Genomic DNA, 72,089 nt, shown 5'->3' with positions numbered 1-72,089 from the left:
CAGCCTACCAGGCTCCTCCGTCCATGGGATTTTCCAGGCAAGAGTACTGGAGTGGGGTGCCATTGCCTTCTCCGATTTATATATGCACATACATACATATTTATGGCTGATTTGCATTGTTGTGTGGAAGAAACCAACTAAAAATTGTAGAACTATTTTTCAGCAATTTGAAACTGGAGCCTATTATACAGAGTGAAGTAAACCAGAAAGAAAAACACCAATAAAGTATACTAACGCATATATATGGAATTTAGAAAGATGGTAACAACAACCCTGTATGCGAGACAGCAAAAGAGACACAGATGTATAGAACAGTCTTTTGGACTCTGTGGGAGAGGGAGGGGGGGATGATTTGGGAGAATGGCATTGAAACATGTATAATATCGTATAAGAAACGAATCGCCAGTCCAGGTTTGATGCAGGATACAGGAAGCTTGGGGCTGGTGCACTGGGATGACCCAGAGGGATGGTATGGGGAGGGAGGTGGGAGGGGGGTTCAGGATGGGGAAAACCTGTATACCCATGGCAGATGCATGTTGATGTATGGCAAATCCAATACAATATTGCAAAGTAAAAAAAAAAATAATAATAATTAAAAAAAAATTTAAGGATTTTAAAAGGAAAAAAAATAAAAGATTTAAATCAGTCTTTTAAGGCTTTCTTGCTTTTTTTGGTATGGTAAGATGCTCAGATGTGGAAATGACTATTAAAAAGGAAGAAGGTTATTATACTTGGATAGTTCCCTAGAAACTGGAACCACAGTGTAAAGGAACCACACAGGCAGACTTCAAAATGAGTCAGGAAGCAGAGGGAGTGAGAAGAATTGTGGACAGGAGCCTTATTATAGTTTCCTTAGAAGGAAACAGCAAGGCAGGATGAGCAGTTTTAGGAATGACTGGTTCGAATAATTTCAGCAGACCCTGGAGCATAGGAGCTGCTTGTCTGTTTCCTGATTCTGGGATGATAAGAGCAGGTAGATAATGGCTTGGACTAAGAGACCCTAATAAAGGAAGGCACTTAGGTTATTTAAACTAGTCCTAGGTTGACTAGTTTAAATAAAAAAGGTACGCTCACAAGTCAGCACTTCACTGTCTAAAAATTAGTAAATTTTAAACCCTGGAAGGACAGTCTCTTCTGGGTCAGCAAGGCCCCAAGATGTCAAAACCTCAGAACACAGAAAATGAAAAGCATGGTGAATATGACTTAAGAGGATAGAGCTGTGTGAAATGAACCTCAAACAATAATGAAGTGACTAATAAGAGATGCTCATTACCACATCCATGCTTTTTGGCAAGAAAAAAAAAACCAAAAGTATCTGTAACCAATTGGCCCTTGTGAACTTACAAAGTTAGTTGTAACTTACAAAGTTAGCTGGTTAGTACCAGCAGTGGTGAGAAACGCCTCTGAAAGCAGAGGCTTTGTTTGTAAACTCAGATAGCAAAACCTTGTGGTGGAAAACTGAAGTTCTCTCTAAAGTGTAGCAGAGCCAGAAGCTCCAGCAGTGAGTGGCAGAGCAAGCACACCACATCCACAGTGAATGGCTGTTGTGCCTTAGTTAACTGTTTTCATGGCAAAGATCCTTAAGACCCAGAGAGGATGGAAGAATGGCAGGGTCTGTATAATGTTTGTTTCCACACCTTTTGTGATTTGGATAATCCTTTGTATTACCAAATTACTGTCTATTCTGTGGTGAACTCACTTTTATTTTGTTAATGATAAAGAGTGATGATTTAAAACTTTGAAGGAAGGTAAGGCGAAAGACAGAAGAGTATTTTTCAGCCACTCCAGTTCAGAGCCATTCATAAGTACTGCCTGTTGGCCTGTGTGATTCATCAATCCACTTTTATTTATGAATAAGTTACCTTCCATTTACACTCCACTGAGGTGTTAATGCCAGAGATACATGGGGTTGGCCAGTGGATTTCTTCATGGTAACGCCCAAAGGAGGGACACCGAATGGAACTGCAGGAAGCCAAGCTTTCCTAGCCTGAATGATACCATCTTAAATACTTAGGGGGTCAAGATGATGGGTGGGGGGGGGGGCGTATACCCTTATTTAAAGGATGATTCACTAGCTCAGGGGTCCTGTTTCAGTTAAAAATCTCATTTGTGTGTGCTTTTAGTCCCCATAGAAAATTAAATAGAAATTTTGGTCAAATTACTTTCTCAACTGAGACAAAGATAGCTACATAAAAACCACTACCATGAACCTTAATATAAAACAGGACTTGGTTAGTAACTGAATTGTGAAGGATTTTGGACCGTTAGTTTTTCATCTCCTTTCTGGCCTGTTCTGAAAGTTCATCCAGCACAGATGACAGTCCTACTCCTCTGCCCAAGAGAGCAATAATTCTAGGTTCCAGCTGCCTCCTGATTCACTGTCTTTTCTACAGACTTGATAAAGCAAGTGAGAACACCACAGCTAGTGCTACATGACCGAGGAAAGCACTTTAAAAATGGTGTCCCCTTGGGAACAAAAGTACTATAGGAGAAAATGATTTTGTCAATCCAATCAGATCACTTACGATTCAACTAAGAGATTTGGGAGTACATGACTGCACTATAAGCTCTCAGTAAAAAGCCTTCTTTGTGTGAATTAAAGAATGATCCATATTTTCTACCAGGGATATTGAGGAGGAAGAAGAAGATGAGGAACAAGATAGACTAGGCAAGCAAATCATGATCTCTGTCACAAAATGGAAGGCTCAAACCCAATAGAGCTTTATGTAGCCCACCTGGGCATCTTAGGGAATGATCCCTGCACTTTAAAAAAGTGAACCAGTGCAATGACCAGTTGCAAAGAAGAATTTACACTCAGCCTTGAGAACCAATAAGACATTTGAACTCAGAATCTTACTAGATTTTTTGTATTTCTGCTTCTTTGTCCTTATTCTGATCCTTTCAAGTCCTATGTGGAGACACCAGCTGAAAGTGTGCTGCCTTCCCGGGCAAACAAATTCAGCTCTGTTTCAGATTAAGAAATATTTTTGATGTGTTCTTTAAATTTTCAAGAGTAAATAAATGTGTGTGTAGATGATCTTATTCAAATTTGAGACATAATTGAGTATCTTTAAAAAGAGAAAAAGAATCTTAACTTCTAAGAGTTAGAATGGTGATAAAATCAAGCAAACACAAGACTTAGAGGTCCTCTCTGACATTCTTTTAACAGGAACCCCATCCTACTCTGTATTTGTCCAGATATAATTACATGAAAATTTCTAAAATAATTTTTGGGAGTTATGAAATTCATCAAAGTGAGTTTTCAATGGTTGTCAACAGATCAATCTTGTTTTTACAATTTATGGCTTTTATAATGTGACTTCTAGAATGTAGGAAAGGTGAGTTAAAGGAATAAGAAGCAGAATGTGTGCTTTCAGTGGAAGAAAGGAATCCTAAAATAAAGCTCTCTTCCAAGCCTCTTTAAATACTGTAGTTATTTCTCTTTTTTGATTGGTTTCATTTATTTTTGGTTGCTCTGGGTCTTCACTGCTGTGTGTGGGTTTTCTCTAGTTGTGGTGCATTGGCTTCTCATTAGTTTCTCCTGTTGCAGAGCATGGGCTCCAGAGCATGTGGGTGCAGTAGTTAATGGCACATGGGCTCACTTGCTCCATAGCAAATGGGATCTTCCCAGACCAGAGATCAAGCTGTGTCCCCTACATTGTCAGGCAGATTCTTAACCACTGGACCACCAAGGGAAGTCCTGTGTAGTTACTTCTGTGTGAATACCTTCTATGTGAAATGCACAGAGTAGGGCCAAGCATGAAGATTTACATTGAGTACAGTCTTTGGCTTTGAAGCTGTTTAGAGTTTTATGGTGCAGAGGCAAACAAATAGATAATTACCATGCCAGAGAAGGGTGAAAATGCCAGATGAGTTCTATATGCCTCATAATAGGATATTGAGCCAAATAGTGCAAAATGTTATTCTAGGTATAAAATCTACTGAACTACATGCTGTCCAAGTAACCCAACTGAGGTGACTCATTTAGAATTCTCCACTAAACTAGGTGTACTGAAGTGAATAACCTCACTTTTTTTGTTTGGTGTCTCTGGTGCCACTCAGGACTTAAGGGTGCAGGACAAGCTGAATATATTATTTCTGGAACTGAAACAGAAGGTGTTTGCTCTTAAGAGAGCCTTAGCAATTACATCTATTTTCTATTCTGTTCTTAATATTAGGTTGACTCACAGCTGATAACTGATATTGAGAGGTGTAGTTTGTAATTATTTTTCTTTAATTCTCCTACCAGTTCAGTTCAGTTCAGTCACTCAGTCCTGTCTGACTCTGCAACTCGCAGCAAGCCAGGCCTCCCTGTCCATCACCAACTCCCGGAGTTCACTCAGACTCACGTTCATCAAGTCGGTGATGCCATCCAGCCATCTCATCCTCTGTCGTCCCCTTTTACTCCTGCCCCCAATCCCTCCCAGCATCAGAGTCTTTGCCAATGAGTCAACTCTTCGCATGAGGTGGCCAAAGTACTGGAGTTTCAGCTTTAGCATCATTCCCTCCAAAGAACACACAGAGCTGATCACCTTCAGAATGGACTGGTTGGATCTCCTTGCAGTGCAAGGGACTCTCAAGAGTCTTCTCCAACACCACAGTTCAAAAGCATCAATTCTTCGGCACTCAGCCTTCTTCACAGTCCAACTCTCACATCCATACATGACCACTGGAAAAAACCATAGGCTTGACTGGACAGACCTTTGTTGGCAAAGTAATGTCTCTGCTTTTGAATATGCTATCTAGGTTGGTCATAACTTTCCTTCCAAGGAGTAAGCGTCTTTTAATTTCATGACTGCAGTCACCATCTGCAGTGATTTTGGAGCCCAAAAAAATAAAATCTGACACTATTTCCACTGTTTCCCCATCTATTTCCCATGAAGTGATGGGACCAGATGCCAATTCTCTTATAGTTGTTTTTTGAATTCTTATCTAAAATTAAATAATTTTATTGATACCACAGCCTATATGCTGAGGTCATTGACTAGTATTTTTATTTGCTTATTCATCATTTTTAAAGATATCATTTAGTAAAATTTACAGTTTTTCTGTTGGTGTACAGTTCTATGAATTTTAACATGTTGATATTTGAGTAACATAACCACAATCAGGATGTAGAACAATTGGGTCATTGCAAGAAATTCTCTTATACTTGCTTCTTCTTCCCCATAACCCTTGACAACCACTAACTTCTTCTTCTCCACAATGGTGGCATTTAAGGATGTCAGTTAAATAGCATATGTAATATGTAACCTTTGAGACTGCTTTCTTGTATTCAGCATAATGCCTTTGAGAGTCATTGAAATTTTTTGTTTACCACTAATTCATTCTTTTGTTTTAATTTCTGAGTAATATTTCATTGACTGCCTACACCAATTTGTATACTCTCATTTGCCCAAGAAGGACATGTGGGTTGTTCCAGTTTGTGGCCTTTATTAATAGAGCTACTGTAAGCATTCATACACATATTTTTGTGTGAACATACTTTTCCATTTATCTGGGATAAATACTTGAGAATCAGGTTGCTCAGTGGTTTTGTAACTGTATAAGGAACAGTCTTATACTTTTTTGTACATTTTTTTTACATAACTTTCTCCCATGTTTCTTTTGGATGATAGTAATGAAATGGGGATTGAGGGGTAATTTTAGCAATGATGTATTCAACATTGCTTAGGATACAATAGGCATAAGAAACACACAGGTAATTTAGACTTGGGAAATTCAGAGACCTACTCACCTAGAGCCAGACATTCTGGAATGTGAAGTCAAGTGGGTCTTAGAAAGCATCACTATGAACAAAGCTAGTGGAGGTGATGGAATTCCAGTTGAGCTATTTCAAATCCTGGAAGATAATGCTGTGAAAGTGTTGCACTCAATATGCCAGCAAATTTGGAAAACTCAGCAGCGGCCACAGGACTGGAAAAGGTCAGTTTTCATTCCAATCCCAAAGAAAGGCACTGCCAAAGAATGCTCAAACTACCGCACAATTGCACTCATCTCACACTGCTCAAAATTCTCCAAGCCAGGCTTCAACAGTACTTGAACTGTGAACTTCCTGATGTTCAAGCTGGTTTTAGAAAAGGCAGAGGAACCAGAGGTCAAATTGCCAACATCCACTGGATCATGGAAAAAGCAAGAGAGTTCCAAAAAAACATCTATTTCTGCTTTATTGACTATGCCAAAGCCTTTGACTGTGTGGATCACAATAAACAGTGGAAAATTTTGAAAGAGATGGGAATACCAGACCACCTGGCCTGCCTCATGAGAAACCTATATGCAGGTCAGGAAGCAACAGTTAGAACCAGATATGGAACAACAGACTGGTTCCAAATAGGAAAAGGAGTACATCAAGGCTGTATATTGTCACCCTGTTTATTTAACTTATATGCAGAGTACATCATGAGAAACGCTGGGCTGGAAGAAGCACAAGCTGGAATCAAGATTGCCCGGAGAAATATCAATAACCTCAGAAAAGCAGATGACACCACCCTTATGGCAGAAAGTGAAGAAGAACTAAAGAGCCTCTTGATGAAAGTGAAAGAGGAGAGTGAAAAAGTTGGCTTAAAGCTCAACATTCAGAAAATGAAGACATGGCATCTGGTCCCATCACTTCATGAGAAATAGAGGAGGAAACAGTGGAAACAGTGTCAGACTTTAGTTTTTTGGGGCTCTAAAATCACTGCAGATAGTGATTGCAGCCATGAAAGTAAAAGACGCTTATTCCTTGGAAGGAAAATTATGATCAACCTAGATAGCATATTCAAAAGCAGAGACATTAGTTTGCCAACAAAGGTCCATCTAGTCAAGGCTATGGTTTTTCCAGTGGTCATGTATGGATGTGAGAGTTGGACTGTGAAAAAGGCTGAGCACCGAAGAATTGGTGCTTTTGAATTGCGGTGTTGGAGAAGACTCTTGTGAGCCCCTTGGACTGCAAGGAGATCCAACCAGTCCATCCTAAAGGAGATCCGTCCTGGGTGTTCATTGGAAGGACTGATGCTAAAGCTGAAACTCCAATACTTTGGCCACCTCATGAGAAGAGTTCACTCATTGGAAAAGAGTCTGATGCTGGGAAATATTGGGGGCAGGAGGAGAAGGGGATGACAGAGGATGAGATGGTTGGATGGCATCACCACTCAATGGACGTGAGTTTGAGAGAACTCCGGGAGTTGGTGATGGACAGGGAGGCCTGGCTTGCTGCGATTCATGGCATCTCAAGGAGTCGGACATGACTGTGCAGCTGAACTGAACTGAAATGAAGGTTCATGGAGAAGCACTGTTACAGAAGTTAAATGAGTGAATTTCCTGCCTTAGATGATTTCCGTAGATTTTAGTTGCACTGTTTCTACTGCAGTGTCCCAGGGCCTTGAGGAGTTTCTAGGGAGACAACTCTGTCAGTTTTTACTATAACTATATCCTCCTTCCACAGGCTTCAGTGTTCATTCAGGCTGGATCAGGAGGTAAATTTGAATGACAGATTTCTTAAGGTGATCAGAATTGTTTCTTCCTTACCCCTTAGCACCAAGGCTGTGCTCCCAAGTCAGGCTGGTCCACCTGGGTCCCCACTTCTTTAGGTCAAATGCTTTCCCAAGATGACACTCACTGCTCATGAAAATTGAATTTGTGGCCTAAGGTATCAGCTCATCAGACAAACTCAGACACACAACTTCTATTAACGGACATGCGTAGACAAAAACAGGGACCCTCTCTCCTGACTCTTTCACTTTACTAAACAGTTCACTAGTTTTGAGGTAAATGAGCTACTCTGTTTTCTCATTTCTAAAATGAGTATATTAACACTGAGTGTAGGGTTGCTGTGAGGAGTCATTTGAGTCAATAAACATTTCAAATAGCATCTATCAAATAGTTGGTGCTCAGTGATGTCAAATTGCATTATTATTACCATCAAGGCAAGCTTGGAGTTAGAAATGCTTCTCTTTGCTCAACACCTCCCCATAAAGGCCCTCAAAGAGGAACTACCTTCACCTTTGTGAACTGTGGCTTGAGATACTTAATGGAAAATCTATGACCACCTACATATACTTGGCCTCTGCCCTTCAATCCTTGACTTATTTCTAGTGGTGACTTACACTTGAAATTCCATTGAAGAGAATCCATTACATATATAAATAAGTAGCCACAGCAAATATCAGTTGTATAAAAATGTGAATAATATTAATAATCATTTAAATATTACATTTTAATTTTTGGAGGAGTTACATTAAGCTGGGAAGAATTTAATAATTTTTTTTCTCCTCACATTTTCATTTAAAGCCCCCAAAACAATTTTCCCCTAAATGAATATTCAAAATTTTATCGTAAGTGTTAAATGTACTTAGGAATGTACCCTATCATTTTCTTACATTCATATTCTTTGGTCACACTCCAATGATAGCTTTTTAAGATAAGACAAAGCTATCTGAGAAAGTTTAATTAAAAGATGAAGACTCCCAAATTTATGATAAATAATTATGTGTTTACAAATTTGTTTTTGTGATCCACACAGGAATTTAATTATGTGTGGAAGGAGATGAATTAGGAAAAATAAAACTCTAAATATAACTTACTATGATGCATTAAAGTGCTTTTTTAGTATATATTAGCAGTTTATGTTCAAGTTCATTTATTTTTATGTGACCTTGTAGAGAAAAATATGAAACTTCCTAACACTAATCCAAAATTAGCATTTTCTCCTGTCCCATCTATGGGTCATCATAGTCATAGAAAACAAAATAGGTGAAAGAGAAATTCTGTAAATGAATTGATTTTTGTGGACATTTTCCTTTGGCATTTGATCAGAGTAGGAGCATGAATAAACATGATCTTTTTTATTAGTTACTTTGAAGAATTTTGGAAGAAGATTCACAATGCCATTTTCATCAACTGCTTGTCAAAATATCTGTAGTAATTTTAGTTTTCTAACTGGAATTACAGTGTCTTTAGAGAGGCAATGGCTTTTCAAGCATGATTAGCAATGCTTTTATTCAACAGAAGAACAAGGGATGGATTTTATTGCTCTATGCTTTATGGATCATGAATTTAACTGAACTAAGTAGTCAAAAGATGTGTGAAAAATACTGCCATAGCAGGCTATTGACCACATTTGCTCTGTATTTCACTAATGCTATTTTTCATTTTAGCCACATCAGCTTTTCCTAGAATTGACATCTATCCCTAAACACCTATGTATCACCACAAAACAGTGAAAAGATCAACTACTCCATTTATCTCAGCTCATTGAACAACACTGTACTTACCTTTATGTTTCAAATATGTATATGCATTATAATATAAGGCTAATTCAGCAAAAACTGAGAAACAGATTATTGATTTATTTTAAAAAACATAAACTACCCACTTTAAAATGTTGAGGACCTTGAAAAGACAGTATGGCTGGTCATATGAGTAGCTTGAGGGAGGGGCACATCATTTTTTTTTTTTTTTTAATTATACTTCCTGACAGCATTCCAGAGTGTGTTTCTTAATGAGATGAATTGGGTGGTCTGGCTAGTTCAGCTACAGTCCATTACTTTTGCAGTATAAACGTCTTTTTATTTCACAAAGGCCATGTGTTGACTGCTTATAACCTCATTAATTCCAATAGCCTTCAATTCAATAGCTGTTTCAAAACATGAAGCTACAAATCCAAGGTTGAAAAAGCTAAAGGAAATTTTTTTAGCTGTGAGTTAAACTAACTCAAGGAGACTTTATTAAAGCATCTGCTTGCAGTGTGGGTGACCTGGGTTCGATCCCTGGGTCGGGAAGATCCCCTGGAGAAGGAAATGGCAATCCACTCCAGTATTCTTGCCTGGAGAATCCCATGGATGGAGGAGCCTGGTAGGCTGCAGTCCATGGGGTCACAAAGAGTCGGACATGACTGAGTGACTTCACTTTCTTTCCCACCTAAAACCTCTTAAGCTTGAGCCCCACCCATAGTGTATGCATATTTTAATCCTAGCAACATGTCCTTTTTTATGTATTTATGAAGTGGAAGATTTTACACACAGAGCATCCAATGATAGATGGTTACTTCAAGTGTCCCACTGGGTTGATGGCTGTAGGTCAAATCATTGGGTCTGTAGAAGTTCCTAGTAGATGATATTCTGCCATTCAATGAGTTCTTACTTGCTTTGTCTACTTGTATCTCATGTAATGTCTAGATACTAAAATTTCTCAATTCTAATTTGTTAACTGAGAATGCTTTAAGCCATGAATCATAAGTAGGTGCAACAATGCTCATTTAGTTGTGGTTCCTTGGGAAGCTGAGTTTAACAAAGCTTTGGAGGGCACATTTGAAGTTGAGGGACAAAGTGTTGAAGTAATGGTCATTCCACAGGGAGTTGACATTTTCATGGGAAATTTCTGGAAAGAAAAAAAATGCTTTTGGAACTTACGGACACGTAATTACAAAGTTAAGGTTTTTTTTTAAATTTTTTGCTTGTTTTTAATGGAGTGATGACATTACGCTTACATGGATGCCTAAAGACTCTGCATAAGGAAACCCTACGTTTCCTCTCAAAACTGCTCAGTGATAAACTCTCCCTTTCCTCATTTATTTTAGTTATATATATATATTTATGTGTGTGTGTGTCTGTGTGTGTGTATATATATATATATATATATTATTTCTAGATGATTTTTCACTGTTCAGGAATCTTCTATGATGACTCTTACACAGGAGGCTTTGAATTCACTTATTTTCAGCTCTGCTGCTGCTACTGCTAAGTCACTTCAGTCGTGTCCGACTCTGTGCAACCCCACAGATGGCAGCCCACCAGGCTCCCCCATCCCTGGGATTCTCCAGGCAAGAACACTGGAATGGGTTGCCATTTCCTTCTCCAATTCATGAAAGTGAGAAGTGAAAGTGAAGTCGCTCAGTCGTGTCCGACTCCTAGCAACCCCATGGACTGCAGCCTACCAGGCTTCTCCGTCCATGAGATTTTCCAGGCAAGAGTACTGGAGTGGGGTGCCTATCAATTTAGAAATTGGAATGTTGTGGTTCTACAGTGTTAGGTCTGGGAAAGAAGAAACTTAAGGTCTAAGAAGTAGAAAAGAATTTGGTAAATTAAGTGACTTTCACTTTACAGTTCTTTAAGAGCTCCAGTACATTAACACTTGGGCTTCTCAGGTGGCACTGTGGTCGACAATCTTCCTGCTAATGCTAGAGATACGAATTTGATCCCTGGGTCAGGAAGATTCTCCTGCTGCACGAAATGGCAACTCACTCCAGTATTCTTGAATGGAAAACTCCATGGACAGTGGAGCCTGGAGGGTTACGGTCTATGGGGTCACAAAAAGTCGGACGTGACTGAGCATGCACATTCATGCACCTTAATACTTACATCTTGATTTCTAGAAGTCTGCTTCATGACATAATGACTTTCCCTTGGGTATCTATTATTGTGCTTAGCAATTTTCATTGAAAAACTTTACTTTAAAAAACCCATGTGCTTGCTTTTGTTTTTCAAGTAATGAACAGCTTATCCAAACATGAAAATGTCTCATGGTTAAATGCCCAGAGGTCCTGTTTAAAATCTGATATCAAATCATACTATTGTAATTTGACATAATTGGTTTTTATTCATCTATTTAAAAATCTCTTTACTGGATCTTTTTACATCTATTTACAAACCTCTTTAAAGGAGAAGATGGTGGCAGTGGATGAGATGGTTAGATAGCATCACTGACTAAATGGAAATGAGCTCGGGCAAACTCTGGGAGACAGAGAAGGACAGGGAAGCCTGGCCTGCTCAGTTCATGGGGTCACAAAGATTTGGACATGACTTAGCAACTGAACAACAAGTGTTTAAAACAATTCTTAAATGTCCTACAATTTGTAAAAAACAAGTGGTTTCAAATTATAATCCTCACTTAAAAAGGCAATTGTTACATTCAGTACTGCCTATCACTGATTGATAACTGAGAAAGACAAAAGGAAAATCTTACTGGTTTCTGAACTGTTGTCTAAGCCAGAACCCCCTTCAGACCTAAGAAAGTCATTAGGGAGACAGCTCCAATAAACACACTAATTGTTCTAAAACTTGAAAGAACCATAAAAACCCACCGCCCCCCCCCCCCCTTTCTTTTTTCTCCTCATAACAAAGCTATTGGTCTATACATGCAGAAGTGAGAGTTTAGGAAAAGAAAAATGGAGAGAAGAGCTTATTTTTTGTTGTTTTTTTGGGGGTCTTTTGAAGTCACTTCAGTCAGTTTTCTACTGTTTGTGACCTTAGCCTACCAGGCTCCTTGTCCATAAGATTCTCCTGCAAGAAGACTAGAGTGGACTTCTGTGCCCTCCTTTAAAGTATTGGTGACTTATAAATTGCATAATGTTTTACATTTCCTGCATTCCAAATGCCCGTCTCTCTCTATTCTTTTAGCATTTACTCAATTTAGGTACGGAGAAGGCAATGGCACCCCACTCCAGTACTCTTGCCTGGAAAATCCCATGGATGGAGGAGCCTGGTGGGCTGCAGTCCATGGGGTCGCTACGAGTCAGATACGACTGAGCGACTTCACTTTCACTTTTCACTTTCATGCATTGAAGAAGGAAATGGCAACCCACTCCAGTGTTCTTGCCTGGAGAATCCCAGGGACGGGGGAGCCTGGTGAGCTGCCGTCTATAGGGTTGCACAGAGTCTGACACCACTGAAGTGACTTAGCAGCAGCAATTTAGGTAGAGCTTAATGGAGGGGTGAGGAGAGGAAAGAGGGAGCAAACCTTGCCTGGAGTGTTTAAATGCTATGGAAGAGTTCAACTCAGAGAGTGACTTATTTACTCTTCTAATGCACATTAGTGACAAGTTCAGACTTTTTCTGAATGCTCTAATCAGTGTCCAGGGCTCAAATAACAATAATATAAGGTAATTGATGGGGTATTCATTCTTCTATTCATTCACTTACATGTTTATAAGGCAAGTATTTAATGACAATTTTCAATGAATCGTGATGTAAATACTCCCACCATGGCCAGTTTCAGGTGCTGTGATTTGACACTGTGTATTTGGGAGGGAACAAGGTAGACACAGACCAACTCCAAATGGCTTATGTGTGTGTGTGGAAAGACAAACATTAAACCAAAAATTATACAGACCAATAACAATTGTTATAATTGGGGCAGAAAAAGAAGTACAAGTGAACAAATAAAAGGGAGGCAGGCTAGAGATTGAAACTGGAAACTTGGGTAAGGTTTATAGAACTAATTTAATTATCATCAATTCCATTCACTTCAACTGACCCTGGACAAAACCTGTGTACATGCATTTTTAGGCTTAAATGTATTCTTTCAACAATTTTGATAAACTTGAGAATATAGACAGAATTTATGTATATATGTTTGTATAAGTATAGTTATAAATTTTAGACATATAAGGATATGTAGCTCATAGTTTGCAAATAAATTTAAAATACTCTTTGTTGTAAATTCTATATAACCAATTGATTCTTTCATAATCCTTTCCATGATTTTGGTGTTCTCTTGTCTATATAGCTAAAGTATGGTTGTAAATGAGAAATGAGTATAATTTTAACATAAATATCAATTGATATTTTTATTTAAATTGACAATTAAGTCAAAAGTGAAATAATAAAACTTATGTAGGAACTCCATTATTGGAGAAGTAAATGGCAACCCACTCCAGTATTCTTGCCTGGAGAATCCCAGGGACAGAGGAGCCTAGTGGGCTGTCGTCTAGGGGGTAGCACAGAGTCGGGCATGACTGAAATGACACAGCAGCAGCAGCAGCAGGAACTCCATTAGTTCTTCAGTGACTTAAGCAATGTCTTTGCTGAATCAGTTAATAGTTTCAGAGTACTGCAAGTCTATTCCTTGACTGTTTGTGCTCTTCACAATGTGGCTATAAGCATGCCTACTTTTAATCTGCATTAAAATAACATTTTATTCATCCCTTTCTGAAGTCTAGACCATAAGGAAAATAATAAATTGAGTCCTGACCTGACTTGCAGTATTTGATAGTTTCCATAGCGTTTAGCCTTCCACAGTGGCCAGTGTTATATAGAATTTCCACCCTATGCATGCAATAGCAGAAATAAGCTGAAGAGCATAGATGATAGCAAAATGTAGTGAAATTATTAGAAAATTATATATATGTATACCTTTGCTTATTCATTTAACTTAGCAAAAGCTCACAAAATTCCTGACATTTTAACAATAATGTGGCCCCAGCACACCACTGATTGATATTTAACAATATTCTAGAAAATTCATCACTACATACCTCAGTTTCTACTATTACATAAATTTCTATGATTCTACAATTTTGTAACTAGTGATATTCTTAGAGTTATTTGGGAAATAGGAGATGTGCTCATAGGTACTTGGAGAACAAAATGAAGCAGAGTTTGGTCTATAGGCCCAGGATTTTGGTAGCAGGTTTTTTGTTTTGCCCTCAGATTCTCATGATGCTTAGACTTCTTGGCCGGCAAAACTCACTTTCACTGTAGTCATTTATATTTGAAACTTAGTCATTCTGATGATGCAGATGCTGTGTACATTTAACATAGCCTGGAGTATGTACTTCAAAAGTTGCCACAATTATTTAAATGATACTTTTTCTAATACATTTTTTTCACATCCAGGTAAAACTGATGATTCTTTCTATTGTGTCCTCATTACATCCTGTGTGAATATATGACTACTTCTTTGAAGGTGTTCATTTCCTGTTTCATGTTGTTGACTATAAAATCCATTTGGGAAGAGTTTGGGGCTTCTCTGATAGCTCAGTTGGTGAAGAATCCACCTGTAATGCAGGAGATCCCAGTTTGATTCCTGGGTCAGAAAAATCCGCTGGAGAAGGGATAGGGTACCCACTCCAGTATTCTTGGGCTTCACTTGTGGCTCATCTGGTAAAGAATCTGCCTGCAATGCAGGCGACCTGGGTTCAGTCCCTGGGTTGGGAAGATCCCTTGGAGAAGGGAAAGGCTACCCACTCCAGTACTCTGGCCTGGAGAATTTTGTGGACTATATAATCCATGGGGTCATAAAGAGTCAGACACGACTGAGTGACTTTCATACTTGAACTCTATGTGTATTTCACAAACTAGTTAGCACTCAAGAAAAAAGTTATCAAATAAATATGTGAAATGGATGCAAAATAATTGTTTATCCTGATCTGGTAGATGTCCTAGCAAAGAACATATTCCGTGTGACTGAAATTTTCATATGCATTGAAAATATAAACCCAAGTGGAATGTTTCTGTCTAATCTTCATTATTTGAAAGTAAGTTGATCACATCGTATGGCCATTTTGTATAAAATTGTTCCAATGTGAAATATTTTCACAAAATTTCTTTTGAGTATTTCTCAAGAAGATCCTATAATTGTTTGTGATTATTGGTATTTGGGTAATTAAATACTGGTGAAATCTACTCATATGCCCTAATAATCATCCAGTGTGTTGAGCACATATTATGTAGGAAATGGAAGACTAAGCATGGGAGTCACAAACATGAATAAGATACAGTCAATATATTTTAAGGAATCGACAGCCTGATTATGGGGGAGTTCAAAGGGCACACTGATAAATTATAAAACATATTAACAGTAACTGCTATTATAGAATTGCAAACAGAGTGTTTTAAGAACAAACTTTGAAGCAACAGATTTTATTATTAGGTTATCCCCAATTTACAAAGAAATTATAACTGGAGAAAAGGGTTAGGAAGGTAAATACTTCCTCAAATATTTTATGACACCATCTTTCAGATTCTGAAGAAGTTAATTTTTTGTTTTTGTTTTGTACAGAAAGTTGGTAATAAGTTATTCAAGGCTAATTTTTATATTGATTTTTAGTACTTTGATTCCTATGGGATATTTATCTTCAATTCTATTTTTTTAAAATTTTTATTGGAGTATAGTTGATTTACAATATTGTTGAAAGTGAAAAGTGAAAGAGTTAGTCACTCAGTTGTATCCAACTCTTTGCAGCCCATGGACTGTAGCCCACCAGGCTCCTCTGTCCATGGAAATTTCCAGGGGAAAATTATTGGAGTGGGTAGCCATTCCCTTCTCCAGGAGATCTTTCCAACCCAGGGATCAGGTCTCCTGCATTTCAGGTGGATTCTTTATCACCTGAGCCACTACGGAAGTCTAACTAACAATGTTGTTAGTTTCTTCTGTATAGCAAAGTGAATCAGTTGTACATATAGCCACTCTTTTTTCAGATTCTCTTCCCATATAGGTCATTACAGAGTATTGAGTAAAGTTCCCTGTGCTCAAGTCTATTTTTAAAGCTAAAAATAATACTACTTGTAATCTTCTCAAAGAGTCAAGAGTCCTATGAATAAAGAAGTGTCACTTTTTGAGTGACTCTGACTTCAAACTGTTTTTCAGGTGCTGATGGGCTACTATAAAAGGGAGGTTGTACACAGAAGTAATTAATGTATAAAGGAAGGAAATGAGGAAAGGAGAGAGGGACATGGAGAGAGATTTCCCACATTGATTCATTTTCTATAGTTGAAGGAATAATATATTAAATCTTATCTATTTAAATTTCAAAGTACAGAGCCAATATAATTAGGCAATTAATACCATATGTTAATACTGTCCAAATTGGAAACTGAAATAGGTTTGTAAACTGTATGTTCTGTTTTCTTGGGTATACATGACAAGTTTCCACATTAAGCATTTTAGTTTGGGGGCAAATTTTAAGTATATCATTATTTTTATTAAATTGGCCTTTAAAAAAATATCAGAGCCATTTCCTCATAAAATTTGCAGTCACCTTTTAACTGAAATGTAAACATAAACAATATCATCAGTGCATCGCCTCTCTCTCCTGTCATCCATCCATCCATTTTATCTACCTACCTACTTACCTAGTAATACACCTATCTAATGTCCTATTATCTATCACTGTTTCTATTTCACTCTCTTCTATCTATCTCTGTTTCTTTCCTCTTTTTCTGGCTATAACTGTTCTAAAACATATTTTTTTTGTGGACCTCATTTATAGGGCTTCCCTCATAGCTCAGTTAGTAAAGAATCTGCCTGCAATGCAAGAGACCCCTGTTCGATTCCTGAGTCAGGAAGATCCACTGGAGAAGGGAAAGGCTACCCACTCCAGTATCGTTGGGCTTCACTTGTGGCTCAGCTGGTAAAGAATCTGCCCACAATGTGGGAGGCCTGGGTTCGATCCCTGGGTTGGGAAGATCCCCTGGAGAAGGGAAAGGCTACCAACTCCAGTATTCTGGCCTGGAGAATTCCATGGATTATACAGTCCATGGGGGTGCAATGAGTCGGACATGACTGAGTGACTTTCATTTTCACTTTCATAGGAAGGGGAAAATAAATGCCTGCTGACTGAATGAGATTGGAAGGGGAAAATAAATGCCTATCAGTTGAATGAATGAGATTGTATTGTAACTGAGAAAATAAAAAACCTCATACTGTGCTAAGATATAGTCTGGGAAATTAATTCTCTTAAGAAACTGATTAACCCACTCTCTCAAATTAGACCCCCAGCCTAAGAGTCAGCATCAGCAAAGTTAAAATTTACTGAGCCCTTAGAATGTGCCAAGTACTCTGCTAGGTGTTATCTGATTTAATTCTCACAAAACAAACTTATGAGGTCGTTACTGTTACAGTCTAGAAGGCACAAGCAGAGAGAGAGTAAATAACTTGCTTGAAGTCACAAGGGTAAGTGGAGGAGCCAGAATTCAAACCCAGACAATGTGATTCCAGGGTCAATGCATCTTATTAAATTTGGAGGCTGCTTAGTCTCTGGAGTACATGAAATATCATGTTTGGCCTCAGTAGCTGTTTTTCTAGTTTAATGGAATGTTTTATTTATTGACACGTGTAATTTAAGTAAAATATGCAAGTAAATTTTTTTTTTGCTCTAACTTTTAAAGGATACACAATTTGTATATATCTATGGAATTTGTTGAACCAGAGATTGCTTGAAACTGAAATATTAGCAATGTACAATATGCAATTTGCTTGTCACATGTGTGAAATGGTTTACTTAAATCATGAATCAAAAAAGGATAAATAAATGTTAGTGTAGATGATACAGCTACATAGATCTATTGGTTAAGTGAAGTAACATCACAATCATCATTGCCAGATTGGCCCTTTAAGGTTAAAACAATTAAGGTTAAACAAAAAGATAAAATTGAGTTGACTCTGGAAAAATTCTGTTGCTCCTCTATTATGATTTTAACTCAGGACATTTCTAGTTTTAGAGCAATGTTTGCTCACAATTAAGACACACACACAAATGGGTACTTCAGCAATAATTTAAATTGTACAGGCTATGAATCACTATCCCTTGGGAATTGCTGAAATTATAAATGTTAAATCCATGAATGTAAAGGTTCTTGAGTAATCTCCATTATACCACAAACATCATCAAAATCAGGGAGTAATTTTGTGACATGAGAACATATTAGTAAATTATTTTTTCTAGTTAACTAATCACAATGTGAATACAAGCCCATTATGTCTTACTTGTTTAAAGTATTGAGCCGTGATTCTTTATTACCCCCAAAATGTAAGTTTTTATTATCCATTGCTTACAGACATGTTTTGTTTAGAATAATTTAATTTTATTACTATTAATCAAAGCTTAGGACTTACTCCAAAAAAAAAAAAAAAATAAAGAGAATTTTTTAAAGATCCAGAAAATGAAGATAGTAGCGCCTGAGGCCCTCCCAAGTAAATGCTTATATATATCAATTGGAAAAAAACCAGAAAACTGACACTTAAGTTTAAAGCTATTGAAATGACTTATTTCTTATGGCCTATTTCAACATAAAATAAATTTTCTTCATCTTTTAAAAATTGTTTTAAATTAGAGTATAATATGTTAGTTTCTGCTGTACAGTGAAGTGAATCAGCTATATGTATACATATATTGCCTCTCTCCCACACCCGCATCTCCCGCTTCTAGGTTATCACAGAGAACTCAGTTGAGCTCCCTATCTATACAGCAACTTCCCACTAGCTCTCTATTTTACACATAGTAGTGTATATATTGGAGAAGGCAATGGCACCCCACTCCAGTACTCTTGCCTGGAAAATCCCATGGACGGAGGAGCCTGGTAGGCTGCAGACCATGGGGTCACGAAGAGTCGGACACGACTGAGCGACTTCACTTTCACTTTTCCCTTTCATGCATTGGAGAAGGAAATAGCAACCCACTCCAGTGTTCTTGCCTGGAGAATCCCAGGGATGGGGGAGCCTGGTGGGCTGCCGTCTATGGGGTTGCACAGAGTCGGACACGACTAAAGCGACTTAGCAGTGTATATATGGGAGAAGGCAACGGCACCCCACTCCAGTACTCTTGCCTGGAAAATCCCATGGACAGAGGAGCCTGGTAGGCTGCAGTCCATGGGGTCCCTAAGAGTCGGACACGACTTGAGCGCCTTCACTTTCACTTTTCACTTTCATGCATTGGAGGAGGAAATGGTAACCCACTCCAGTGTTCTTGCCTGGAGAATCCCAGGGACTGTGGGGCCTGATGGGATGGCGGGGCCTGATGAGGTTGCACACAGTCGGACACAACTGAAGCGACTTAGCAGCAGCAGCAGCAGTGTATATATGTCAGTGGTACTCTCAATTCATCTCTCCTCCTTCCCTCTTTTTATCCACAAATTTATTCTCTACATCTGCATCTCTATTCCTGCCCTGCAAATAGGTTCATTAATTCCATTTTTTCTAGATTCCATTTATATGCATAATATACAATATTTATTTTTCCTTCTGACTTCCTTCACTCTATATAACAGATTCTAGGCTCATCCATAACACTACAAATGACCTAGTTTTGCTCTATATTTTCATCTTAGTCTCAGCTTTTAAAATGTATAGTTTGCATTTTATTCTGTTTCTCTGTCCTATTTCATCATCTAGCATGTACATCTTTTTCTTACTTTCTATTTTTTACAGCTATGAAATATGTTATTTATAAAATACTGCTTTAGGAGCTGTTTAGCTCTTAGTGTTGGAACTATTGGCATGTGCATTTCTGTAAACATTTTTCACAGTGTCAATGTACAAAATGAAAGACTTCTCAAAAGTCAAAACAATTCTCATGAGTAACAAATATATGAGCCAAGTGTGGAGATATTGAGTTTAGGTACTCTGTGCTATACAAAATAGAAAACAGGGTCTGTTGACCCTAATAATTCTTTTCCTGTCCTTCCCCTTGTCTCCTTCTTATTTCATTTCGGATTCTGTGTGTGTATGTGTGTGTGTATGTATGTATACACATAAACATATATATGGGCTTCCCTGGTGGCTCAGCAGTAAAGAATTCACCTTCAGTGCAGGAGCTATAGGAAATGTGGGTTTGATCCCTGGGTTGGAAAGATCTCCTGAAGGAAGGTATGGCAACCCACTCCAGTAATCTTGCCTAGAGAATTCCATGGACAGAGGAGCCTGGCAGGCTACAGTCCATATGTTCACAAGAGTTGGACATGACTGAAGCAACAGCATGCACACATGAATACATGTACACACACACACACACACACACACACACACACACACACACACTCTCCAGCCAAGAAATTCATTTTTGAAAGTGGTTTCTGCAGCTGTTTTTAAAAATGAATGTCTGAATTACATGTTTTCTTCCTGGAAATTTTATTGCAGAAAATCTCTGATTTTAATTAAATGTTGTTTCAAGTCTTACTTATAATTTTCTTTTCAAAGGAAGGAATTGCAATTATTTTGTCTGTGCAAGGAACTTCCTGAATTGTAAATTGTATATGTTGAAAAAAATTCAGATGTGGTATGTTTTTCTAGACATAAATATTTCATGTGTTATATTTCATTCATTCTTACATGAGGAGAATCTAATTAAACTTATATCACTATTGCCTTGAAATAAACATAGGTGATAATTCATCATTCCTTCACTCAGTTCCATAAGAAGCCAGGATGCATTGGGTAATGTTTGTTTTAAATTTCATGCACTTAGGAAAAAAATGTATTTAAAAGCAAGACAGTTTAGGAGAACCAAGAATAACAGAACTACTCTTAGTATCTTTCCTTCTTATTTCACCTCCAGTTGAAGGAAGGTATCATTTGAAAGTATTCAAATTTTTGTAAGTGATCGATCTACTTGAACTGTTTTCACTAAATTGTCTAGGGCAATAAAACAAATCAGTTAACCTAAGTGATTGACAGAATATTTAACCATCATATTTTTAGATATAGCCTTATTTCTAGCAATATTTCTAGACTTATGTTTTATAGTATATACTACTATTAATACTGTTATGATTAGAAAGGCTTTGATACCATTAAAATTCTAATTATATCACTTGGATTTACGGGCTCATTTTTATGTTTTATGACTTCTTCAATATGTCATTTCTTGTGTTTTTTATTCCTTTCAGAGAAAATTCCTTTTTTTTTTTCTTTTCTCTTTCACTTGATTTATTCTTTTCTCTTTCTTGGGTTTATGCTCTTGTTCTTCAAAGTCCTCTTTTATTTCATTGGCACATCTTTGATTACAGATTTTCTGCTTATGCTCTAAGAACTTGTGTGAGTGTCATTTAATTTCTTTGTTCAGATTTGCAATATAGCACAACAGACAATAAAAGATTTTGATGCATCTATTATTAATAGATAAAAACTAAAAGATGCCAAGGAAACCCAAAAGCATGAGCTTCTGTGGCAGTTTGTATCAAATAAAAAGTCATGAAGGTTAAAAACCAATAATAGATGTTATAGGAATAAGGTGAATCTGTCAACTCAAGAAACCTAGATCTAAACACTTCCATGCAAAGAGAGCATTACAGAGGAGTTTCTATTGCATTAACAAAGCATAGCATTATTTATGCACATATTGAAATGCCAAACTTTTTTATTTCAATTAACTGATTGTACCCCCAAAATCCAATATTCATTTCTTCTACCATAACAGAACCCTCCATCTTTAGATAGGCACATGACTGCCCCAAATATAAACAATATTATCCCTTTTAGGAAAGCAGAATCAGGTGTCCATCCATGAAAAATAATGAGATTTAAGGGAAATTGGTTTAGGCAACTTTTGAAAGGTGTACTTACAAAGATGTGTCTTCCTGTTGTCTGGCTATGGAATAGTTAGTTTGGACCATGAAGTGAAAGACATCAAGGTTAATGGTACAAGACAGAAGAAGCTGTGATCCTGGGTAATTCTGGAATTGCTAAACCAGAAGACTGTTCTGGTTATACAGGAAGTAAATACATTTCTACATTGTTTAAGTTATTTCTCATTTTTAGTTTTCTGTAGCTTTCAGATAAACTTAATTCTAACAAATATAAACTGTTACTTTTCACAGCAAAAACTGGCATTTTTAAACTATTTTGCTTTGGAATATTTTGTGTAGGTAAGTTCCACTTTTCATGCTGTTCATGGGGTTCCCAAGGCAAGAATACTGAAGTGGTTTGCCATTCCCTTTTCCAGTCATAGCTATGGTTTTTCCTGCAGTCATGTATGGATGTGAGAGTTGGACTATAAAAAAAGCTGAGCGCCGAAGAATTGATGCTTTTGAACTGTTGTGTTGGTGAAGACTCTTGAGAGTCCCTTGGACTGCAAGGAGATCCACCCAGTCAATCCTAAAGGAAATCAGTCATGAATATTCATTGGAAGGTCTGATGCTTAGGCTGAAATTCCAATGGATTTGCCACCTGATAGGAAGAACTGACTCATTTGAAAAGACCCTGATGCTGGGAAAGATTGAAGGCGGGAGGAAAAGGGGTCGACAGAGGATGAGATGGTTGGATGGCATCACCAACTCGATAGACATGAATTTGAGTAAGCTCCAGGAGTTGGTCCAGTACTCTTGCCTGGCAAATCCCATGGATGGAGGAGCCTGGTAGGCTGAAGTCCATGGGGTCGCTGGGAGTCAGACACGACTGAGCGACTTCACTTTCACTTTTCACTTTCATGCATTGGAGAAGGAAATGGCAACCCACTCCAGTGTTCTTGCCTGGGACAGAGTTGGACACGACTGAAGCGACTTAGCAGCAGCCAGGAGTTGGTGATGGACAGAAAAGCCTGACGTGCTGCAGTCCATGGAGTCACAAAGAGTCAGACACTGCTGAGCAACTGAACTGAACTGAAGTTCCGCTTCTTTAGTTTGTCTTTGTATTCCTGTACTGTGAGACACATCACTGTGAAAATACTACAGTAGGTAAACAGCTCAGAAAGGCCTCCTTTAATTTCCAGCAACAGAGCACAAGCAGGCTTTGTCCCTTTGTTCATTTCGTAGGCCCTTCTCTCAATCTGCTGTAACTCTATTCTTTTCTTTCTATTCTCCTTATTTTGCACGCCCCCCAGCTGCACATGACCTAAACCTGGAGCCAATTCTAGAAATCTTCACATCCGTTAATTACACCTTCCCATATGTAATCCACTGCAAAGCACAAATCCTTTGTGTCCCTGACTCCCCATCGCTATTTTCACATTTGCCCTCCCCAGCAAGAGAGCTCCCTCTTTGTAGTTGGAGCCTTTTCCTCTCCACCCTGCATTGCTGTTGTCATCATCTTGAAGAGATTAAGCACACCGATTTTCGTGATGCTTTCCTACACAGAATTCCTCTGATTTCTCATTATCCTCAGCAGTGATTACATACTATGTTCTTATGAGCCATGGGATCCACAGAAGTGTCTCCATTGTCCTTGGTGTTGATTCCATTATAGATGAGGCAGGGCTTTGGCCACCCTGCCCTTCTTCCACCATGCACACAGTTGCACAAGGTCTACTCCCCAGGAATGTATTCTGCAGCAGCATGCATGGTCGTGTATCTGTTGGGGTTTTTTCTTTCACCTTGAAAAACCATCATTTCCGTACAAAATATTCCATTAGAAGATGAGCCATTTCTTTTAATATTTCAACATTATTTTCTCTGAGTTGTATATTGAGTTTTCTCATAATATTATTTTAAAGTACAACTTTTATTCTTATACCATTAATCAGTCTTTACAGAAAGTATCCATTTTATTTATTAAAAAAAAATAAAACACCTTAGAGGTGGCTCAGATAGTAAAGAATCTGCCTGCAATGTGGGAGATCTGGGTTCAATCACTGGGTTGAGAAGATCCCCTGGAAAAGGGAATGGCTACCCACTCCAGTAATTTTGCCTGGAGGATTCCTTGGATCGGGGAGTCTACCAGGCTCCCTGAGCCTGGTTGCTCCACTGAGCAACCAACACTTTCACACTTTCAACCTTAGGTTTTAGTAGCATTTTCCCCTTTTTGTTATTTTTTTTTCTTTTTCTTTAAAAAAAAAAAAATTCTCACTTGATTTAAAATTTTTATTCCAGTCTTTTTTGGGGTATAATTTTTTTTTCTTATCCTACTTCTTTACATTAAATGAATCTAATTAACTTTCTTCCTCCCTTCCACCTTCCCTCTCTCTCTTCTTTTCATCTTTTTTCATTTTCAATAATTATATCATTTATGCCTATAGATTTTCCTTGTAGCTTATATTACATAACATAGATTTTGGTATGAATCTGCTTTTAATTATTTTGTGTATGGTTTCACTTTTATTTTAATTTTGATCCAGGAGTTATTTAGGGAACATATGGATTTCTAAGTATTAAAATTTTATTGGTTACAAACCAAGAATGTAGTCAGTAAAAGTATCTGTTGTCTTTGTGATCTTTAATGCTGTCTCCCTTTTTGACCCAGTAAGGGAATAATTGTGTTTTCATAGAGGGGTTTAACCCCTTTAGGTTTTTTGACTACTGATTATTTTTCATTTGTGTTATAGAAATGCATAAATGTTGTTTTCTTTCTATATTTTTCTTCCTTGATCTTAAGAAAGTACAAAGGAAATGCTAGTATTAATACTTCTCAACCAATGTGTTTTTAGCACTGCAGGAATTTTTTCTTTGGATTTAGAGGTAGAAGCATGTATTGAATAGATTTTATTCTTCCCCTTCTTTCTCCTTTTTCTCTTGTGTTCTCCCTCTCTTTCTTTCTGTATCTATACCTCTATTTCTATCTCTTAACTCTCTCTCTCTCTCTCTCTCTCTCTTGGCTGTGGGCTATAATGAATGTAATATCCGCAACACTTTAATACTATTTTTAACTCAACATCTTGGTCACAAGTAATGAAATTGGTTGGGAAGAAGTGGTTAACTTAACCAATCTGTGGTAGTTCAGGGGTACCCAGTGCAGATAATGAACATGAGCCAGAACAGTCTTTGTAGCCAAGAAACAACTGTTATGATGCTATTGTTGCTGCCTCTACTACAGGACACTTGTTACCCCTTACTTTCATTACAGGAATAAAGCTTTCTCATTGCTATACTGTGGACTTTTTAGTTGTCATCATGATTAATATCAGGCTGTACATTACATTCTTAAGGTAAGATTCTAGATCATGTTTCCATATCTTGGAAACCTGGAGGGCATAGAGAAACCATTTGCTTTCTTGAATTCCTGCCTGTCATCAATCATACAAAGAGATGGAGGTTCAACTATTTGGAAGGTTGTTTGGACGCTGAGTGAACACATAACAACAAGTTTCTATTGCATTTACACCTTTTGCCCTGCCCAATATGTTCTAAAACCATGCACATATGTGTGTGTGTATGTATACTTGCCCTACATTTTTACTTAAAAAAAAACAACAGAAAAACCTCTATATAACATACTGCAACTTTTCTTTATATAATCCAAATTTGCTGAAACCATTTCTAATGGGAACCAATTCAAATTATGAATGTTTTCTGTGAATATCTCCAAGTTTAGGATCTCTGAGTCATGTCCATTTATGTTCTAGTTTAAGTTTGTCCCACTAACAGTACTTTTCAGCCATATATTAATTACGTTGCAAAGTTAACTACTACTAGCACTATTAGAAGAAAAAGGAAAGAAAATATTAATCACTTGTATGTCATATGCATGTAGTTTTGCACTTTCTTAGAGAATTTTTCACTCTTGTGTACTGCAATCACTAGGTCTGTGTAGGGAAAAACATTTTTTAATTGAATGAATCATCAGATTTGCATAATAAGATGGAGAAAGCTCTTGATTTGTGAGTTTAGGGCTTCCATTTTTGTGAAAAAATAGCACCATGTGTATATTGTATTCTCAGATTAGATGTCGCATGGTATCAGTAGTTGTCTTTGTAACTGATTTTCATCAGCTTATAAACTGTTGTATGTCTCTGTAAAAGGACTGTAAAAGAAAAGAAGCAGTACTCTGCATGATAACATAGCACTAGTGAGTTGAGAGAGAATATTATGTATAGGTGCATAATAAGAGCAGCAAATCCAAATCCTGGTTAAGTCTATATTCCAATGAGGGGAAAAATATATGTGTGTGTGTATATATATATATATATATATATATATATACATACATATATTTGCCTTGGGAGGGATGACATGTAACCTATCAGTTCAGTATGGTCCCTCAGTCATGTCCATCTCTCTGAGATCCAATGGACTGAAGCATGCCACTTCCCTATCAATCACCAACTCCTGGAGTTCACACAAATTCATGTCCATCGAGTTGGTGATGCCATTTAACCATCTCATCCTCTGTCATCCCCTTTACCTCCTGATTTCAATCTTTCCCAGCATCAGAGGCTTTTTATTTATTTATTTTTTTTATTGCTTATGTTATTTCTTCTGTTCCTTTTTTTTTAAATTTTTCAGCACTTTATTTATTTATTTATTTATTTTATTTGATAAATTTAACGCCTTTTATTGCCATACCTCATTTTACTGTGCTTTGCTTTAGTGAACTTTATAGATACATGTTTTTTTTGTTTTTTTTTTCCTTGTTAATTTTCTGTTTAGTTGATCTATCCATAAGTGTGAGTGGGGTATTAAAGTCTCCCACTATTATTGTGTTATTGTTAATTTCTCCTTTCATACTTGTTAGAATTTGTCTTACATACTGCGGTGCTCCCATGTTGGGTGGATATATATTATATAATTGTTATATCTTCTTCTTGGATTGATCCTTTGATCATCATGTAGTGACCTTCTTTGTCTCTTTTCACAGCCTTTGTTTTAAAGTCTAATTTATCTGATACGAGTATTGTGACTCCTGCTTTCTTTTGGTCCCAATTTGCATGGAAAATCTTTTTCCAGCCCTTCACTTTCAGTCTGTATGTGTCCCCTGTTTTGAGGTGAGTCTCTTGTAGACCACATATGTAGGGGTCTTGTTTTTGTATCCATTCAGCCAGTCTTTGTCTTTTGGTTGGGGCATTCAACCTATTTACGTTTAAGGTAATTACTAATAAGTATGATCCCGTTGCCATTTACTTTATTGTTTTGGGTTCGAGTTTATACACCATTTTTGTGTTTCCTCTCTAGAGAATATCCTTTAGTATTTGTTGGAGAGCTGGTTTGGTGGTGCAGAATTCTCTCAGCTTTTGCTTGTCTGAAAAACTTTTGATTTCTCCTTCATACTTGAATGAGATCCTTGCTGGGTACAATAATCTGGGCTGTAGGTTATTTTCTTTCATCATTTTAAGTATGTCTTGCCATTCCCTCCTGGCTTGAAGAGTTCCTATTGAAAGATCAGCTGTTATCCTTATGGGAATTCCCTTGTGTGTTATTTGTTGTTTTTCCCTTGCTGCTTTTAATATTTGTTCTTTATGTTTGATCTTTGTTAATTTGATTAATATGTGTCTTGGGGTGTTTCTCCTTGGGTTTATCCTGTTTGGGACTCTCTGGGTTTCTTGGACTTGGGTGATTATTTCCTTCCCCATTTTAGGGAAGTTTTCAACTATTATCTCCTCAAGTATTTTCTCATGGTCTTTCTTTTTGTCTTTTTCTTCTGGAACCCCTATGATTCGAATGTTGTAGCGTTTAATATTGTCCTGGAGGTCTCTGAGATTGTCCTCATTTCTTTTAATTCGTTTTTCTTTTATCCTCTCAGATTCATTTATTTCTACCATTCTATCTTCTAATTCATTAATCCTATCTTCTGCCTCTGTTATTCTACATCAGAGGCTTTTTAAATGAGTCAGTTCTTCCCATTAGGTGGCCAAAGTATTGGAGTTTCAGCTTCAGCATCAGTCCTTCCAATGAATATTCATGACTGATTTCCTTTAGGATGGACTGGTAGGATCTCCTTGCAGTCCAAGGGACTCTCAAGAGTCTTCTCCAACACCACAGTTCAAAAGTATCAATTCTTTGGTGCTCAGCTTTCTTCATAGACCAGCTCTCACATTCATACATGACTACTGGAAAACCATAGCTTTGACTAGATGGACCATTGTTGGTGAAAGAATGTCTCTGCTTTTTAATATGTTGTAGAGGTTGGTCATATCTTTTCTTCCAAGGAGCAAGTGTCTTTTAATTTCATGGCTGCAGTCACCATCTGCAGTGATTTTGGAACCCCCCAAAATAAAGCCTGTCACTGTTTCCACTGTTTCCCCATCTATTTCCCATGATGTGATGGGATAGGATGCCATGATCTTAGTTTTCTGAATGTTGAGCTTTAAGCCAACTTTTTGCTCTCCTCTTTCACTTTCATCAAGAGGCTCTTTAGTTCTTCTTCACTTTCTGCCATAAGGGTGGTGTCATCTGCATATCTGAGATTACTTATATTTCTCCTGGCAATCTTGATTCCAGCTTGTGCTTCATCCGGACAGCACTTCTCATGATGTATTCTGCATATAAGTTAAATAAGCAGGGTGACAACATACAGTCTTGATGTACTCCTTTTCCTATTTGGAACCAGTCTGTTGTTCCATGTCCAGTTCTAACTATTGCTTCATGACCTGCATACAAATTTCTCAAGAGGCAGGTCAGGTGGTCTGGTATTCCCATCTCTTTTAGAATTTTCCACAGTATATTGTGATCCACATAGTCAAAGGCTTTGGCATAGTCAATAAAGCAGAAATAGATGTTTTTCTGGAACTCTCTTGTTTTTTCAATGAGCCAACGGATGTTGGCAATTTGATCTCTGGTTCCTCTGCCTTTTCTAAAGCCAGCTTGAACATCTGAAAGTTCATAGTTCACGTATTGCTGAAGCCTGGCTTGGAGATTTTTGAGTATTATTTTACTAGCGTGTGAGATGAGTGCAATTGTGCAGTAGTTTGAGCATTCTTTGGCATTGCCTTTCTTTGGGATTGGAATGTAAACTGACCTTTTCCAGTCCTGTGGTCACTTCTGAGTTTTACAAATTTGCTGACATATTGACTTCAGCACTTTTACAGCATCATCTAAGGATTTGAAATAGCTCAACTGGAATTCCATCACCTCCACTATCTTTGTTCATAGTGATGCTTCCTAAGGCCCACTTGACTTCACCTTCCAGGATTTCTGGCTCTAGGTGAGTGGTCATACCATCATGATTACCTTTGTAGTGAAGATCATTTTGTATAATTCTTCTGTGTATTCATGCCACCTCTTCTTAATATCTTCTGCTTCTGTTAGGTCCGTATCATTTCTCTCCTTTACTGTGCCCATGTTTGCATGAAATATTGCCTTGGTATCTAAAATTTTCCTGAAGATATCTCTAGTCTTTCCCATTCTATTCTTTCACTCTTTTTCTTTGCACTGTTCACTGAGGAAGGCTTTCTTGTCTCTCCTTGCGATTTTTGGGGACTCTGAATTCAAATGGGCATATCTTCCCTTTTCTGCTTTGCTTTTGGCTTCTCTTCTATTCGCAGCTATTTGTAAGGCCTCCTCAGAGTTTTGCTTTTTCGCATTTCTTTTTCTTTGGGATGGTCTTGATCCCTCTCTCTGTACATGAACCTCCATCCATAGTTCTTCAGGTACTCTGTCTGTCAGATCTATTCCTTTGAATCTATTTCTCACTTCCATTGTGTAATCGTAAGGGATTTGACTTAGGTCATACTTGAATGGCCTAGTGTTTTTCCCTGCATGCTTCCATTTAAGTCTGAATTTGGCAATAAGGAGTTCATGGTCTGAGCCACAGTCAGATCCCAGTCTTGTTTTTGCTGACTGTATAGAGCTTCTTCATCTTTGACTGCAAAGAATATAATCAATCTGATTTCGGTATTGACCATCTGGTGATGCCCATGTGTAGAGTCTTCTCTTGTGTTGTTGGAAAAGGGTGTTTGCTATGACCAGTGCGTTCTCTTGGCAAAACTCTATTAGCCTTTGTCCTGCTTCATTCTGTATTCCTAGGCCAAATTTCCCTGTTGCTCAAAGTATCTCTTGACTTGCTACTTTTGCATTTCAGTCTTCTATCATTAAAAGAACATCCCTTTTCAGTGTTAGATCTAGAAGGCCTTGTAGGTCTTCATAGAACTGTTCAACTTCAGCTTCTTCAGCATTACTCATTGGGGCATAGACTTGGATTACCATGATATTGAATGGTTTGCCTTGGAAATGAACAGATATCATTCTGTCGTTTTTGAGATTCCATCCAAATACTGCTTTTCAGACTCTTTTGTTGACTATGATGGCTACTCCATTTTTTCAAAGAGATTCTTGCCCACAGTAGTAGATATAATGGTAATCTGAGTTAAATTCACCCATTCCAGTCCATTTTAGTTTGCTGATTCCTAAAATGTTGATGTTCACTCTTACCATCTCCTGTTTGACCTCTTCCAATTTGTCTTGATTCATCGACCTAACATTCCAGGTTCCTGTGCAATATTGCTCTTTACAGAATTAGACTTTCCTTCTATCACTAGTCACATCCACAACTGGGTGTTGTTTTGCTTTGGCTCCATCTCTTCATTCTTTCTGGAGTTCGTTCTCCGCTGATCTCCAGTAGCATATTGGGCATCTGCTGACCTGAGGAGTTCATCTTTCAGTCTCCTATCTTTTTCCCTTTTCATACTGTTCATGGGCTTCTCAAGGCAAGAATACTGAAGTGGTTTGCCATTCCGTTCTCCATTGGGCCACGTTTCATCAGAACTCTCCACCATGAATCACCCATCTTGGGTTGCCCTACAGGGCATGGCTCATGGTTTCCTTGAGTTAGACAAGGCTGTGGTCCATGTGATAAGATTGGTTAGTTTTCTGTGATTGTGTTTTTCAGTCTGTCTGCCCTCTGATGAAGAAGGATGTGAGGCTTATTGAAGCTTCCTGACGGAAGAGACTGATTGAGAGACTGGGTCTTGTTCTGATTGGCAGGGCCATGCTCAATAAATCTTTAATCCAGTTTTATGTTGATGGGTGAATCTGTGTTCCCTCCCTATTATTTACCTGGGTGTTCGCAGAGTACCTCATGAGAAATGCTGAACTGGAAGAAACACAAGCTGGAATCAAGATTGTGGGGAGAAATATCAATACCCTCAGATATGCAGATGACACCATCCTTATGGCAGAAAGTGAAGAGGAACTAAAAAGCCTCTTGATGAAAGTGAAAGAGGAGAGTCAAAAAGTTGGCTTAAAGCTCAACATTCAGAAAACAAAGATCATGGCATCTGGTCCCATCACTTCATGGGAAATAGATGGGGAAACAGTGTCAGACTTTATGTTTTGGGGCTCCAAAATCACTACAGATGGTGACTGCAGCCATGAAATTAAAAGACGCTTACTCCTTGGAAGGAAAGTTATGTCCAACCTGGATAGCATATTCAAAAGCAGAGACATTACTTTGCCAACAAAGGTCCGTCTAGTCAAGGCTATGGTTTTTCCTGTGGTCATGTATGGATGTGAGAGTTGGACTGTGAAGAAGGCTGAGCGCCGAAGAATTGATGCTTTTGAACTGTGGTGTTGGGGAAGATTCTTGAGAGTCCCTTGGACTGCAAAGAGACCCAACCAGTCCGTTCTGAAGGAGATCAGCCCTGAGATTTCTTTGGAGGGAATGATGCTAAAGCTGAAACTCCAGTCCTTTGGCCACCTCATGCGAAGAGTTGACTCATTGGAAAAGACTCTGATGCTGGGAGGGATTGGAGGCAGGAGGAGAAGAGGACGACAGAGGATGAGATGGCTGGATGGCATCACTGACTAGATGGACATGAGTCTGAGTGAACTCCGGGAGTTGGTGATGGATAGGGAGGCCTGGCGTGCTGCGATTCATGGGGTTGCAAAGAGTCGGACACGACTGAGTGACTGAACTGAACTGAACTCCCTCCCTATTATTTACCTGGGGCCAAACTATCCTGGAGGTAATGAAGATAATGGTGACCTCCTTATAAAGGTCCCATGCATGTACTGGTACACTCAGTGCCCCTAACCCTGAAGCAGGCCACCACTGACCCATGCCTCTGCCAGAGACTCCTGGACACTCCCGTGTTAGTATCTTATGAGGTCACTGCTCCTTTCTCCTGGGTCCTGGTGCCCAGAAGGTTCTGTTCATGCCCAACAAGAGTCTATTTCCCAGTCCTGTGTAAGTTCTGGCAGATTTATGGTGGGGTTAATGGCAACTTCCTCCAAGAGGGCTTATACCAAACCCAAGTCTGTTGCACCCAGAGTTCCTGCTCCTGTGGCAGTCCACTGCTGACCCGTACCTCCACAGGAGACACTCAAACACAGTTCTGTCTCAGTCCCTGTGGAGTCTCTGGGTCCTGGTGCACTTAAGGTAAGTTTGAGCTCTCTGAGCATCTCTGGTGGGAATGGGGTTTGATTCTAAATGCAAATTCACCCCTCCTACCATCTTTCTGGGTCTTCTCCATTGCCTTTGGGTGTGGGGTATCTCCTCACAGCCACTCCAGCACCATGCAGCCACCACTCAAATGCCTAACATCTTGCTGGGGCTTCTCTGCCCTCGGACTTGGGGTATCTCTCACGGTCGCTCCAGTGATGTGCAGCCATATATGTAACCCATATGTCACCAAAATGTCTATAGTGCCTAAAATATGGTGACCCAAAGTATGTTAAATTTACTGACAAAATAGTCTGACAGCAGTGGTTGCATACCAAGTCATACTTGGTCTGGTTAATTCATGCTTCTGAGCCCAGGCATGGCCTCCATGTCTTGGAGAATGTAGACCTTCTGCTTTTGAGTCCACTGAACAAGCCCTGTGTTAGGTGGGGGAGGCTGCCTAAAACCAGGAAATGTGCCTTATTAAGAGGCATCTTCATCAGGGGCTTTCAATAAATATTTATATGGCAAATAGTTTACATGGAAATTAACTTTATAACATTTGTTGAGCTTAGAAAATGCTATATAACTTGTTGGAAATTATAGAATTAATCATTATATGTACTAAGAACAGATTAGAAATATTCTTCCATGCAAGAAAAAAAGGACAAAAAACAAAACCAGAGATTATTAAATAAAATATTTAATAAAAACATATAAAACAATTAAAAATAGAAAAATTAAGAAGTAAATATAATTGAGTTCAAAATTATCTGTTAAATTAAGATTTACACTTTGATATAAAATTCTGCCAAGCAATACATAGTTCCATTAAATTAAGTTGGTTAAATGTATAGATTGATTCATATTAGGAGCTTTATATAATTCAACATATGAAAAGCTCAAGTAGAAAAAAAAAATGTGTGTTCCTGCCATTGTTGTTGAAAAGTCATTATATACAATTTTATATTCATATCTAATAGTAATACTAGGTCTCTTAATCAAATAGGAATGATATATTAACCTTAACATAAGGAAACTATGTACTCAGCCACAGTCACAATCAAGTTAGTTTTGAAACACAGGAGGAATTCCCACTATAATCAGTAATTAGCAGGAAGAATCTTACTACTTTTTTTATTTAACATTCTTCTTGAAGTACTAGTCAATAAAGTTAGGAAATAAGAAACAAGATTTAAAATTTTATATTAAATAGCAGCAAATACTATAACAGATTATATAATTCTTTACCTTAAAACTCAAAAATTTGTGACTACAATAAGAAAAATCCATAAGGTAATAGCTGCAGAACTAAAACAAAGCAAACAAAAGTTTTCCTAGCTATTATTAGCCAGAGCATACAATAGTATGCAATACAAATTATATAGTAATAAAAATAAGCCAGTTTGTGACAGAACTGCAAAAGTGAAATACCTCAAAATAAACTGAACAAGGCATCAACCAAATCTATGAGATTATAACGATAAAATTTTACTGAAGGATAATAAAATAACTTGAACATATAGGAGTAAAGCTTTATTCTTTTACTGGAGGGCACTGTATTTTTAACTTATCAATTAGTCTTGAGACTCATTGTGATACCTGTGAAAGTAACAATAGTATTCTAAAGCTCATATGCATAAAAAAACATATGCAATTATATAAGAAGAGAAGGATAGGGAGACTGGTTTTGCCAAATGTTAAAATATGTTACTGTGAAATACACACATTCACAAACATGTTGGTCTCTCTCCTCAGTTCTTGGTGCAGAGCTAAAACTCTCATAGTTTCTTAAGAGATAAGTGAACTAGGAACTAGGAGACGCTTTTGTTTTCATATTTAGTCTTTGACCCCAGTTCCTGACACATAGTTACTAAATTCTATGAGATTTCTGGGGTCACAGGAGCATCTTTAGTTCTAATAAGACAGTTCCTAAACAGCTCCTGTGAAAGTCTCTTAGTCATGTCCCACTCTTTGCAACCTCATGAACTATACAGTCCATGGAATTCTTCAGGCCAGAATACTGGAGTGGGTAGCCTATCCCTTCTCCAAGAGGGTCTTCCTGACACAGGAATTGAACTAGGTTCTCCTGCATTGCAGGCAGATTCTTTATCAGCTGAGCTACCAGGCAAACCCTAAATAGCTCCTAAAAGACCAGAAAGACTAAGTCATGACTAGAAGCTTGGACCTTTCAGCACTACTTTCCATCCTCCAGGAAGGGAGAGAGGCTAGAAGTGGAGTTAATGATCAAGTATGCCTGTGTGATGAAGCCTCCATAGAAATCCCCAAAGTATAGGATTTGGAGAGTTTCTGCATTGCTGAACACATGGAAGTACTGAGTGTGGGCTATCTGGTGAGGACATGAAACTTCTGTGTCCCTTCTCCCATGCTTCATGCTCAGCATCTTTTCTTTTTGGATGGTCATCTGTATCCTTAATCACATACTTAATCAGTTTTATAACAAACTGATAAATATTTGTTTTTCCTTGAATTCCATGAGAAATTCTGTCAAATTGTCAAACTCAAGGGAATCTTGATTTATAGCTAACTGGGCACAAGTATAGGTGACAACCTGGGACTTGCAACTGGTATCTGAAGTAAGGGAGGGGCAGTCTTGTGTAACTGTACCAGAATTGTGTTAAATCATACAACAGCTAGCTGATGTCACAGAGAACTTCTAGATGTGGGAAAACTTCAACACATTTGATGAAATATTGTGAGCATATATGTAAAGGAGAGCATGCAGGGGTGTATTTTTCCTGTACAGTTACCATCTGTAATACAGTTGTGTTACAGTGTCATTTGAACAAAATCTATAGTAGATAAAGTTTGAAACCTTGTAAATATCTTGGAGGAGGGGAGTCCCAAGCAGAAGAAAGGGCAAATGCAAAGCCCCAAGCCCAAGGCAGAATTGTGCTTGGCATGGAGAAGGCAATGGCACCCCACTCCAGTACTCTTGCAAATCCCATGGACGGAGGAGCCTGGTAGGCTGCAGTCCATGGGGTTGCTAGGAGTCAGACATGACTGAGCGACTTCACTTTGACTTTTCACTTTCATGCATTGGAGAAGGAAATGGCAACCCACTCCAGTGTTCTTGCCTGGAGAATTCCAGGGACGGGGGAGCCTGGTTGGCTGCAGTCTCTGGGGTCGCAAAGAGTCGGACACAACTGAAGTGACTTAGCAGCAGCAGCAGCAGCAAACGCGACCTTGGACTTAGAGCAGAATGAGAAGGAAGATGAGGAAATAAGCTAAGAATGGGAATAGAGGTGGAAAGGGAGGTGATAGAGCATATGAGCCTTATAAGTCAAATAAAAAAAAGTTTCAACAAAGACGTGAAATAATTTGACTGACATTTTAGTGACCTCACTCTGGCGCTGTATTAAGAGTAGATGGAGGTAGACCATGACAGAGGAATAGAGACCATGATGAAGGTCTGAAAAAGTCTGGACAAGAGATAATGTCTTGAATAAGGTTTGCAGCAGCAGAGGGAAGGCCACAGAGTCTAATTCTGGATATATTTTAAGGATAGACTCAGAGGACATGTTGTTAAATTTAATGTAGAGTTTGATAAAAGGAAAGCAAGGATGACTCTTAGGATTTTGGTTTGAAAAACTAGACAAATGGAATTGCTACTTACCTAGATGATGAAGTTGAGTGATGCCAGGAAATAAGGTTTTGACTTATTGGAGAGAATAGGTATGAAGTTTAACATTATTAGAAATGAGGATGTTTTGCCCTATGGTGATATCTTCTGAATTTAGAACAACAACCCAGGATAGTTTAGCAGCATGAATATTTATACTCAGTAAAAGCAAGACCGGGAGCTGACTGTGGCTCAGATCATGAACTCCTTATTGCCAAATTCAGACTGAAATTGAAGAAAGTGAAGAAAACCACTAGACCATTCAGGTATGGCCTAAATCAAATCCCTTATGACTATATAGTGGAAGTCAGAAATACATTTAAGGAACTAGATCTGATAGAGTGCCTGACTAACTATGGATGGAGGTTTGTGAAATTGTACAGGAGACAGGAATCAAGATCATCCCCAAGGTAAAGAAATGCAAAAAAAGCAAAATGGCTGTCTGAGGACAAATAGCTGTGAAAAGAAGGCAAGAGAAAAGCAAAGGGGAAAAGGAAAGATATACCCATTTGAATGAAGAGTTCCAAAGAATAGCAAGGAGAGATAAGAAAGCCTTCCTCAGTGATCAATGCAAAGAAATAAAGGAAAACAATAGAATGGGAAAGACTAGAGATCTCTTCAAGAAAATTAGAGCTACCAAGGGAACATTTTATGCAAAGATAGGCTCAATAAAGGATAGAAATGGTAGGGAACTAATAGAAGCAGAAGATATTAAGAAGAGGTGGCAAGAATAAACAGAAAAACTGTACAAAAAAAGATCTTCATGATCCAGATAATCACGATGGTGTGATCACTCACCTAGAGCCAGACCTCCTAAAATGTGAAGTCAAATGGGACTTAGGAAGCATCACTATTAACAAAGCTAGTGGAGGTGATGGAATTCCGGTTGAGCTATTTCAAATCCTGGAAGATGATGCTGTGAAAGTGCTACACTCAATATGTCAGAAAATTTGGAACACTCAGCAGTGGCCGTAGGACTGGAAATGATCAGTTTTCATTCCAATCCCAAAGAAAGGCAATTCCAAAAAATGCTCAAACTACCACACAATTTCACTCATCTCACAAGCTAGTAAAGTAATGCTCAACATTCTCCAAGCCAGGCTTCAGCAATACATGAATCGTGAACTTCCAGATGTTCAAGCTGGTTTTAGAAAAGGCAGAGGAACCAGAGATCAAATTGCAAACATCCACTGGATCATGGAAAAAGGAAAAGAGTTCTAGAAAAACATCTGTTTCTGCTAAATTGACTATGCCAAATACTTTGACTGTGTGGGTGACAATGAACTGTGGAAAATTCTGAAAGAGATGGGAATACCAGACCACCTGACCTGCCTCTTGAGAAATCTGTATGCAGGTCATGAAGCAATAGTTAGAATCAAAGAGGACATTAATAGATGGAGAAATATACCATGTTCATGGATTGGAAGAATCAATATAGTGAAAATGAGTATACTACCCAAAGCAATTTATAGATTCAATGCAATCCCTGATAGGGGATTGCTATCAACAATGATAAGCTACCAACAGTATTCTTCACAGAGCTAGAACAAATAATTTCACAATTTGTATGGAAATACAAAAAACCTTGAATAGCCAAAGTGATCTTGATAAAGAAGAATGGAACTGGAGGAATCAACCTATCTGACTTCAGGCTCTACTACAAAGCCACAGTTATCAAGACAGTATGGTACTGGCACAAAGACAGAAATATAGATCAATGGAACAAAATAGAAAGCCCAGAGATAAATCCACGCACATATGGACACCTTATCTTTGACAAAGGAGACAAGAATATACAATGGATTAAAGACAATCTCTTTAACAAGTGGTGCTGGGAAATCTGGTCAACCACTTGTAAAAGAATGAAACTAGAACACTTTCTAACACCATACACAAGAATAAACTCAAAACGGATTAAAGATCTAAATGTAAGACCAGAAACTATAAAACTCCTAGAGGAGAACATAGGCAAAACACTCTCCGACATACATCACAGCAGGATCCTCTATGACCCACCTCCCAGAATATTGGAAATAAAAGCAAAAATAAACAAATGGGACCTAATTAACCTTAAAAGCTTCTGCACATCAAAGGAAACTACTAGCAAGGTGAAAAGACAGCCTTCAGAATGGGAGAAAATAATAGCAAATGAAGTAACTGACAAACAACTAATCTCAAAAATATACAAGCAACTCCTACAGCTCAACTCCAGAAAAATAAATGACCCAATCAAAAAATGGGCCAAAGAACTAAATAGACATTTCTCCAAAGAAGACATACAGATGGCTAACAAACACATGAAAAGATGCTCAACATCACTCATTATCAGAGAAATGCAAATCAAAACCACTATGAGGTACCATTTCACACCAGTCAGAATGGCTGCGATCCAAAAGTCTACAAATAATAAATGCTGGAGAGGGTGTGGAGAAAAGGGAACCCTCTTACACTGTTGGTGGGAATGGAAACTAGTACAGCCACTATGGAGAACAGTGTGCAGATTCCTTAAAAAACTGGAAATAGAACTGCCTTATGATCCAGCAATCCCACTGCTGGGCATACACACTGAGGAAACCAGAAGGGAAAGAGACACGTGTACCCCAATGTTCATCGCAGCACTGTTTATAATAGCCAGGACATGGAAGCAACCTAGATGTCCATCAGCAGATGAATGGATAAGAAAGCAGTGGTACATATACACAATGGAGTATTACTCAGCCATTAAAAAGAATACATTTGAATCAGTTCTAATGAGGTGGATGAAACTGGAGCCTATTATACAGAGTGAAGTAAGCCAGAAGGAAAAACACCAATACAGTATACTAACGCATATATATGGAATTTAGAAAGATGGTAACAATAACCCAGTGTACGAGACAGCAAAAGAGACACTGATGTATAGAACAGTCTTATGGACTCTGTGGGAGAGGGAGAGGGTGGGAAGATTTGGGAGAATGGCACTGAAACGTTTAAAATATTATGTAAGAAACGAGTTGCCAATCCAGGTTCGATGCACGATACTGACCCAGAGGGATGGTATGGGGAGGGAGGAGGGAGGAGGGTTCAGGATGGGGAACACATGCATACCTGTGGCGGATTCATTTTGATATTTGGCAAAACTAATACAATTATGTAAAGTTTAAAAATAAAATAAAATTTAAAAAAATAAATAAACATATCTCTTTAACCTCTAAAAAAAAAAAAAAAAAAACTGGATAGGGAACAACAGGCTGGTTCCAAATAGGAAAAGGAGTATATCATGGCTGTATATTGTCACCCTAGTAGTTTAACTTATATGCAGAGTACATCATGAGAAACGCTGGGCTGGAGGAAGCACAAGCTTGAATCAAGATTTCCAGGAGAAATATCAATAACCTCAGAAAAGCAGATGACACCACCCTTATGGCAGAAAATGAAGAAGAACTGAAGAGACTCTTGATGAAAGTGAAAGAGGAGAGTGAAAAAGTGGGCTTACAGCTCAACATTCAGAAAACTAAGATCATGGGATCCAGTCCCATCACTTCATGGCAAGTAGATGGGGAAAGAGTGGAAACAGTGGCTCACTTTATTTTTCTGGGCTCCAAATCACTGCAGATGGTGATTGCAGCCATCAAATTAAAAGATGCTTATTCCTTGAAAGGAAAGTTATGACCAATCTAGACAGCATATTAAAAATCAGAGTCATTACTTTACCAACAGAGGTCCATCTAGTCAAGGCTATGGTTTTTCCAGTGGTCACGTATGGATGTGAGAGTTGGACTGTGAAGAAAGCTGAGCACCTAATAATTGATGCTTTTGAACTGTAGTGCTGGAGAAGACTCTTGAGAGTCCCTTGGACTGCAAAGAGATCCAACCAGTCCATCCTAAATGAAATCAGTCCTGGATGTTCATTGGAAGGACTGATGTTGAAGCTGAAACTCCAATACTTTGGCCATCTGATGGGAAGAGCTAACTCATTTGAAAAGACCCTGATGCTGGGAAAGATTGAGGGCAGGAGGAGAAGGGGATGACAGAGGATGAGATGGTTGGATGGCATCACCGACTCGATGGACATGGGTTTGGCTGGACTTCAGGAGTTGGTGATGAACAGGGGGGCCTGGCTTGTTGTGGTTCATGGGGTTGCAAAGAGTTGGACATGACTGAACAACTGAACTGAACTGAGGAATGTTTTGTGAGACATCAAATTTTGGGAGAGGGGATGCATTTGATAAAACCAAGAGGTGACATTTCTTATGATATTTTCAGTGCTTCTGTGCATTATTCAACGAGATATGTAGCATCTGTGTGGATCACAATAAACTGTGGAAAATTCTTCAAGAGATGGGAATACCAGACCACCTGACCTGCCTCTTGAGAAACCTATATGCAGGTCAGGAAGCAACACTTAGAACTGGCCATGGAACAACAGACTGGTTCCAAATAGGAAGAGGAGTACCTCAAGACTGTATATTGTCATCCTGCTTGTTTAACTTATATGCAGAGTACATCATGAGAAACGCTGGGCTGGAAGAAGCACAAGCTGGAATCAAGATTGCCACGAGAAATATCAATAACCTCAGCAATGGCACTCCACTCCAGTACTCTTGCCTGGAAAATCCCATGGATGGAGGAGCCTGGTAGGCTGCAGTCCATGGGGTCGCTAAGAGTCAGACAAGACTGAGCGACTTCACTTTCACTTTTCACTTTCATGTATTGGAGAAGGAAATGGCAAGCCACTCCAGTGTTCTTACCTGGAGAATCCCAGGGACAGGGGAGCCTGGTGGGCTGCCGTCTATGGGGTCGCACAGAGTCAGACAGGACTGAAGTGACTTAGCAGCAGCAGCAGCATATATGCAGATGACACCACCCTTATGGCAGAAAGTGAAGAGGAACTAAAAAGCCTCTTGATGAAAGTGAAAGAGAGTCAAAAAGTTGGCTTAAAACTCAACATTCAGAAAACGAAGATCATGGCATCTGGTCCCATCATTTCATGGGAAATAAATGGGGAAACAGTGGAAACAGTGTCAGACTTTATTTTGGGGGGCTCCAAAATCACTACAGATGGTGACTGCAGCCATGAAATTAAAAGATGCTTACTCCTTGGAAGGAAAGTTATGTCCAACCTAGATAGCATATTCAAAAGCAGAGACACTACTTTGCCAACAAAGGTCTGTCTAGTCAAGGCTATGGTTTTTCCTGTGGTCATGTATGGATGTGAGAGTTGAACTGTGAAGAAGGCTGAGTGCCAAATAATTGATGCTTTTGAACTGTGGTGTTGGGGAAGACTCTTGAGAGTCCCCTGGACTGCCAGAAGATCCAACCAGTTCATTCTGAAGGAGATCAGCCCTGGGATTTCTTTGGAAGGAATGATGCTGAAGCTGAAACTCCAGTACTTTGGCCACCTCATGCGCAGAGTTGACTCACTGGAAAAGACTCTGATGCTAGGAGGGATTGGGGGCAGGAGGAGAAGAGGACGACAGAGGATGAGATGGCTGGATGGCATCACTGACTCGATGGACATGAGTCTGAGTGAACTCTGGGAGTTGATGATGGACAGGGAGGCCTGGCATGCTGCAATTCATGGGGTCGCAGAGTCGGACACGACTGAGCGACTGAACTGAACTGATGTAGCATCTATTATAAAAAAAAACAGAAAATGTTTATTTCAACTAATGACATTCTTCGTTTACCTTACAGATTATTTAATATTTTACTTCCCTATGAATAAGATATAAACATATTTAAAATTGTGATGGAAACTTTTAGATGCAATCTTAAAAATATTTGAGTAGGGCACTCTATTTTTTGAAAACATCTTTAGAATTTAAAAAATTTGAAAAGAAGGCCATTGGTCTAGAATAGAAGATTTTGAGAGTGAAAGTGGCTGGAATAAGAAATCCAATGGAATTATTGGTAACAGTGAAGGACTATTTGAGGCAAGTGATCAGGATCTAAAAACATCAATGCTGTGGTATTTGTCTCCAGCAGTGACTAGATGCTTGGGTGCAGACACCACTTGTAACCCATGGTTCTTATTTAAGTGAGCACAGAGAAGCAAAAGATGAGAAAATAAGTTGAAGATATATTTTAAGGAGTGATTGTAATACTTACTACTCAAGGAATTTAAGGTTTTATAAGTGGAGCACAGTTGACCATGGAGCAGCACAGATTTGAACTGTACAGGTCCACTTATATGCAGATTTAAAACAAAACAAAACAGTATTAATATTGACAACGCATAGGGTATGGCCATGAATTTGAGTGGCAAAGGTGAAGTGGAGATCAAGGTAAATTGAAAGAAAAGACTCAAAGAGCTGTTAAATCATTGCATTGGAAGGATCATTTATGTGTACATTGTATGTGTATATATTGTATATTTTATTTTTATACTAGTGTGCAAGAAATGCGTGTTAGTTTTATATTACTAAATAACAAATTACCACAAATGTGATGGTGATATCAATACCTACTTATTTTCTCAGTTTTTAAATCACAAATTTGGAATGATGTGGCTGAATTTTCTGTTTGGGGTCTCATGAAGCTTCCGTGTTAGCTAGGCTGGGCTTTTTTCTGGTGGCTGTAAAAAGGGATCCACTGCTAAATCCATTTAGCTCATTAGAAAGTTAAGTTGTTTGTAGTCATAGGACTGAAGTCTTTATTTCTTTGCTGGCTTTCACCAGGGGTCTCTTTGTTTTTCTTGGCTTTTAACCCTTACACTTGGACCCCTCAGCTTCAAAGTCAGCAGGAATGGATTGCAAGTTTCTCATGCCCCAATCTCTCTGAGTTCCCATTTTGCCTTCCTCTTCTGGTTATCTTTTTTCTTTTTTGTAAGGCTTAGTTTTTTTAGAGCAGTTTTATGTTCAAAACAAAATTGAAAGAAAAGCACAGAGGTTTTTAGTATACTTCCTGCCCTAGTATTACCTCTAATAATATCAACATTTCTCACCAGCATGGTACATTTATATATATATATATATATATATATATATATATATATATTTTTTTTTTTTTTTTTACTAAGAATTGTAAAAAAAATTGACAAATCATAATCACCCAAAGTCCATAGTTTACTTTAGGATTCATTATTGATGCTGTATATTTTATGGGTTTTGACAAATGTATGATGACACATATTCATCTTTGTAATAGTATACAAAATATTTTTATTGCTCTTAAAATCCTTCTACCTGTTTATCCATACTCCCTCACTCCAACCCCTGGCAACCACTGGTCTTTTTATTGTCTCCATAGTTTTGCCTCTTCCAGAATGTCATATAGCTGGGATAATATAGTAAGTAGCACTTTCAAATTGGTTTCTTTCATTTAGCAATATGCATTTAAGGTTCCTCTACATTTTTGCATGGCTTGATAGTGCATTACTTTTTAGCACTGAAATAATTCCATTGTCTGAATGTACTACAGCTTAGCCATCACCTACTGAGAGACCTTTGTTGTTGTTCATTTGCTAAGTCATGTGCCAACCTTTGTGACCCAATAGACTGCAGCGTGCCAGGAGTCCCTGTCCTTCATTGTCTCCCAGAATATGCCCAAACTCATGTCCATTGAATCGATGATGCCATCTGACCATCTCATTCTCTGTCGTCTCCTTCTCCTCCTGCCTTAAATGTTTCCCAGCATCAGAGTCTTCTCCAATGAGTCGGCTCTTCGCATCAGGTGGCCAAAGTATTGGAGCTTCAGCTTCAGCATCAGTCCTTCCAATGAATATACAGGGTTGATTTCCTTCAAGATTGACTGATTTGACCTCCTTGTTGTCCAAGGGACTCTCAAGAGTCTTCTACAACACCACAGTTCAAAAGCATCAATTCTTCAGTGTTCAGTCTTCTTTATGGTCCAACTTTCACAGCTGTACATGCCTTCTGGAAAAACCATAGCTTTGACTCTGCGAATCTTTGTTGGCAAAGTGATTGATATCTCTGCTTTTTAGTACACGGTCTAAGTTTGTTATAGTTCTTCTTTCAAGGAGCAAGCAAGCGACTTTAACTTCATGGGTGCATTCACCATCCACAGTGATTTTGTAGCCCAAGAAAATAAAGTCTGCCACTGTTTTCATTCATTCCCCATCTATTTTCCATGAAGTGATGAACCAGATGCCATAATCTTTGCTTTTTGAATGTTGAGTTTTAAGCCAGCTTTTTCACTCTCCTCTTTCAATTTCTTCAAGAGCTCCTCAGTTCCTCTTCACTTTCTGCCATAAGGATGGTGTCATCTGTGTATCTGAGGTTATTGATATTTCTACCAGCAATCTTGATTCCAGTTTGAGCTTCATCTAGCCTAGCATTTCACCTGATTTACTCTTCATAGAAGTTAAAGAAGCACGGTGACAATATACAGCCTTGACATACTCCTTTCACAATTTTGAACCAGTCCATTGTTCCAGTCCATTGACCTCTTGTTTGCTTCCAAATTTTAACACAAAGTGGCTACAAACTTCCATGGGCAGCTTTTTATGTGGATATAAGTTTTCATTTCCTTTGGGTAAATAGTGAGGAGCATGATTGCTGGATCATGTGGCAAGATTATATTTAGTTTTTATAGGAAACTGCCAAACTATCCTCCAAGTGGCTGTACCATTTTGCATTCCCTACAGCCATGAATCAGAATTCTTATTGCTCCACACCTCTGTCAACATTTTGTGTTATTAGTACTCTGAAGTTTGGCCATTTGTATTAGATATGTAGTGGTATTTCTACACTACATACCTATTACATTGTTTTTGTTTTAATTTACATTTCCCTGATGAATTCTGGTGTGCAACATCTGCTTGCATTCTTATTTGCTATCTGTGTATCTTCTTAGTCAAGGTATCTGTTAAAGTCTTAAGTCACTCAGTTGTGTCCAATTCTTTGCGACTCCATGGATTGCAGCCTCCCAGGCTCCTCCGTCCATGGGATTTTCCAGGCAAGAGTACTGGAGTGGGTTGCCATTTCCTTCTCCAGGGGATCTTCCTGATTTAGGGATTGAACCCAGGTCTCCCACATTGCAGGCAGATGCTTTACCCTCTAAGCCACCAGGGAAGGTCTTAGGTCTATTATTTAATTGGGTTGTTTGATTTCTTATTGTTGAGTTTTAAGAGTTTTATAATATGCTTTAGATAACAGTCCTTTATCATGTATGTCTTTTGTAAATATTTTCTTCCAGTCTGTGTTTTTTCCTTCTAATTCTCTCAATATTGTCTTTTGCAGAAGTTCTTAGTTTTAATTAAGTTAAGCTTGTCAGTGTTTTTCTTTCATAGGGCATGTATTTGATGTTGTAAAAAGGCACCCCCATACTTAGTCACTTAGATTGTCTCCTATGTTGTCTTCTAGGAATTTTATAGTTTCGCATTTTACATTTAGGTCTGTGATCTATTTTAAGTTAAATTTTGTGAAGGCTGTAACATCTGGGTCTCCTTAAGACCACTTTGGGGAAGGCAATGTCTCATCTCCTTTCACTTCCTTTCCAATTTATTGTAGTTGCATAGCTCTATCTCTAGTTTGTAGCCACCTGATGTGAAAGAACTGACTCATTGGAAAAGACCCTGATGCTGGGAGAGATTTAAGGTGGGAGAAGAAGGGGATCATAGAGGTTGAGATGGTTGGATGGGATTACTGAAGCGATGGACATGAGTTTGAGTAGGCTCTGGGAGTTGGTGATTTACAGGGAAGCCTGGTATGTTGCAATCCATGGGGTTGCAAAGAGTGGAACACGACTGAGTGGCTGAACTGACTGACTGATCTCTAGTTTCTAGTTTGGTTATTCCATTTTAATGCTGAAGAGCTCAGTTTTTCTTGTGGAGGGTTGTTGGAAACCTTAAACATTAATCTTCATTCTCCCATTTCTGTTCAAAAGATCCTATTTGTCTACGTGGTAGATAAATAGGAGTAAGGTCTTGGACATGGCAGTGAGAAAAGAGAATTGAAAACTATGAACTTGTCAAGACATCATGTCACCACATTATCTAACATAGAACACCTGGAAGTCAAGAGGTATAAGGTGATAAATTTTATTACATAAAATGCAAATCCTTCTGCATAGCAAAAACATTCAATAAGAAATAAAAGGGAATAATTAAATATAATTTATATTGATTATGATAAAAGACTAATTTGCCAAAATAATTATTATAAATCAGTAATGTAAATACTAAATCTCTGAAAAGGAAGGAAAGAGAAGGAGTGGGAGAAGGAAGAAAAGAAACAAAGGCACATATAGACTGCCAAAACATGGAATAAAAAAAATACTAAGGGTTTATAAGTAGACCAAAAAATGTTTGGAGTCACCCATACTGAGCTATTTCATATTTTAAATAGTGAAAATTAAGACAGTAATGAAAAAAACATTTCCCACTTTTCAGCTTGTCATCAATAAAATATTTTTTATCAAGTACAAGGTTAGAAAGATTGTAGGAAGATTTTTTTTTTTCTTTTTTAAATACCTTTTGGGAAAAATATACTCTGGTACAACAAATATGGTTTTTTTTTCAAGATATATGAAAATTTCTCTGGTATGTATTTTGTGATGCTCACAGATGTATGCATGTACATCGTCATTAAAACTTTGCTGACATAGTAAAATCTGGGTATACCCAACATGATAATCAATAGGCAATCTAGCCACAGAGTGGAAGACTTCACAGTGAGTTAGAGCTCCAGAATATGTGGCTAACCATTATATGGGGTAAGCACAAAAAAATGGAATAGAAAAGCCTTAAGTCTGATTCAATATGTATAAGAACTTATATATATGTTTTGATAATTTATTTGTGTGTGTTTAGGAAAAAAAAACAAAAGAAGGATTCATAAGACTCTGTTGATGACTGTTGCCTCTCTCAAGTAGGAAAATATTCTGAAGTAAGAGAAAGACATTTTTCATTGTGTATCCTCTCGTTTGAATTTTTATCACACTTTTGTAATTTTGTACATAGTAAAATTATTAGAAAATGAAACTTAAAAACTCTTTAATTTAAAAGCCTATTAGACAAGGGGATTCCCATAAGGATAACAGCTGATCTTTCAATAGAAACTCTTCAGGCCAGGAGGTAATGGCAAGACATACTTAAAGTGATGAAAGAAAATAACCTACAGCCCAGATTACTGTACCCAGCAAGGATCTCATTCAAGTATGAAGGAGAAATCAAAAGCTTTACAGACAAGCAAAAGCTGAGAGAATTCAGCACCACCAAACCAGCTCTCCAACAAACACTAAGGATATTCTCTAGACAGGAGACACAAAAATGGTGTATAAACTCGAACCCAAAACAATAAAGTAAATGGCAATGGGATCATACTTATCAATAATTACCTTAAACGTAAATGGGTTGAATGCCCCAACCAAAAGACAAAGACTGGCTGAATGGATACAAAAACAAGACCCCTATATATGTTGTCTACGAGAGACCCACCTCAAAACAGGGGACACATATAGACTGAAAGTAAAGGGCTGGAAAAAGATATTCCATGCAAATAGAGATCAAAAGAAAGCAGGAGTAGCAATACTCATATCAGATAAAATAGACTTTAAAACAAAGGCTGTAAAAAGAGACAAAGAAAGACATTACATAATGATCAAAGGATCAATCCAAGAAGATATAACAATTATAAATATATATGCACCCAACATAGGAGCACCACAATATGTAAGACAAATGCTAACAAGTATGAAAGGGGAAATTAACAATAACACAATAATAGTGGGAGACTTTAATACCCCACTCACACCTATGGATAGATCAACTAAACAGAAAATTAACAAAGAAACACAAACATTAAACGATACAATAGACCAGTTAGACCTAATTGATATCTATAGGGCATTTCACCCTAAAACAATGAATTTCACATTTTTCTCAAGTGCACATGGAACCTTCTCCAGAGTAGATCATATTCTGGGCCATAAATCTAGCCTTGGTAAATTCAAAAAATTGAAATCATACCAAGCATCTTTTCTGACCACAATGCAGTAAGATTAGATCTCAATTACAGGAGAAAGAATATTAAAAATTCCAGCATATGGAGGCTGAACAACACGCTGCTGAATAACCAACAAATCACAGAAGAAATCAAAAAAGAAATCAAAATATGCATAGAAATGAATGAAAATGAAAACACAACAATGCAAAACCTATGGGACACTGTAAAAGCAGTGCTAAGGGGAAAGTTCATAGCAATACAGGCATACCTTAAAAAAAAAAAATTAAATAAAAGTCAAATAAATAACCTAACTCTACCCCTAAAGCAACTAGGAAATGAAGAACTCCAGGGTTAGTAGAAGGAAAGAAATCTTAAAAATTAGGGCAGAAATAAATGCAAAAGAAATAAAGGAGACCATAGCAAAAATCAACAAAGCCAAAAGCTGGTTCTTTGAAAGGATAAATAAAGTTGACAAACCATTAGCCAGACTCATCAAGAAACAAAGGGAGAAAAATCAAATCAATAAAATTAGAAATGAAAATGGAGAGATCACAACAGACAACACAGAAATACAAAGGATCATAAGAGACTACTATCAGCAATTATATGCCAATAAAATGGACAACTTGGAAGAAATGGACAAATTCTTAGAAAAGTACAACTTTCCAAAACTGAACCAGGAAGAAATAGAAAATCTTAACAGACCCATCACAAGCACAGAAATTGAAACTGTAATCAGAAATCTTCCAGCAAATAAAAGCCCAGGTCCAGACAGCCTCACAGCTGAATTCTACCAAAAGTTTAGAGAAAAGCTGACACCTATCCTACTCAAACTCTTCCAGAAAATTGCAGAGGAAGGTAAACTTCCAAACTCATTCTATGAGGCCACCATCACCCTAATACCAAAACCTGACAAAGATGCCACACAAAAAAAGAAAATAACAGGCCAATATCACTGATGAACTTAGATGCAAAAATCCTTAATAAAATTCTAGCAATCAGAATCCAACAACACATTAAAAAGATCATACACCATGACCAAGTGGGCTTTATCCCAGGAATGCAAGGATTCTTCAATATCCGCAAATCAATCAATGTAGTACACCACATTAACAAATTGAAAAATAAAAGCCATATGATTATCTCAATAGATGCAGAGAAAGCCTTTGATAAAATTCAGCATCCATTTATGATTAAAAAAAATCTCTCCAGAAAGCAGGAATAGAAGGAACATACCTCAACATAATAAAAGCTATATATGACAAACCCACAGCAAACATTATCCTCAATGGTGAAAAATTGAAAGCATTTCCCCTAAAGTCAGGAACAAGACAAGGGTGCCCACTCTCACCACTACTATTCAACATAGTTTTGGAAGTTTTGGCCACAGAAATCAGAGCAGAAAAAGAAATACAAGGAATCCAATTGGAAAAGAAGAAGTAAAACTCTCACTGCAGATGACATGATCCTCTACATAGAAAACCCTAAAGACTCCACCAGAAAATTACTAGAGATAATCAATGACTATAGTAAAGTTGCAGGATATAAAATCAACACACAGAAATCCCTTGCATTCCTATACATTAATAATTAGAAAATAGAAAGAGAAATTAAGGAAACAATTCCATTCACCATTGCAACGAAAAGAATAAAATAGGAATATATCTACCTAAAGAAACAAAAGACCTATATATAGAAAACTATAAAACACTGGTGAAAGAAATCAAAGAGGACACCAATAGATGGAGAAATATACTGTGTTCATGGGTCAGAAGAATCAATATAGTGAAAATGAGTATACTACCCAAAGCAATCTACAGATTCAAGGCAATCCCTATCAAGCCACCAACGGTATTCTTCACAGAGCTAGAACAAATAATTTCACAATTTGTATGGAAATACAAAAAACCTCGAATAGCCAAAGCAATCTTGAGAAAGAAGAATGGAACCGGAGGAATCAACCTGCCTGACTTCAGGCTCTACTACAAAACCACAGTCATCAAGACAGTATGGTACTGGCACAAAGACAGAAATATAGATCAATGGAACAAAATAGAAAGCCCAGAGATAAATCCATGCACATGTGGACACCTTATCTTTGACAAAGGAGGCAAGAATATACAATGGAGAAAAGACAATCTCTTTAACAAGTGGTGCTGGGAAAACTGGTCAACCACTTGTAAAAGAATGAAACTAGAAGAGTTTCTAGTACCATACACAAAAATAAACTCAAAATGGATTAAAGATCTAAACGTAAGACCAGAAACTATAAAACTCTTAGAGGAGAGCATAGGCAAAACACTCTCTGACACACATCACAGCAGGATCCTCTATGACCTACCTTTAGAATATTGGAAATAAAAGCAAACATAAACAAATGGGATCTAATTAAAATTAAAAGCTTCTGCACAACAAAAGAAACTATAAGCAAGGTGAAAAGACAGCCTTCAGAATGGGAGAAAATAATAGCAAATGACAAACTGACAAACAACTAATCTCAAAAATATACAAGCAACTCCTACAGCTCAACTCCAGAAAAATAAATGACTCAATAAAAAAATGGGCCAAATAACTAAATAGACATTTCTCCAAAGAAGACATACAGATGGCTAACAAATACATGAAAAGATGCTCAACATGACTCATTATCAGAGAAATGCAAATCAAAACCACAATGAGGTACCATTTCACACCAGTCAGAATGGATCCAAAAGTCTACAAGCAATAAATGCTGGAGAGGGTGTGGAGAAAAGGGAACCCTCTTACACTGTTGGTGGGAATGCAAACTAGTACAGCCACTATAGAGAACAGTGTGGAGATTCCTTTAAAAACTGGAAATAGAACTGCCATATGACCCAGCAATCCCACCGCTGGGCATACACACCTAGGAAACCAGAATTGAAAGAGACATGTGCACTGCAATGTTCATTGCAGCACTGTTTATAATAGCCAGGACATGGAAGCAACCTAGATGTCCATCAGCAGACGAATGGATAAGAAAGCTGTGGTACATATACACAATGGAGTATTACTCAGCCATTAAAAAGAATACATTTGAATCAGTTCTAATGAGGTGCACGAAACTGGAGCCTATTATACAGAGTGAAGTAAGACAGAAAGAAATACACCAATACAGAGTACTAAGGCATATATATGGAATTTATAAAGATGGTAATGACAACCCTGTATGCAAGACAGCGAAAGAGACACAGATGTATAGAACAGTCTTTTGGACTCTGTGGGAGAGGGAGGGGGGGATGATTTGGGAGAATGGCATTAAAACATGTATAATATCATACGTGAAACAAATCGCCAGTCCAGGTTTTATGCAGGATACAGGAAGCTTGGGGCTGGTGCACTGGGATGATCCAGAGGGATGGTACAGGGAGGGAGGTGGGAGAGGGGTTCAGGATGGGGGACATGTGTACACCCGTGGCAGATGCATGTTGATGTATGGCAAAACCAATACAATATTGTAAAGTTAAAAAAAAAAAAAAAACCTATTAGATGAGGTCTCTTTTCCATCATTGTTTTAGAATGTTGTTTCATCTCTAGTTGAAAACTGGCAATTGATGGCACAAGCCTGAAGATGGCTGAGAGTTGGGAGAAGTTGAAGATATTCTGTATTATTTTCATTAGTGTACTATTTTCAGTAATTCAAAATAAGACTTTATTCTATGAACAGTGAGCAACAATTTCATTGGTTCTTTATTCTTATATATTGGATTTGCCAAAAGGGTTGTTCAAGTTTTTCCTTAGATCTTAGGGAAAAACCCAAATAAAATTTTTTGCCAACCCAATATTTGCATATCATGAATAATAACAAAAAAAACTATTGTGATTGTCCTAATAAGCTGTACATTTATAATACAAACTCTAATTATTCTGTATAAATCCTTCATTGAACTGCAAGTGAATTTGCAGCATTCTGACAGCAAGAACATATGAGTGTTTTCTTAAAATTATTTCATATTCATCAATCCTAGTTCTATAGTAGACACTTGGATAGTGTGAGGACTATGCTTATTTATCATTATCATTTCTTCCATCATTTCTTAATTCATCATTATTTATTGCCTCCAATATTTTGGGAACTTTTCTAAGTCTTTCAGTTTTCATAAGGATCTCAACTATATCTTGATGTAGCTTTTATTTCAATAGTGAGGAGGAGAAATAAACCAGTAAGCCAAAAAAAGAGAGAAAGAATAAGAGAAAAAGCAATAGTAATATAACTTTGATAGGTAATAACTTATAAAAAGGAATTGATTTGAATAACAGACATTGATGGAGAGGGAATGAGGTTGGGATTGGAGGTGAGTTATGGGGTCTTATAGTTCATAGCAGTTAAAGGGAAGAATACAATATGATGAGATAAAGGTTCACAGCTTGAGTGGGTTTATTTTTTGTATTTACTTCTCAGTTCTTTTCAGCACCTTTTTTTTTTTTTTTCTTTTTGGTGGAAGAGTGAGTGGGTGGTTTTATTTATAGATGCAAGATTGCCATTATCATAGAAATGTTAGTGATATAAAGGACTCTGTACTTTGTTTGAAAACTATCTGTTCAAGTTAAAGCAAAGCATTGATTTAATCTTGTCAAAGATGACAATAGTTTCATGAAAAACAAACTTTTATTTTGGACCATTTATGTTCTTATTCTTTCATATAAAAACACTCTTGAAATTCCTGTTTTCTACCCAGCTTATTGATATTAGATTCTCACTGATTTTATCTTTTGTGGTTATAGACTTATTTGCTTTTGCATAATATCACTGGGGATTTCCTGGTGGTACAGATGAAAAGAATCCCTCCCAATGCAGGAGACCTGGGTTCCATCCCTGGGTCTGGAAAATCCCCTGGAGGAGGAAACAGCAACCCACTCCAGTATTCTTGCCTGGAGAATTCCATGGACGGAGGAGCCTGGCGGTTCACAGTCCTTGGTGTCACAAAGAGTTGGACACAACTGAGAAACTAACACACACTGCATTTTCATATATTCTAAAAATTATATTTATTTGAATCTACTTACAAGTATTGGGAACCACTATTTAAGATGTGTCTCACACATTTGCCATTTATCTATTTCTTATTTATGTATATGTGCTCAGTCGTGTTCCACTGTTTGTGACCCTATGGACTGTAGTCCACCAGGCTCTTCTATCTATGCGATTTTCCAGCAAGAATACTGGAGTGAGTTGCCTTTTTTTCCCCAGGGATTCAAACCCACATCTCCAGCATTGTAAGGGGAATCTTTAGCGCTAAGCCAGCGTGGATAGCCCATTTACTTTTTATAGTAGGAAAACTTCAAGGAGGTTGGTTGGTTGCTGGCATTGATAAATAGCTTTGGATTCATTCTCCTGGCTTCCTATTACATCATCATCATAGGCTGGCATTTTGTTTCTTGCCTCAAGATGCCTGTTCCATCTCCAGGCATGAGGAGAAAAGTCAGTGTCAGAGCTGTTGCTACCATTTAGCAGGAAAGAGAAACATTTCTAGAAATCTCTTGTCAGACTTCTGCTTTAGTCTTATTGCCTAAAACTGAGTCCACTGGGTACCCAAGCAGCGGGTAATTCCAAAATAGCAGGAAAAATGAGTGTGAATGTCTCAAAGTAATCTTTACATTTTCTGGAGCTTGATACATTGTTCTCAGTAAAATCAAGGAATATGGATAACAATGGTTACCTCTGAGTAATTTGCCATATATGCTACTTATAAATTATTGAAAAAAAACTATTTTATCCAGTTTATATGAAAAATAATTGTTTGGAGTATGAATATATGTTTGTAATGGTTGCAAACAAATTTTAATGATACCATCTGCTTTAATCTTGGAACTATAGCATGTTTGAATTTGAAATCATTGTCCTATCATAATTGTAATATTATAATATTATTGTAATAAAGATCAATTGTACAATTTATCTTTGCTATCTTTTAAATTATTATTATTGCTATTGTAATAAAGATAAATCTCTCACCACAACACTTCATTTAAACCTATGTAGCAAATTATCTAAATTCAGAATTGAAGTTTATTTAAATTTATTTTCAAAAGTAGAGTTTGCTATAACTTTTAACCTACCTTATATTAAAATTATTTAAAATTTGAGAAATTCACTTCAGTGTTTTTATATCTTTTCATTTTCTTTATATGTTTATTTTCAGTTATATATAAAGGATCTAAGAAGTCTAGGTACTTTTAGATATTGCATTTTCTAAACATTGAAGAATTATAGTCATATAAAGAGAAAAATGACTGGTTCCTGTTTATTAGAGTATAATTAAAATTATCTCTGAATTAGTGCTTTTTAAAGAGATAAAATATGGAATTTTCATTCTAAGGAAAAGCTTTTAAAAAATAATTTAGAAATGCTGTTCAATATACCAGATAATAGTTATATTTATTTACTTATTTATGTGTTTTATGTAATACTATATTATGTAATTCCTCATATAGAGTAGATACTTAATAAATTAAATCAAAATTGAATAAACTTTAAAAAATTATAAATGTACTCTCCTTGGCAAAGAATTTAAAGTACTAAGTTCAATAGTGCTATTGAAAGACTACTCAGAAAATGATTACTTATGTTTAGAGCAATATTAAAATGTTTAACATTTATAATACAAATACTTCATTTCTTTGCTTTATCTCCTTTTGCAGTTTTTTACATAATTTTCACACTTTGTATGTTATTTCTTTTTCAAAAATGATATAATAATAATTTTATTCTGAAAAATTGACACTTGGAGGAGTCTTTAATGTGCTAGAATTCTGTTATCTGTTTTCCTGAGGTAATTCATAACCCTTGTAAAAGTACCATGTAATTTATATTGTAAAGAAGGTTAGCAAATACAGTAAAGTGAAAACAGCGCAAAATATACCAAAAAAGGTTTTATAGTCCTATACTGCCATTAAAGATGCATGTATTCTCTGGTCCATAGAATGGAGAAAGTTAACAATCCGTTTCTCGTAAATGAGTCATGGATAATACAGACAAGTTGAGAAATCTACATTGAACTGGCCAATCTCAGAAGAGATCCTCAAGGTTGAATCTTACTATATTTGATGGGAAAAGTCAGTGCAACCAAAGGAACCAATCCTGCTTGAACATAACGAAGGGGTGATGACAGGGGAAAATAATCTTGAGAAGGTTATAATAGTATTTCTCAAGTTGTGCCATGAAAACTTAAAAAGAGATTTTTAATAAAATGATGAAACAAATGGAATAAATTATGTGAATCACATTTGTCTCAGAAAGAATAAGTCTCTGGATTTAGGAATAGATATTTGCTCTGGAGGACTCTCGTATTACTTTTAAATACACAGTTATTTTAAAGTACCAGAAATTTAGGTATGAGAGGTACTGAAGAGGTAGAAAAGGGTAGTAAGGGTAGAAAAGGATAATCATGGATCCTGTTTAAAGAATTTCATAAACTCCTAAATGTTTCAATCTTACTTATACCTTCTAGTAAAGCAAATAATATATCTCTTAAATGCTTCATTTTGCTTTTAAGTGCATTGGCTCCTAAAGTGTCTAAGTGTCATTATGGGAAGTATAATGTGCCTCAGTATTACAAATCACAATCATGAGGATTTTCATGGGCAATTATTGGAGATGCTTTTGCATATTTTCGTTTACCCTATTTAGTCTTAACATTTTGTCTACATTGATATTTTCTTTTTAGTTGATCATTTTCTCAACAATCAACACATTTTTTCTTAAAGATTTTATTGCTTCTAATTTAAAGTCATCCAGCATAAGACATATTTTACTTTACAAAAATATACCTGACCTTGAAGTTTGGAAAGAAATGATCTACATTAGTAAACAGACTGATTCATTCTGTTATTGAAGATATGAAGAAGTGCATAGAATATCAGGCTGTCATTTCCACTACATTTTTGGTTGTTCTTTTAACTAGGAACATTTTGTAAAACATCTTTGAAAAACAACAATCTTGAAACATTTTCCTTGTAACTGTCAAAGATAAACCTATATTCAAGTTCCAGAGAACAGTAAAGTATAGCACAAAGCCAAACAAAAAAGCAAATCATTGTCATAAGAACACTATATTGTTGTTATTATGTAAAAATTGAATACATTTTTATAAAACTGATCTAAGTTTATCATTGTTTTTCTTTTAGATTAGTATTTCATTTAATTCAACCAATGCTAATAATATAATTTAATTACTCTTTATCTTTTTTATTTTTAAAGAGAAAATGCCATCAAGACATTAAACTACATTTATTATCAAATACCTTAGGATAAATTGAGAATAGACTATTTCAGAATGCTAAGTTTCTCAAGCTACATAAGTTGCAAAAATGTAAGTAAATATTTTTTAGTGAATAAAATTAATATGTGGTTCTTGTAGGAAAAAAACAAAAACAAAAAACCGCAAGTGGTTAGCTTAAAAAAACCCAAAAAAACTATAAGGTCTTATGTCTTGAAAATTGCCCTCTCAGTTCAGTTAAGTTCAGTCGCTCAGTCGTTTCTGACTCTCTGCGACCCCAAGAACTGCAGCACGCCAGGAATCCCTGTCCATCACCAACTCCCAGAGTTCACCCAAAACTCATGTCCATTGAGTAGGTGATGCCATCCAGCCATCTTATCCTCTATCATCCCCTTCTCCTCCTGCCCCTAATCCCTCCCAGCATCAGAGTCTTTTCCAATGAGTCAACACTTTGCATGAGGTGGCCAAAGTATTGCAGTTTCAACTTTAGCATCAGTCCTTCCAAAGAACATACAGGACTGATCTCCCTTAGGATGGACTGGTTGGAACTCCTTGCATTCCAAGGGACTCTCAAGAGTCTTCTCCAACCCCACAGTTCAAAAGCATCAATTTTTTGGCACTCAGCTTTCTTCACAGTACAACTTTCACATCCATACATGACCACTGGAAAAACCATAGCCTTGACTAGACAGACCATTGTTGGCAAAGTAATGTCTCTGCTTTTGAATATACTATCTAGATTGGTCATAACTTTCCTTCCAAGGAGTAAGCGTCTTTTAATTTCATGGCTGCAATCACCATCTGCAGTGATTTTGGACGCCCTCCCTCCCCAAAATAAAGTCTGCCACTGTTTCCACTGTTTCCCCATCTATTTCCCATGAAATGATGGGACCAGATGCCATGGTCTTAGTTTTCTGAATGTTGAGCTTTGAGCCAACTTTTTCACTCTCCTCTTTTACTCTCATCAAGAGTCTTTTTAGTTCCTCTTCACTTTCTGCCATAAGGGTGGTGTCATCTGCATATCTGAGGTCACTGATATTTCTCCCGGCAATCTTGATTCCACCTTGTGCTTCTTCCAGTCCAGCGTTTCTCATGATGTACTCTGCATATAAGTTAAATTAGCAGGGTGACAATATGCAGCCTTGACATACTCTTTTTCCTATTTGGAACCAGTCTGTTGTTCCATGTTCAGTTCTAACTGTTGCTTCCTGAACTGCATATAGGTTTCTCAAGAGGCAGATCAGGTGGTCTGGTATTCCCATCTCTTTCAGAATTTTCCACAGTTTATTGTGATCCACACAGTCAAAGGCTTTGGCATAGTCAATAAAGCAGAAATAGATGTTTTTCTAGAACTCTTTTCCTTTCTCCATGATCCAGTGGATGTTGCCAATCTGATCTCTGGTTCTTCTGCCTTATCTAAAACCAGCTTGAACATCTGGAAGTTCATAGTTCATGTATTGCTGAAGCCTGGCTTGGAGAATTTTGAGCATTACTTTACTAGCATGTGAGATGAGTGCAATTGTGTGGTAGTTTGATCATTCTTTGGCATTGCCTTTCTTTGGGATTGGAATGAAAACTGACCTTTTCCAGTCCTGTGGCCACTGCTGAGTTTTCCAAATTTGCTGGCATATTGAGTGCAGCACTTTCACAGCATCATCTTCCAGGATTTGGAATAGCTCAACTGCAATTCCATCACCTCCACTAGCTTTGTTCGTAGTGATGCTTTCTAAGGCCCACTTGACTTCACATTCCAGGATGTCTGGCTCTAAGTGAGTGATCACACCATCGTGATTATCTGGGTTGTGAAGATCTTTTTTATGAGTTCTTCTGTGTATTCTTGCCACTTCTTTTTAATATCTTCTGCTTATGTTAGGTCCATACAATTTCTGTCCTTTATCGAGCCGATCTTTGCATGAAATGTTCCCTTGGTATCTCTAATTTTCTTGAAGAGATTTCTGCTGCTGCTGCTGCTAAGTTGTTTCAGTCATGTCCGACTCTGTGTGACCCCAGAGACGGCAGCCCACCAGGCTCCCCCATCCCTAGGATTCTCCAGGCAAGAACACTGGAGTGGGTTGCTATTTCCTTCTCCAATGCATGAAAGTGAAAAGTGAAAGCGAAGTTGCTCAGTCGTGTCCGACTCCTAGCAACGCCATGGACTGCAGCCTACCAGGCTCCTCCATCCATGGGATTTTCCAGGCAAGGGTACTGGAGTGGGGTGCCATTGCCTTCTCGAGGAGACCTCTAGTCTTTCCCATTCTGTTGTTTCCCTCTATTTCTTTGCATTGATTGCTGAGGAAGGCTTTCTTATCTCTCTTTGCTATTCTTTGGAATTCTGCATTCAGATGTTTATATCTTTCCTTTTCTCCTTTGCCTTTAGCTTTTCTTCTTTTCACAGCTATTTGTAAGGCCTACCCAGACAGGCATTTTTCTTTTTTGCATTTCTTTTCCATGGGAATGGTCTTGATCCCTGTCTCCTGTACAATGTCACGAACCTCCATCCATAGTTCATCAGGCACTCCATCTATTAGATCTAGTCCTTTAAATCTATTTCTCACTTACACTGTATAATCATAAGGAATTTGATTTAGGTCATACCTGAATGGTGTAGTGGTTTTCCCTACTTTCTTCAATTTAAGTCTGAATTTGGCAATAAGATGTTCATGATCTGAGCCACAGTCAGCTCCTGGTCTTGTTTTTGCTGAATATATTGAGCTTCTCCATCTTTGGGTGCAAAGAATATAATCAGTCTGATTTTGGTGTTGACCATCTGCTGATATCCATATGTAAAGTCTTCTCTTGTGTTGTTGGAAGAGGGTGGTTGCTATGACCAGTGTGTTCTCTTGGCAAAACTCTATTAGCCTTTGCCCTGCTTTATTCTGTATTCCAAGGCCAAATTTGCCTGTTACCCCAGGTGTTTCTTGACTTCCTACTTTTGCATTCCAGTCTCCTATGATGAAAAGGACATCTTTTTTGGGTGTTAGTTCTAAAAGGTCTTGTAGGTCTTCCTAGAACCGGTCAGCTTCAGCTTCTTCAGAGTTACTGGTTTGGACATAGACTTGGATTACTGTGATATTGAATGGTTTGCCTTGGAAATGAACAGAGATCCACAACTGAGTATTGTTTTTGCTTTGGCTCCATCCCTTCATTCTTTCTGGAGTTATTTCTCCACTGATCTCCAGTAGCATATTGGGCACCTACCCACCTGGGGAGTTCCTCTTTCAGTATCCTATCATTTTGCCTTTTCATACTGTTCATGGGTTTCTCAAGGCAAGAATACTGAAGTGGTTTGCCATTTCCTTCTCCAGTGGACCACATTCTGTCAGACAATTAAGACCCTGTGCTCTTAATTGTCCTCTAGCTATAATTAATTTGAGGGATAGGAAACTAAACATTCTTTTGGAGAAAATAATATTGTTCAATACTTAAAGTGTAAGTTGACTCTCCATAAATGTCAGTGCAATAATTCTTTCAAGCTCAAGGCTGTAATATAAATGTGAAATGAAATAGCAATAAACTAAAAAACATGTGTGCTCCCATAATAAAACAGAATTCAAGGACTAGTGAGAAGGCTATAGAGACATGTTTAAAAGACCAATTTTATATCACCAGCTGCTCTTTTACCATTAACAATCTTGGCTGTAGCAATGTTTATGTCAACTTAGTTACAAATGAAATACTGAAAAGTTCAAGCAATCAATTATATTAGAAGTAACTTGTAATTACTAAGTGTAGATTTCAGTGAATTGGAAGATTGATCTATTGTAAGACAAGCTTTTGCTTTCGTTATTGATAGACTTTAATTTTTGTTATTAGTAGAATTTCTCCTAAAAAACTAAGAAAGCTCCTAAAAAACTAAAGAAGTGAAAAGCTTTCTGAGTAATAAAGATTCTTCTAACTTAAAACTGAGCTCTAAATGATTATTTTGATACTGCATTTCACAGAGCCTCTAAATATAGTAGCTAACATAAGGACATCACCTGAGAATGATCAAAGGGTTACTGCAAAAGGCACTTGAAGTGAAAGTTAAAAGTGTTACTTGCTCAGTCGTGTCCAACTCTCTGTGACACCATGGACTGTAGCCCCTCAGGCTGCTTTGTCCATGGGACTCTCCAGGAAAGAATACTGGAGTGGGTAGCCGTTTCCTTCTTTAGAGAATCTTTCTGACCCAGGAATTGAACCTGGGTCTCCCACATTGCAGGCAGATTCCTTACTGTCTGAGCCACCAGGGAAGCAAAAGATATTTAGAATTGTAGATATATTCTGTTTTTACCAAGTTGTGCAGTAGCAACAGAAAGAGAAATATAGTAGAGATTAACAGTGATCTTTAAACTAGTAAAGGAGGAAAATATTTGTATTTTATTGATTTAACTTTCAGCAGAAGTAGAAAAAGACACAATTTTTTCACTAAACTATTTTCTTACAGAAATAAGTAAATTGATATTGGAATATATGAAGTTTATATATAACATATGTAACTTTTCTCTTAAAATGGGTTACATTTCACAATAAAAATATGAAAATACATAACACCTATTCTTTCCAGACACCAATTCCAAGATTCTGTTATGTCTTTAAAAAGCACTGAGTATGGACTATATTTGTGCTTTTTGAGGAATCTCTCAGGGAAAGAATCTATTTCATTTTATGGATATAGTTCACTAACTATGATAAAACTGTTGGTAAATGAAATTTGGCTGTTTCAGTTCCTTGTGTTGATAATACTTTATTTTCCAAATGTAATACCTTGCATTTCTTCTGATATTTGTGTTTTCTGGTCACAGATATCATCAAACCTGAACACTTGACTGTTAGCTAGTATCCTCCAATGTAAGCTATTAATATCATTGTAAATGAAAAGTCTTAATAGGAAGCAAGGATACTGATGTTGATAATGAGGCTTTATATTTGCATGATATTTAGGTGGGCAATTAAAGTCTGCAAAGGAGTTATTATGGTGCTGTTTATTTTAAAAATAGCACATTTCTGTTACAGAGTGCACTTATTTGGCAGAGTATATATTAATCTGCAAAAACCCAGAAGTAATGAAGAAAAGAAAATAATCAGGGCTAGACATATGAGTCAGCAAGAACACAAAGTATGTCAGATTGAAGTATCTGCAAGCAATTTTCCCACAAAAGTTGTATTGATATTTTAGTCAATCAATAGTCTGTATTGAACAATATTTCTGTGTTAGGTGGTATGAATAAAAATTTGCACACATTGGAGTTGCTCCCTGTTCTCAAGAAGCTTAGACTCTGGAAGAAAAAGTCAGTAAAACTAAACATGCAAAGTGTAGAAAGGAATATGAGAGATGAAGTAGCCAAAGGATGAATTTACATCTTCTTATAGGAATGATGGAATGAGGTAATTAAAACTTACTGAGGAAAAGTATGTCCAAATGAAGTGAATATTTAAAGAATCAGCAAGCAAATTATCCAGGAGAAAGAGTAGGTAGAGATGTATGAGGTAGAGTGAATGGCATCTTCAGATGCCTTAAAATAAGACATAACATAGGCCATAACATAGGCCATGCAAGTAATTGAAGGAAGTCTAACATGATTGGAAAAATTAGCTTTGTTATGGAAGGAAAAGAGCAGTAGATCTGGTGTACCTCCCCTAGAAATTTATCTCTTGCCACCAGTCATGCCCTTGATGTGGGCTAATTATCCCCTACATGCCTGCATCAATAATGTGGGCTCTCTGGTCTTTGTTCCATTGCCCCTAATCTTCTACCTGAGCACCCAATGGAAATCCAAGGAAAAGATCTTACAAGTGTGTAAAATTCCCCTCGTGTCTTGGTCTCCAGGGTATTCTAGACTGACACGCTAATGCACTTTTGATCATTAGCAAATGGTTCAATTTCTTCTCAGCCTCTTATATATTAACTCTCCTCATTGTCTGATTTCTCCTTAGAGAGTTCTTTCCCTTTGAAATTCAGATTACCTAGTTGTCTTATGATCTCAGTTGCCTGATTGGACATAACAAAGTTATAATCTTGTGATTTACCCAACTTTTCTCACTGTTACTGTGGAAATAACATTCTTTGTTGCTTTATACATCATAAGGGGATGGAGAAGGCTGGTAACATTTTTGATAATGTTAGTCCAGTGTAGTAAGGGAAGTGAAACATCATGACAAATACAAAATCAGGGAAAGAAATTATTTGTGTGAGCTGCAAAAGAGGTACAAGATTATGATAGTCTAGAACAAAGTAATACTATTAAGGGTGGGGAAAACGTGCATAAATTCAAGATAGATATAGAAGAGAGATTAATCAGAGAGAGGAAAGAAAGGGAAAAGTCAAGGAAGATTTCCAGGTTTATGGTTCTAAATTAACGGGAATTTTGAGTTGCTAGATCTTGTCTAGCTTTATATTCTGGATTTGTATATTTTATAATGATAACTGTTGTTCAGTTCAGTTCAGTCGCTCAGTCGTGTCCGACTCTTTGTGACCCCATGAATCACAGCACGCCAGGCCTCCCTGCCCATCACAAACTCCTGGAGTTGACTCAGACTCACGTCCATCGAGTCAGTGATGCCATCCAGTCATCTCATCCTCTGTCGTCCCCTTCTTCTCCTGCCCCCAATCCTTCCCAGCATCAGAGTCTTTTCCAATGAGTCAACTCTTCGCATGAGGTGGCCAAAGTACTGGAGTTTCAGCTTTAGCATCATTCCCTCCAAAGAAATCCCAGGGCTGATCTCCTTCAGAATGGACTGGTTGGATCTCCTTGCAGTCCAATGGACTCTCAAGAGTCTTCTCCAACACCACAGTTCAAAAGCATCAATTCTTCGGCACTCAGCCTTCTTCACAGTCCAACTCTCACATCCATACATGACCACTGGAAAAACCATAGCCTTGACTAGACGGACCTTTGTTGGCAAAGTAATGTCTCTGCTTTTGAATATGCTATCTAGGTTGGTCATAACTGTTGTTGCTGCTACTGCTGCTAAGTCACTTCAGTTGTGTCTGACTCTGTGTGACCCTATAGACGGCAGCCCACCAGGCTCCCCCATCCCTGGGATTCTCTAGCCAAGAATACTGGAGTGGGTTGCCATTGCCTTCTCCAATAACTGTTGTTAGTATTATTTAAATTAATATGTCAGGACCAAAGAAAATCTTGTCAGTTCAGTCAAAAACATACCTATGCTGTCAATGCAAATGGATAGCCACAGTTTTATTTTGTTTTGTTTTTCTGATTATGTGAATACTAATGCCAGACTGTTCTAGTCACTTCCTTTGTTTAGACAGAAGGGTTCAACTTGTTTAGGAATATTTTTTCATATACATGAAATATATTTCTTGAATATATATATTCAAGAAAATTAGAGATACCAAGAGAATATTTCATGCAAAGACGTGTACAATAAAGGACAGATATGGTATGGAACTAATAGAAACAGAAGATATTAAGAAGAGGCAGCAAGAATATATAGAACTATACAAAAAGGATCATCATGACCCATATATCCACGGTGGTTTGCTGACTAACCTAGAGCTGGACATCCTGGAAGGTGAAGTCAAATGGGCCTTAGGAAGCGTCGCTACAAAACAAAGCTAGTGGAGGGAATGGAATTCCAGTTGAGCTATTTCAAATCCTAAAAGATGATGCTATGGAAGTGATGCACTCAATATGCCAGCAAATTTGGAAAACTGAGCAATGGCCACAGGACTGGAAAAGGTCAGTTTTCCTTCTAATCCCAAAGAAAGGCAATGCAAGGAAATTCAAACTACCACACAATTGCACTCATTTCACACGCTAGCAAAGTAATGCTCAAAATTCTCCAAGCCAGGCTTCAACAGTTTGTGAACCGTGAACTTCCAGTTACGCAAGCTGGATTTAGAAAAGGAAGAGGAACCAGAGGCCAAATTGCCAACATCTGTTGGATCAACAAAAACGCAAGATGCCAGAAAAACATCTACTTCTGCTTTATTGATTACACCAAAGCCTTTGACTGTGTAGATAACAACAAACTGTGGGAAATTCTTCAAGAGATGGGTTTACCAGACCACCTGACCTGCCTCCTGAGAAATCTGTATGCAGCTGAAGAAGCAACAGTCAGAACCAGACATGTAATAGCAGACTGGCTCCAAATTGGGAAAGGAGTACGTCAAGGCTGTATATTGTCACCCTGCTTATTTAACTTATATGCAGAGTACCTCATACAAAATGGGCTGGATGAAACAAGCTGGAATCAAGATTTCTGGGAGAAACATCAATAACCTCAGATATACAGATGACACCACCCTTATGGCAAAAAGTGAATAAGAACTAAAGAGCCTTTTGATGAAATTGAAAGAGGAAAGTGAAAAAGCTGGTTTAAAGCTCCAAAAAACTAAGATCATGGCATCTGGTCTCATCACTTCATGGCAAATAGATGGGGAAACAATGGAAACAGTGAGAGACTTATTTTTGGGGACTCCAAAATCACTGCAGATGGTGACTACAGTCATGAAATTAAAAGATACTTGCTTCTTGGAAGAAAAGATATGACCACACTGGGAGCATAATAAAAAGCAGAGACATTACTTTGACAGCAAAGGTCTGCCTAGTCAAATCTATATTTTACCAGTAGTCATATACGGATGTGAGAGTTGGACTGTAAAGGAAGCTGAGCACCAAAGAATTGATACTTTTTTTTTTTTTATGAGTACATGTATTTATTTAATACTTATAGACTTCAGAACTATGTCAAAGTAGTTTATCAAACAAAAAGGAAAAAATTCACACACACATTTATAATCTCTCTCTGGAAAATTAAAGGAAGAAAATACCATTACCAATTACTGAGAGTTAAAAAAAAAAAAAAAAAGCCAAAATATAGCCTAGTGAGGAAAATATTACAGTGACTTCATTTTACTTAGAGACAAGGCAATTTCCAGTTTTCTCTGACATCATTATCAGTAAGAGTAACTGGCATCTATTCAATGTTTACCACACTTCAAGCACTGCATTAAGAGCTGGAAGGGATGTCGAAAGATCATCATGGAACTCATTTATTGCTGGTGAGAGTGTAAAATGGCGCGGCCACTTAGAAAAGAGATCCTCAAAAAGTTAAACATAGACTTGTGATAAGACCCAGCAATTCCATACCTACATGTATAACCAAAAAACCTGAAAACAAATGTCCACACAAAAATTTTTACACAAATGTTCAAAGCAGCATTACTCACAACAGTTTCACACACACAATGGCAACAATCCAAATGTGTATCAGCTGGTGAATGGATAAACAAAATGTGGTGTACTATACAATGGAACATTAATATTCAACTATAATAAGGAATGAAGCACTGATATGGGCTATAACATACATGAACTTTGAAATCCACTATGCTAAGTGAAAGAAGACAGACATGAATCACACATATTTATATGAAATGTCTAGAATAGGCAAATCCATAGAAACAGAAAATAGACTGATGGTTGCCAGGGGCTGGCAGGAGGGAAGAAGGGGGTGTGGCTGCTTAATGGGTACTAAAAAATATGTTTTTAAAATAGGTAATAGTGGTCGATGGTTGTGCAAATCTGTAAATATACTAACAACTACTTAAAAAGTAGAATAAAGTAAAAATACACTAACAACTACTTAAAAAGTGTGCTTAAAAAGGCTGAGTTTTATAATATGTGAATTTATCTCAGTAAAGAGATAACTTGGAGAAGGCAATGGCAACCCACTCCAGCACTCTTGCCTGGAAAATCCCATAGACAGAGGAGCCCGGTAGGCTGCAGTCCATAGGGTCGCAAAGAGTCGGACACGACCGAGCGACCTCCCCTCCACTCCTCACTTTCATGCCTTGGAGAAGGAAATGGCAACCCACTCCAATATTCTTGCCCGGAGAATCCCAGGGACGGGGGAGCCCGGGGAGCCGCCGTCTATGGGGTCGCACAGAGTCAGACACGACTGAAGCGACCCAGCAGCAGCAGCAGCAGCAAAGAGGTTACTGGATTTGATGCATCTTTAGTAATCAACCACAACTACTTTCTTAAAGATTTCTAAGAATGGAATCTACAGACTTCTGCAGAAGGTCATTCCAGTATCATATGCCCTGAGAATGTTCCTTTTTATAACTTTTCTAAGAAAATAGATGTTGCCTTCTTTCCTAGGGGGTAATTCTCTTGGTTAGTGAAATAGAGAGGGAAGAGGCTCAGATCCTGGAGTCTTTGCTGCAAAAGTCCCAGAACAATAATAATCTGAATTAACTGACAATTTGAAACTCTCAAAATTTCCAATCTTATCTCCTGAAAAAACATTCAATAAAATTTTAAAATTCACCCTTAGTTCCACTGAACTACAACAGCTGTTTTCATTTGTCCATTTCCTTCTAGCTACCCACATGTAATTCATCTTATACACAGCTATAATCTGTGTATATATAATTTTGTATTCTTTTTTTTGAACTGTGATGTTGGAGAGGATTCTTGAGAGTCCCTTGGACTGCAAGGAGATCAAACCAGTCCATCCTAAAGAAAATCAGTCCTGAATATGCATTGGAAGGACTGATGTTGAAGCTGAAACTCCAATACTTTGGCCATCTGATGCTAAGAACTGACTCCTTGGGAAAGATCCTGATGCTGGGAAAGATTGAAAGTAGGAGGAGAAGCGGACAATAGAGGATGAGATGGTTTTATGGCATCACCAATTTGATGGACATGAGTTTGAGCAAGCTCCGGGCATTGGTAGTGGACAGGGAAGCCTGGCGTGCCACAATCCATGGGGTCACAAAGAGTCGGACATGACTGAGTGATTGAACTGAACTGAACTGATTCAGTTCAGTGGAGGGATTGGGGGCAGGAGGAGAAGGGGATGACAGAGGATGAAATGGCTGGATGGCATCACTGACTCGATGGACATGAGTTTGAGTGAACTCCAGGAGTTGGTGATGGACAGGGAGGCCTGGCGTGCTGTGATTCATGGGGTCGCAGAGTCGGACATGACTGAGCGAATGAACTGACTGATATATATATATATTTTTTTTTTTTTCATTTTTGGAAGACAACAAACTTTGATGCCATAATCTACCTTGGAAAGTCAAATAGAGATCTTGGCATGTATCCCGAAAGTGTAGTCTCTCCAAAATTCAGCTTAGAAACAAGCTGCAGTTTCATGTAGACAATTTAGTTTTATTCAAGGACTGACAGCCCTGATTTGTAATATAGATTTGCCTTATAAATTCTTCATAAAAATTGTTCTGTCCTTAAGATTTTATAATATTTGTTTCAAAAGCAACATGTGTTAATCAGCAGGTCTAACAATTTTCTTTTAAATTGACTTAGAATATTTGTGGACTGGGGAGAATCAATCACTTACTGTGTTTCTCAAGATCAAAAAATGCAGTACCTAAAAAATTATCTTGACTTTTTGACATGGCTGTGCCTATGTCAGTTCCTCCCAAAACTTGGCATAGATTCTGAAGACAGTCTTGACAGTGATGAGGAATCTGCTCATCATAGACACACAGTTATCCAAAGAAAACTTTAGCCATTCCAGAACATGTATCCCTTATGCAGAGCAGGTATTACTGATGGAGAAGTGATGAAAAGAGAGATGAAAAGCGGAGTTATTATATTGGTCCAGGAAACTTGATATGTAAATATTATTCTCAAGTAGCTGTTTATTTATTCCTATGGTCTCTTTAAACATGTTTTCAGAATACAAGACTTGATAAAAGAATATTAGTTTGGCTAGAAGTTAAGTCCAGTTATCCTTCCATCCAGTTCTTTAGTTATCCTTCATCATCCGATGTTATCGTGGCTTTAATATTAAGTCTGGAAAATTGTTCTTTGCCCTACATTGGTTCATTCCTGGCTTTTTGAGGGAGTGGATTTCTGAAGAAGTGAGTGGGATCCTCTAAATCCTTCTTTACCATCAGACTAAGTTATGTATAACAACTCTGAAAGGCCTAATTGTGAAATCCTCAGTTACCAATGGAAAAATAAAGGATGTTAGACATGAGTAAGGGGCTTCTTGGGTGGTGCTACTGGTAAAGAACCCACCTGCCAATGCAGAATACTTAAAAGACATGGATTTGAGCCCTGGGTCAGGAAGATCCCCTGGAGGAGGGCATGGCAACCCATTCCAGTATTCTTGCCTGGAGAATCCCATGGATGGAGGAGCCTGGTGGGTTACAGTCCATGAGGTTGCAAAGAGTCAGAGATGACTGAAGTGACTTAGTATGCAAAAATGAGTAAATCACCTAAAAGTCATGAAATTATTTTTTTGAAATTTATATATGGTGAGAATTTTTTTAAAGAAACAAAAACTATTTGGTAAGTTAGTATTAGAATAAAGCTCAATACTTCACCATTAAAACAAGGATATGAAGGCATAAATATTTCTTAGAAATTTGGCTTTTGTTCTTTATTCTATGGTTTACTCATATAAATGAGAATCCAACTAATTAAAGACTAGATGATAACTCAATATATAACAGTTCAAAATGTAAAAAAAAAAAAAGGAAAGAAAAGCCTAAAGGTATAAAAAATATATTTCCCTTTTACTTTTACAGGATTTTTAATCTCACTCAGCTATCAAACAGTCTCATTATTTGGGCACATTCTTCAAGCAATCTAAATTGTTCCCACAGTGGCAGCCAAACTTAATAAACAAACACTGAAGAGCATTTGATTTCATCAGAGGCCTTAATAAAGTGGCCCAGAAAATTTCCATTAAGTAAGAAGGGGTAGGAATCTTCAATGACACCTTAAAACATAGAACAAAAGCATTCTCTGCAATTTTTCCACACTGTGCTAATAAATAACAGTAACAATGAAAATCTTCTTGCTATACACCAGATCAGAACTGTAGTTTAACAGGCAAGAACTTACACTTTGAAATGCAATATGATTTATTGAAAGTGAAAGCGAAAGTGTTAGTCACTCAGTCTTGTCCAGCTCTTTGCTACCCTATGACCTGGGACTGTTGCTTAGCCCGCCAGGCACCTCTGTCCATGGAATTTCCCAGGCAAGAAAACTGGAGTGGGTAGCCATTCCTTTCTACAGGAGATCTTCCCAACCCAGGGATTTAACTTGGGTCTCCTGCATGGCAGGCCGATTCTTTACAGTCTGAGCCACTGGTGGTTTATATAGTCCATGGGGTCACATAAGAGTCTGAGTGACCAACATGGTTCATTCAAGGTTGATACAAATATATTTGAAAGAGAATGTGAGCCTCTAGATTGGAAGGATACATATGAGCAGATTTTATTTAACATTTTTTAGAAACAGCAAAATATGCTTAACTAGAGTTTTCTATTTCCTCTTTCTGCTTTATGACATATGAAGTATCATGTACCATTTTACAGTAAAAGAGATCTAAATTAATGGGAACTTTTGACACTTGAGTTCTTAAAGTTTTGAGATTCACGCTGTTTTCATATTTCTGAACATGAACATAATCCTCTTCTCTTGTACCAAATGCAAAATTATAATAAATTTAAACCTATTTTCAAAGTTCTCTATTTCTTTTTTTTAAATAATTTTATTTATTTATTTTTGGCTGTACTGGGTCTTTGATGATGAATGAGCTTTTCTGTAGTTGCAATGAGTGGGGGCTACCGTCTGCCTGTGGTGTGCAGGCTTCTCAGTGCAGTGGCTTCTCTGGTTGCAGAGCTTGGTGTCTTGGGCATATGGGCTTCAGTAGTGTCTCATGGGTTTAGTTTCTTTAGGGCATGTGGGATCTTCTTGGATCAGGGATTGAAACTGTATTTCCTGCATTGACAGGCAGATTTTTTACCACTGAGCTCTACAGGGAAGTCCAAGATTCTATATTTCTGGTTTATAAACATAAAATACTTTGAAGGTGAAATATTTAAGTGCCTTGAAGTTTATGAATTCTTGGCCAAAGAACAAAAACTTAGATTCTACGACAGAAGTGTATGCACTTCAAGTGGAAAAAATTCTATTTCATTGTTAGGTGACATTAATTAGCAATTAATATTCATCAGACTAAGAGTTGGTTGTAAATAAATTTAAAGCACTATTTAAGATTTTGTATTCATGCAGTTTCTTTTAGAAACAAATTCACCAGTCTTTATAAATTTCTTCACTTTTGTATTCATTTGTTAATTTTTCCCTAAAGATTTTCTCAAATTATCTCCTATAAGTACATTAAGATGAGTAAATAACAAGTAAATAAATCAGTAAACTTCAGACCTCAATTGAAATTACTCTTGTTGAGAAAATTAGTGCAGGAGGAAACTAAACCTATAATGTTCAAATCCATATCACATATTAATTTTTTTAAAATGTCAAACACAAAAATAGATTGGCTTTTGCAAAATTCAATATGTTTGGTTTCTGAAGGTGCTGAGAAACAAACTAACAGTAGGACACTTTTACATATCCTAGCAAATAAAAAGCTTTTGAAAGCAGTGAGGAAATCAATATTGTATACATTCTTTCTGTGCATTTAGTGGTAATAATCTGTCTTACCACTTCTGATTATAACTTTTGTAAATATTGCATTTGCTTAGGTTTCTTAATTTTAGGAACAGAAGGAATATAATTCAATCATTTATGTCACTGTGGTATTTATTTTTCATTAATTACAGAACTCATTGTAGACAAGATAGCACTACTGATAACTAATATTAAGAAAGAAATATATATATATATATATATATATATATAAACACATATAGTTTACTGCTTATATTCTTAACATGCTGGTTTGTTTTTTCTTATTCATTTATGATAGTGAAAATGAAAGGCACTCAGTCATATCCAACTCTTTGCTGCCTCATGGACTATAGTCCGCCAGGCTCCTCTGTCCATGGAATTGTCCAGGCCAGAATACTGTAGTGGATAGCCGTTCCCTTCTCCAGGGGATCTTCCCAACCCAGGGATTGAACCCAGGTCTCCTGCATTGCAGGCCGATTCTTTACCATCTGAGCCCCGAGGGACACCCATATAAATTCATTTATAAGTATCTGTTATTACCAAGTAAGCCCGCTGTAGCTCAGACAGTAAAGAGTCTGCCTGCAATGCGTGAGACCTGGGTTTGATCCCTGGATTCGGAAGATCCCCTGGAGAAGGAAATGGCAACTGACTCCAGTACTTTTACCTGGAAAATCCTATGGATGGAAGAACCTGGTAGGCTACAGTCCATGGGGTCGCAAAGAGTCGGACACGACTGAACGACTTCACTTTCTTTCTTTTCTTATTGGTATAATCACTAAGTCGTGTCCGACTCTTTTGACCCCATGGACAATAGCCTGTCAGGCTTCTCTGTCCGTGGGATTCTCCAAGCAAGACAGTGTTGAGGGTCACCAACCACCCCCAGGTTTGGAGGAGTCTGCAGTCTCGGCATATAGTCATAATGATTTATTTTGATGAAAGAATAAAAAGCAAAATCAGCAAAGGGAAGAGGCTTATAGGCAAGTCTAGGAAAACTAGCTGCAAACTTCAAGGGTCACACAGGACATGTCTAATTCCATCAAAAATGAGTGTGACAGCACATGTGAAATGTCAACAACCAGGTAAGTTCATAACAGACTCAGTGCCTAGGGTTTTATTGGGTGATGATCTAGTAGGCACCCTCTGCCTGGAATATAATCAAATTCCAGATTCCCAGAAGAAAAGCAGGTATAGCTGAGCTATGCAGAAATGCTCTTCTCAGTTAATGGTGTTGGGAACCTTCTTAATATCTAAGTTTCCAGATGCTAGCCAAGAGACAACTTTATAAGTAATTCTTTCAAAGAATAACAGTTAAGCCTGGTCGGTTAACTCTTTCTTCTCAGTTTTATTTTGTTATTGATTGTTTTCTATTTAATTTTTAATATATGAACATCTTTCAATAATGAGAAATATCATTCTCTTATAATATTTAATACACATACTGTTTCCAGATTTAGGCATTGTTTATTTAATAAATCTGTTGGTGGAC

Source organism: Bos indicus x Bos taurus, chromosome 1 (assembly GCF_003369695.1).
Source record: "Bos indicus x Bos taurus breed Angus x Brahman F1 hybrid chromosome 1, Bos_hybrid_MaternalHap_v2.0, whole genome shotgun sequence".
Taxonomy (NCBI): Eukaryota; Metazoa; Chordata; class Mammalia; order Artiodactyla; family Bovidae; genus Bos; species Bos indicus x Bos taurus.
The sequence above is the reverse complement of the archived record's forward strand: the minus strand, read 5'-3'. Positions refer to the sequence as shown.